Genomic DNA, 72,089 nt, shown 5'->3' with positions numbered 1-72,089 from the left:
TCAGCTCGACTTTCTTGATCATGAAAGGAAGATTTTGCATACTTACCCAAGGTACAACCTTTGCATGTATCTACTTGCTCAAGTTTACCTTTGGGAAGTCTCGTAGAGATCTACTGCATGATCTTAAAGGCCCCATGATGTAAGTGGCCCAACCTTCTATGCCATAACTTGCCAATATCTTGGCTTTGCACCAACTCTGCTGTGGCACTCGATGCATCACAGTCATCTACCTCCAGTTTGTAGAGACTCTTCACTCAAATCCCAATCCTCTTGGTCTAACCGTGGCGATGTGTCTTAGGAACACCTTTCCTTTACTAAAGACTACATCATAGCCTTTTTCTTCCAACATTGCGGTAGATACTAGGTTCATCTTTAGTCCAGGCACATACTTTACATCAGTTAGGGTGAGAGGAGCTCCATGCTCCCTCTAATACACAATCGTGCCTTCACCTAAAACACAGTACTTTCCATCATTTCCCATCTCTATGCACATCTGGAGGTCCTTCTCCTCCAAGGTACTAAATAAACTCTTGTCTCCGGTCATGTGGAATAAGGCTCCACTGTCTAGGTACCAAGCACAACCCACCATCGATGAAACCATGCATGCGATGAGGGTAAAATCCTATTCGAGCTATGAGGCCAATGCCTCACCATCTGATCCCTTCGAGGATCCCTTCTTGGATTTCTTCAATGGACAATTAGTTGCATAATGTCCCACCTCATGATAATTAAATCATCTCACTTTAGATTTGTCAATCTTCTTCCCACCATGAGAAGAACTCGATTTGGAATGGGAAGCCTTACCTTTCCCTTTCCTTGCCTTACTAGCTAAGGCTAGATTTTCTTCATCATCATGTTTAGAGGAAGAACCATCTCTGGTGCTTCTCCTAATCTCCTCCTACATCAGATCCGACCACAGTCGTTCCCAATCTGGCAGTTTCTCTCTTCCATTCACTAAGTCTTAGTAGCTATGCCAGCTCTTAGGAAGACCGAGGAGAGCAAGACTCACCATATCATCATCAGCTGTCATGATTCCTACACTTCCAAGCTCATCTCTATAGGTGGTGAGCTTGTTCAGATATGTAGAGATCGTGTCGCCCTTTTCACACTTGATTTTCCGAAGCTTGTCCTTCAGCACCAGCTTCCTCTGGTCGTTGTTGTTCTGATATAGATCCTTCAATGTCTTCCACATTGAAAACAGAGTCTCCTTCCCATGGAGACTCGAGACAATATGGTCTCGAACTCCCTCCAAAAGAATCCTCCTTGCTCTCGCCACACATTTCTTCCATTCAGCCAAATTTGTAGCATTAACTGCTGCTGGCTTGGGGGCTTCTTGATCAATGAAGTCCTTCAAACCATTGTCCTCTAATACCGCTTCCATGCAATCCTTCTAGGCTATGTAATTCGAGTTGCAATCCAAAGCATACTCGAGTCTCAAGCCATTAAATGCCATTGGTGAATTTTGAGATGTGATAAGAAATCTATTTTGTACCTACAATCAAGAACTTCAAAACTTCTAACTTCTCCCTTCATAGTATATTGTTCTTTGCTTTGATCACCTTTGCTCTGATACCATGTAGAAATTATGACTGAAGATCAAACTAATAATGCAATGTAACTAAAGAAATATACTTAATCTACTTTTACAATCAAACTTGTGGAAGCTTAATCGATTTTGAGCAAGATCAAATAGAACACATATAACAAATGAATAAGAAAGCAATTACACATGAACACAGAAGGATACTCAAGGGAAAGCCTCAGCCAAAAACCCCAATCTCTGTATTATCATACAGGTGGAAATATCTCAGGATTACAAAAAGCTTTAGCTCACAAGCTATCCATCTCTCAGTGCAATCCCTCACTGCTGCTCATAGATAGAATAGACAACACATATGCCTTTCCTCTACCCTCCAAGCCTCCTATTTCCTTGTGCAGTTTCTCCTGGGTCCTCAAGCTACCACCTGTGTGTAATTACCTCAAACACTGCTCTCTAACCTCTGAAATAACTGTGCAATCCTCAAGGAAAGAATTCCTTCTGCATGCAAGAGATATCCTCATGGGAATATTCCTGCAACTGATAGTACACTGTCCCATCCTTTGATCTCAACTAGGTCTCTGTCTGAACTAGCATGCATGAATTATTTATAAGAGAATATTCAGTTATATGAAGTACACTAGTTGCATGCATGCATGCATTGACTAACTGAACTCACAATGAGTTTCACAAACTATTGGAACTAATCTAACTGGACTTAACTCAGTTAACTGAACTAACTAATTACAACTCAAAGTACAACTCATCCTGATCTCCTTAATTAAGGGATAACTTCCTCAATCAAAGGGATAATTGTTGCATGTCTTCACATAGACTTCATGTTGGATTTTCTCCAACTAATTAACTCAAGATGAATTAATTAATTATTTTACAAACAACTACTGAGATCAAATTTGAATTTTAATTCTCAATTTTAATTTAGGGACTAATTAAAATTGGAATGTACCCTGAAATGCTATCTATAGCAATGCTATTTTTAGCATTTCTTGTTTCCATTTTCAACACCTTATACATGCACCACCTTCATCCAGGTCTTACATTACCTATCGGGTTTCATTCAGCTCTCACTGAGCTCCATTAACTTCCTCCTTCCCAGCTAATTCGCAATACCCTCGAAACATAAAAGGCAAGAACTAAAAGAGACAAAGAAGAAAACCACCAAAAACCTATAGCAATATGACACCACAAACAAAGTGTGATGGTCATGTACTAGACATAAACAAAACTACAAATCAAGCGCAAGCAAATCATAAAATATCGAAAGAATGAAACTAGCAACAAACACCATGAGTCAATCCCCATGGATTCCCAATGCCTCCAAGGGAAAGATCAACCTAAGCATTCTTCAAGATTTCATGGCAGTGTCTTTTACCATGCAATCCATTCCATCATACTTCCATAAACACATAATTGTCAATGCATAAATAAGTATAACAATATACCAGTGACCATACCTCGTTGTGCCAAGCACATTGCCTTGTAACTAAACACATGCATATATGATCTCTTTAGGGAATCCAATTACTTGATGGATCCAACCATAACTGGAAAACCAACTATTATACATGTCAAACACGTGTTCATGAATATGACACATATCTACATAATGCCAGCCAAAATCAAGGTTAATAAGACTTCTTGTATTCATTCAAAACACTCATTAATTTAAAATTATGATTTCCAAGCATAGCCAAAGGAATTCTCACCCAATTCATTTCTTTTACCTTTCACCTTACTGCATCTGAGTCTGATTCAGTGCTATCACATCACCCAACTGTTAGTTATATAAACAAATCAACTGTTACCTTGTCATGCTAATGTGAATCATGTTTCCCTGCAATTGTTCACACATGCCAGTCACATGTTCCAAAGATCAAGACATTGTGTCTGTTAATTTCAAATCAAACTTTACTAAGACTATCATCCATATCATAATCAAATCATAGTCATTAGTCATAATATTATAGCTTGCACCCATTTTCTCTCAAGTACATATCAATTGTCTCAATACATATGTGTTACTGCAACTGTCTTAAAACAAGATCATCCCTTCATGCAATCTTATAGACACATACTCATATCATGAAATTAATCAAATTTCAAACAACTTATAAAAATACCATATTAAATAAACTGAATAGATGACATAATCAAAAACCTCAATGTACTTCAAATGGGGCTATCACATCTGAACAAGTCAGCCTATATTAGTACAACACAATATCACAAGTATATCGACTCATACCTGAATATCATGACCATAATCATCTAAACAGGCGAATATATATTAACATGATACATATAACATCAAGATCTGAGATGCAATGTCCATAATCATCATGTGTATGACCGCAATGCACATAACAATAAGTTACTACCCTTCATGACTATCTTACGCATGTGCATATGACCACATTGATTAACTAGAATATATCATGCATGTAACCACAACAACAATAGATTGACAAGCATTTATATAACCATAATGCACATAAAAACCATTAACCATCGTACCTGTATGCCAAACACACAAACCTATATGACGATCTGTTCTTACCCCGAGGTTCAGTGTTGCAACCTTTCCTTGATAATATGCTTCTCATGCTCTATCTCAACAAACATATCAACATCATGATGACACAAACTACAGCAATGACTATCTCAATGCATGCATAAAAATCACATAGAAACTAGTATACATGCATGAAAAACACATTCTTCCCATCTAGTAAGAGTGTTATAACCTGGAAGCTTTGATAACATTGTTTAACACCCCCTCCCACGTTTACCCAGTTTCACCAACTCGAATGGTTAAACATGAGAGGAAGAGCTACTATGACATGACCCAACCTCCTAGCTTCATTAAGGAAGTGGAGTTGACAAACTAAAACTTTACCGACATTCCTCGGGATCTACATGACCCCTACGATCCAAACAACCACTGTAGGTGCCCAAATCCTGCGTTAACTTTCCATTTTAGTGATTTGGACTCCTAGTCACTTGAATAGAAAGGAAATCTAGTGGATGTAACCCTCTAGTTGCATGGATAACCCTGTCTCTTAGCGACTATAGTCTAGATTTCCCTGTTTTGAGCATGCAGCCCTGAAATCTGAGCCACTTTTTTAGGGAAAGTCTCCAGACCTCTACCTAGAACTTGATAAGGATTTCCAAAAAAATGAATGACATCAAGATAAATACATTCATAATTTTTTTTCTCAAATACCTTACCTAACCAGGCCTAACCATGATAATCATTTTGTCAAACACATTGTAAACATGTAATCTGCGAACCATGAATGCATATGAACATAGAGGTATGATACTTATGTGAGAATCATCAAGAAGGTCTATTGCCCTCTCACAATATCTACAATAACATCTATTAGGTCATGCATTTAATAACCATTCATTTACCAATCAAGCATGTTAAGAGCCATAACTAGGATTTGTCAAAAAACTATGCTTATAACCAACATATAACTAGAATAATAACAATGATATAACAACCATCAAAACCACATCATAAAAAGTATAAATACTCATGAAATACAAAATGAAAATAAATCTTATTAACATATGCAAAATCCAACCAAGTCAGGGACTTCGACGTACCACCCGACCATAGATTGGGTTGAACAAAATCTCTCTTTTCATCCAATCATCCCTGTGTCATATTCCAAGCATGAATGTGGGATCTCATGGAATATCAAACCAAACATAAACAAACCAAGGCTTCCAAAGGCCAAACAACCTCTACCCTCACCCAGTGATTCCACCTCATGGTCAGACATCACTAACTCCAACCACATTAGTCTCTACCTAAGTTATGCAAGGCTCTAGAATGTTTTCCCAACTACGGCCCCAGGAAATGATAACTCAACCAAAAATATTCTAGGGCTCATATCATTTATCCAACCAAGGATCTAGGACTAGTAACTCAACCAACAAAGTGCTATAGAGAATTTGTCCAACCAAGGCTCTAGGATTAGTAGCTTAACCCAAGTTGTTCTAGGGCTCCAAATCATTTGTTCCAACCAACAAATCTAAGAACTAATAACTCAACCCATAGCCATAAGGAACCTGAGCACCAGTTAGAAACAACAAGTGGAAAAACCCACAACACCATGGCTATTCAAGAAATTGCAATGATATGAAAAACCACTATCAATCTAGGAAATCCTCCATGGCAATGATAGATCATAACCAAATAACCATATGCATATACCATGCATGCCAAAGCTAGCAATAAAATTATATATGCAACTCGATACTTGCAAAGAAATCCCATTGTAGCTTCTTATCCTATTGCCCCTTTTGCTTTCCTGCTTTTCCTTTGACTTTTTTCTCCAAATCCAATGTAAACTAGAGTGCTCCAAGCATGCTCCAAAAATACTCAAAGGTTTCTCTGAGTGTGCAAGAGTATGAGAGAGAGAAAGAATAAAATGAGAGTGTCAAAGACTGAACTGACAAAATTATGTGAACTGATCCTCGGAAACCTTTTATCATTGAGGTCTCTATTTTCTTCATTTTTCTTAATTTTTCTTTTAATTTCATCCTCATGCAAATCTTTGACCTTTCACCTTCCTTTTCTCCTATTTTCCTTTATTTCATAAGTAAAATGACAATTAATTCCTCTTTTCCTTTTCCACTTCCTTTGCCAATTTCCTTAGCCATTAATTAACCGAAAGTGACACCCACTAGGATGTTTTTCCCACCATTCAGCTCGGAATACATGTCCCGTGACTTTGGTCTTATATTTTTATTTATTTACATAGGAAATCAAACAGGGGTTGTTACATCGCCAAAGTGATTACTTAGCCTGTAGTTAAGCAAATAAGGTATCGGGACACTCCTTGATTGGGAGTTTAAAATTAAAGAATAGGTCCTCCACCCAAGCTAGGTAATCAAGAGTGCCTCTGTCATTCACTTGTGTGGTGCCCATTCCACCTTTATCAAATCGAAACAAAATTTCTTCCTCTATTATTTGATCTGCATTTTAATATTTAATTCCACTCAGCCTTGCTTCAACGCACTGAAAATAATCTTTGCTTCTTCTATGTGTGTTATTCTCTTGCATGACTTCCAAGGGGAAGCCCCCTCTTCTCTTCAATAGTATACAGGTTTTGTCTATGTGAGCTCTATTTTCTCTTCAATGCTTCCCCTAGCCGAATTCCCCTCAATAGTGTTCTTCTTCCTTTTACTTCCATTCCCCCTTCACAATGATCGTATCATCCTCTTATGCACTAATTGTCTCTGCCTGTTCGCTTACTTGTTTGGCCATAAGCTCCATGGCCAATGTTGCACTACCACATGGTTCCCTTTCCTTCTCTACGACCCTTCTCCACTCATGTTTTTTAGAATGGACTCTTTATTCCTCGTTGTGAAATTAGTCATGACAAGACATCCCAGTATCATAACCCTCCTCCTCTTAAATATTTTCCCTTTGTTGCTTACAAATTTCTCCAAGAGAGGCATGACATTGTCCTCTATTCTATTGTTGAATTTAATGGTGTGGTCAACCCATTTGAGGCACACTAGCTAGTCTCCCATGGATGTTATTAAATAATCAGGTTTCCTTATAATCCTAAACAATCTCCCTCCCTAAGCTCTGAATTTGTGTTCTAAAATATCAACCAACAATTTTTTTTAATTATAATGAAATAATTATAATATTTACAATAGGGGTATTAGCTAGGGGTTGTCAAATATTTAGTAAAGACCAATGAAACTTTTGCACAAGTGGCCACACTTTGAAAAACACTAGCTTGGCTAATTATAGGTAGTGTGCACAGATCATGATGACGTTTATGTCGTACATTTCTTATTATTGTAGCCATAACTATGGGTAAAATCTGTGTTGTCGGCGATATCAACGGGCATACTTTATAACCGTCTCACCCATGAACAGTGTGTTATCGATGATATTAACGACCATAATGGGAGCTAGTATTGTTGACTGTTCGATGGTCCACCAGATTAAGATTAAAATAAATAAATGATTCCAGACATTTGTGTCGAAGGGATAATTTGATGAGACCATGAACATGGCGCAATATTTTCTGCAACAGTGGGAGAAGACCCACATTCTCATGGAAGGGAAGATTGGTTGTTTATGGTTTTTGTCGGCTTTCCATTGCACATTCTTGCTAAATTGAACACTAATTGTTTGAGACAATGGAAGGAATTATGTTTATGTAGAGCAATTGTAAGCTTTCGACTTCTTTGTGTTTTTTCGAGTTCTTTGTGTTTTTTCGGCTTGCCTTCAGGACAAAAAGTATTATGCTAATTTTGGTGAGAGTCAAAATTGCTTTGATCGGATACTGAGATAGATTGAAAATTTTCAAGCAGATGACGAGTAAGATGGAGGCTTGTCTGCGAAGTCTTACAAGTTCTTTTAGGTAAGTTTTTTAGTTATTTGTGCAAGAAAATGTTTTCTTTTTTATTCTATTAATAGATCTTTAGGAGATGTTCATGTATACGTTAAATAGTTTGAGTGAATTTTAGGTTTTGGAGCGGATTTTTAAAAGATCTTGCTTATTTTCCTCTATATTTTGTTCAAATTCGAAGGCCTTGTGTCCTTTTTCGGCAAGAAAATAGAGATTTTGGAGACCTACTTGAGAAAATTTGAAAGATGGTGAGTGAGTTTTAGGCTTCAGATTTTTGTTGGACATTCAAGGTCATTCGAATGATCTTGAGTATTTTTTTTTCTTTTGGGTCACCCAGAGGTTTATGTAGAGTAATTGTAAGCTTTTGAGTTCTTTGTGGTTTTTGGATTACTTTCAGGACAAAAAGTATTATGCTAATTTTGGCCACATTGAGACAGATTGAATCTCACTGCCAAGAAATAATATTTTGAGTCTTTTGGACACCAGAATGAAATATTGATCCAGGAATGAAGGTAAAGCAACGACTTTTCATCGTAAATGAGGGCATTTGGTCGTAAAATCCTAATATCTATGCATTAGATCTAGAAACCTAGATAATCTTTGGAATTCTTCCCTAAGACATCGTCTTGTACTGCGGAAAAGAAGGTATTTGAGGAGATTCAAAGTTTCAGCCATCATATATAATTATATTATTTAATGATACTTCGTAAAAAGGGTTGTTGAAGAAGAAACCAATTGTTGCATCTTGTCCAAGAAAACTGCGACAGAAGCAACATTTGATCCCATTTGTTCTGCATGGAGTATGGAAAAAGGTTGGGAAAAAACCGTAGTTACAAAATCATGAACCCTTGTAACTATTGACAGGCATGAATAACATGGAAAAAGTTCATTGTTAGAACTGACAAAGAGAACATCTTTGGAAATTACATTGAAATGCATTAGTCTTAGTTGCTCATGAAATTGTGCATAAGAAATTGTTACGTATTGTTGCAAAGGAGAAAGTTAGCTATAAATATAATCTTCAAGAACACTTGAACCACATTAATTGTTCTCAACCTGCACTACCAATAAATTGTCTGTTAGTTTATCTCTCGAAAGAATTGAAGACAAGAAAATGCTCCACGGTAAAGAAAAATAGAAGCCAGATGAGTGTGATGGCATAACTTTTTCTTCAAATAAATTCTAAATTTGTGTACCATCCTCCTTCAGTAATTTCTTGCTGATAAGGTGAAAATTTCACTTGTCTATATTATCATGGGGAATCGGGAGGAGAGTGAGAAATGGGAAATAATAAATTGCATTTAAAGAATTCATGTTGATTTTTGTTACTGCAAAAAAAAAATCTATATAAATCCAAGAAATATATATGCACCAAGAATAAATTCATGTTTAGATTATAAAGAAACCAATTTTTCTTAAGAATGATCCAAAAGTAGGTAAAACATTTTGTAGTCAAAAGATAGCTTCATCATCTTCCTAGAAATATTTGATTTTGGAAACTTCAAATTGTGTTTTTTTATCACAAAGCGGCCTAGATCAGCGGATCAATTTGAAGGGCAAAGATAGATAAATTCAATGAAATAAAGTGTAATATGTTACAATGGATACTAGATATATAATGTAATATCCCAATAATACAACAAAATATAGAACATTATTATAAGGTACAACGAATATTTTAGCTGCAGTAATAAGAATGTACTAACACCACCCATCATAAGTTGTGCACCATATTGTTTTTGAGATGGAACTTACAATGGCAATCTAAGAATTACTTTTGTGGTCATCCCTTTCTTTTCAATGGACATAATATAGTTACTCTTTGCGGGCACGACACGGCACAAGTGCCAGACATGTTTGAGTTTTGGCATCAAATCGATCAATTGATGCATATTTTTTAGTTCCTATACCTGTTCTGTTTTGGTCGGTAAAAAAGATTATAATTTCATTAATGATACAGATAATCATACCAAATAGGATAGAAGAAACTAGCACCCCGAGATAGTTTAGACACGGCTTAGAATGTGCATTCTTTTTTGTCCTTGGAGTTATTCTTTATATGTATATATAATCGTTCTATATTCTCGATTCTTGTCTACTGCCAAACAAAATTCTGACCAGTTTACCTGAAGTTGGTAAATTATGTTGGAATATTTACGCTGTAAGGCGTTTCTCTATGAAATCAACTCTCCTCTCAATATACGTGTACATTTGTGGGCCTTTGATTTTAGTGTTAGACGATTAAAATAATGTGAACCATTCGATTAATTTGACCCTTGCCCTTCTCGGCATTATCTGGATCACTCTTGTTCACCTCTACTTCCAGGTGCTTGACCACAGGAGCGGAGCGGAAAGGTAGAGCCCTGTATATTGTTCCTCTCTTCATTCATGTCGAGGCTGCAGAGTCATTGCCCACCATATCCTTCTTCCATGGTGGAGGGTTTGTTGCCCATGGCACGAAATCAGAAAACCTTTTGCGTCTCCATGGCAGAGCATTTCCTACCCTGTCTTCCGATTTCGTGTTCTATGACATTTTCTGCAGACAAATGGGGCCATTCACTGCCATATAAATGCTCTGTAAGAGTTTTCAGTTAACCCTAAGTTGTTTTTCTTACCAACAACAGAGCCCTGTACCCTCTACAATTGGTATTGGATATGCGTCGACTAGTGTTATATTTCTCCTCCATGCCCCAACGGGAGTGCAGGTTCCTCTCTTCATTCCTGTCGAGACTGCAGAGTCATTGCAAGTTCCTCTCTTCATTCCTGTCGAAACCCATATAATTTTTGTTTTACATGTTTTTTTCTGTTCTATTTTGATTTACTTAACTGCTTCTGGGGATCCTAGTTATAAATACTAAATAGTGCTTGGTATTATGTTGTTTTGAAGCTGATTGTGGTTCAATGAAGTGCAGCGAATAACATCAGAAGAAGCCCTCAGGCATTAATGGTTTAGGGAGGCTCCATTGCCAAAATCAAAAGAGTTTATGCCAACATATCTAGCTCGACATGATCATGATAGGTACGATGCTTTAATTGTTAATGGTTGTGTCATTTGTTAGCATTATTAAGGAAATTGCTATTGGATCAATATGCAGATCATGAAAATACTGTGTAGCTACATGGATAATCAGATATGCTTTTAGGCGAATGCGGTGGATTATTTAGAGTCCAGATCCTTTAGAAGAGTAGCGGAGAAAGGAGCTGCGACAAGGTGAACTAGGTGCTGGCGGGTTATTTTGTTGATATTACCAACATAGACATTTATGGGAGAAATTGGCATCCATTTTGGCAGGGTGTTGATTCCTGAGGTATAAATGGACATCATTCTGATTAAACTCTTCAAGGCCAGATATTATCAGCACTGGGAGTAGGAAAAACTATCTTCGAGTGTTCAATAGTTCATAATGTTGATGAGCAAGCTTACGAGATCAGATTTGTAAGTGGAGGAAGTCAATCAATTTGGGCTTTTGCTACCAAGTAAAAAATGTTATGGATTTGTTTATTGGTTCATCGGGGCTAATGGTTTTAGAGTGCGTCATGCATGCAGTTTGCATCACAAGGTGGGCATAAGGACTTCCATTGGCGTAACCTCAGTTTCATTTCAAGGTTGTGCATGTAACATATTTCTTTGGCATATTGTAAGAGATAATCAAATTTTCACCAAAGTTGTGGGAAATGATATTGATGGTTTTTTTGCAATATGCGCAACTATTATTTTTTAATCTTGCCTTGTGAGTGCAATAGAACACCTGGTGATAAGTGGAGGACAAGTTCTTTGATCTTTATACCATAGAACGGAAGGAAGGCAAAATACTGCATACAAGGTAATGATGCTTATGCAATCTTTCTGGAACCTCCACAATGAAGTTCCAGATGGTTTTTCTTTCCATCACTGATGGATTATTATTGGTGGCAGGCAGAAGGAACAGGGGAATAACTACTCTATTATGATTATCTTGTTTTATGTAAAAAGTAGTACTTTTACAGAGTATGTTACATGACTGGACTATTAAACAATTTAATGATATCAAGAAGTTAAGGCATGGAAGTTTGGAGGGTTTTGTTCGAATCATTGTGTTAGTCATCTTTCGGATTATAGCTACACAAAAATTCCTTGGTTAATCATGTTGTTATTCCACGAAGTGTTCATCCATTTATTTTACTTGGATATTCAGAGTGAATCCTTGTCAATAACACGCTTGTAGAGGATTTCAGACTACTTTACTGTTAGTTTCAGTGACTACTTTGTAATGAATTCAACAAGTTAAAAGCAATTAGCAACATGCTCTTCAGCCAAGATAGTTATTCTCTCGTGATACTTTCTCTTACCCTTGATTCCATCAGCCTTTCACTGGGTGGCACTGTAAACAAGTTTTGGTAACTTTTTCCTCAGATATTTTGGAATGCAGTGTGATGGGTTAAAGAATATGGAGAAGTTGAGAGTCTGAATTAACCATATATTACATCTCTTACTAGTCCATGCATAAGAAGATCAATTTATGTTTCCCATGATTTTTAAGAGCATTATCTTCTTTAAGAAGTATAAAATAAATACTAAGCAGGATTTGCAATAAGTCCAGGAGACAACCACAAACACATGAAATACTCAACAAGATTTCCTTCCATAAAATTATAAGCAAGGATCATCTAACAATTGTTAATCGTCAAATTTCTGTGTGAGTGACTCTGGTATCAGAGATTCAGACTAGATGTAATTAGCCATCAATGTAGTATGGATTTATGAAACGCAACTCGGGTAGTTTGCTCCATGTTCGTTCGGGCTAAGAAAACTTAAATTTTAGTTTTGGATCCTTGCAGTTGCCTTCGAATTAGAGATGCATAGATACCATTCTTTTTCAACAATTCCTCATGAGTACCACTTTCAACTATCTGACCGCCTGACACAACTGCCACGGTAGTTGCACTTTAGACTGCTGAAAGTCTATGTGCTATAACTAAAACCATTTGTCCTTTTATCAATTGGTCCATGGCATCCTGATTAAATACAAGCAAGGGCATTGTTAAGGAAGAAAATAAGATCACACGAAAAATCAAGAGTAATAGAAGAACAAAGAGGATATCATGGTTTGGGTCATGGTATCACCTGAACCAGGTATTCACTCTTTGCATCCAAAGCACTCATAGCTTCATCCAAAAGAAGTACACGAGGATTCCTCAGTAATTCCCTTGCTATTCCAATCCGCTATTTTTGACCCCCTGACAACTTCACACCATGCTGTCCAACAAGTGTATTGTACCCTTCCAGAAAATTTGATACAAACTCATGGGCATTGGCCATTCTCTGTATTTGTTGAGTCAGAAGTGGACAATGTTTCAAATTTAGGAGAATTCCATATTCATTGAAATAGTCAAATGAAGCAACTAATTGTACTCTCAATTTGACAATACAAGTCGCATGTTTCTAGTTCAAATCAAACGAGATTTAACGGCAGCATTTTCAATGTCAACAGTGCTGGCTCTGCCTTTCAGTCCATATAGAATATTGTCTACTACTGAGCAGTTGAAAAGAACAGGTTCGTGGCTCACAATACTTACTTGCAAAATTTTCCAGTTGGTTTTAAATGAGTGCATGAAAATCAATTTTGCTTCCAGGTTGGTACTTTCCCCTGAAAAATCGAGTATAGTAAACATGAAAATAGATTGCCTCTTGTTTATATCTTCTAAAAATGTCTGATTATAGTAGGCACCCACATTAACAGGTGTAATAGATGAACAAATATTAGATAATATCGACACATCGTTCACTGTTGATTCGAAACATGGTGCAACTCCTAGCTCATCAAACAAGTCTATAGTCATTGCCTGCAACCCAGCAGTGCCTCCACACACTCGTGGTTGATGCCTAGATGACAAAAACAATACATTCTTTAAACTTGTGTACTCTCAAACATTTCGAATACTCCATTGGACCCAAATTTAACAGAACCCCAAATCGGAATTACCTGTACTCCCATGGACCCAAATTTAGCAAATTCCCAAAACAAAATCAGATTATATGCATGGCTCATCCAAGGAGAGTCAAGATGGTTGCACAGTAAATCAGGAGGGAGATAACAGATATGCTTTTGAGGGACAAGATATTACAACAGGCCATTCTTTCAGAGACTGCACTAGGAGCAGACAAGTACTTATCTTCACTAAAAACAATCAGTGATGTTGAAGTGTGAGTCTGCCAAAAAGGTACATTTATATTCTGTAATGTAAATACCATTTTATGTACCTTTCTATTTTTTGTTTTCTCTTGACATATCTATTTTTGTAAATATAAGAAGTATTTTTCAAATTTAAAAAAAAGAGAGATCATCCGTAATCTCTCCAATTGCCCTTCTAGAAAGATCATTTTGGACAGATCCTCGACATCAATAGTAGCATGTAATTCTCTGATAATCATTCTATTGGAAGAAAACAAACTCTTAGAATAGGCAAGGGTTCTCTACTCTGTCCATGTCCTTTGATCAGTATCCCAAAAACCATGCCACAGAAAAACACCCTTCTTGTTGAGTTCCCTTGGCTAAAATCTTGTGAGTTCTAATGCATTGTTATTGCATTCTCCAAAATCTAAATAGGATGGAAGGTGAGATCTGATCCCCTCCTATTGCCAATAAAGTCCCAGTAAATACACTTAGTCATGGGCTTCCAGGCTTCCCAAAGTTCAAACACTCTTGAGGACAAGAAATTCCTATATTCTGAAGTATTGAGGAGCACAAATGATTCCACATAGTGAAAAGTGACCCTAAATTTTGCTGATATGACTGCATTACATAGTCTCTGTGGATGAGTTAAGCTTTCCAAATGGGGCTCTCCAACAAGACTCCTTACTACCCACATTGTTGCCAGAATCTTCGATATCAATAAGCCCTTGTCAACCTTCTAGCTTTGGCATGATGCAGAGATGCGAAGAGAGACCCCATTATCTTCCATACTTAGCCTATAAGAATGCTCTTAAAATCTTCTCCAGCTTCAGAAATTGAGATTGGATTGGAAACCAGCAAGAAGCATAATACATGTGACCATCTTGCAGAATCTTGGAAGTGATGGTGAGCTTTCCAACAAAAGGAAGGTCCTTGTAATGCTAATGTAGAAGCTTAAGCTGCAACTTCCTCATGCACCATTCCCAAAATGAAAGCAGGAAAAGATGAATTCAATGGAAGAAATCAACTGGGCAATTGAAAAAATAATCAGAATGATGACCATAATGATAAAGCCCAGTTAATTTCAGACCCAGCAGAGGAGAATCCATTTCTGGTGCAAGAATTAGTTCCAGCTGTTGTCACATTGTCTACTTCCTAGTACCTGCATTCTTAGCGTCAATACGTATTCAGATAGTTGCAACACCAGTTTTTCTCTGATTTTTCCACAAAACCCAGTTAGTATTATGGTTTCCTTGACACCCACAATTTCCATAATTTCCACAGCCATGACTACATATGATCTCTCAGAGGACTAATTATTTTTAACTATTCACAATCATGGGCTTTTTTGTTCTGAAGACAATGAGTTGAGTTCAGCAGTAAGTGGTGATAGCGTGCTTGGACCCAGACTGCACCCCCTTTGGTCAGGGAAGCTGATGTCTCGATAATGTGACAGCAAGGTGAACTCTTACCTATCTTTCTACCCTTACAGGCCAAAACAGAGGGCCTTTTATTTGAGGAACAGTGTGTTTGTTATTTTTATGTAATTTTTAGCTTTCTCTACAATCTGCTTAATAACCTCTTATTTTATTTCATGTCAGATCCTGTGGGCGGTTGCCTCTATGGAAAACAAAATGGTTGCACAGTAAATCAGAAAGTCACTGAGGTAGACAATAAACTAAGGAGTGGGGATCAATTTCCAAATATCTCTTTTGAGTCTCAGAGTAATCCAGACAAATATGCTGCGGAGAAAGAGCTATATCTTGGTTCCCTCTGTGAAGTAAGGGACTCATCAAATCCATGGCAGTTTTGGATGATCATGTTGAAGAATGGGAACTTTGATACTAAATCTGAATTGTGTCCAGAGAATGGTACAAAAGTCAGTCCGATCATTACAAGTAGGACCTTTCCGTGTTTTGGGAAAGGCTGCATGAATCAACCTCTTGTGTACCACAACTGGACAAAGCCTCAAGAAAATGCAATTTATTCCTGTGATTCACATTCACCCAGTTTAAGGGGAAGCTTCTATGGCACTTATGATCTGAATGCAAGTCTAGGAGCTGACATTGATAATATTTCTTATTTTTCTATTGTTTGGGAGAAGCAAGCTAGCACAGGCAGATGGATATTTTCCCATAAATTGAAAACGTCCAAGAAATATCCTTGGTTGATGCTGTATTTGCGTGCTGATGCCACCGAAGGATTTTCTGGGGGATATCATTACGACACTCATGGGATGATGTTGAAGGTCTTTCCTGAGTCCTTATTTGTCTTACTGTTTAGTATTTAGGAAAATGCATTCAGCATAATTCATATGCTCACTTCAATATTTTTCGTTTAGTTGCCAGAGTCACCAAATTTCAAGGTAAGATTGACACTCAATGTTATACGCAGAGGTGGTTCAAATAGCCAGTTTTACTTGATTGATATCGGTAGCTGCTGGAAGAATGATGGACAGCCATGTGATGGTGAGGTTGAAACAGATGTTACTAGATACAGTGAGATGATCATAAATCCTGAGGTGACGAGCTGGTGTAGACCTGATAACCTTGCTGTCTGTCCACCTTATCACATGAATTCCAATGGTAGCAAAGTCTACAGAAATGATACAGCTCATTTTCCATACTCTGCTTATCATTTGTACTGTGCACCGGGCAAATACTCAACAAGATTTCCTTCCATAAAATTATAAGCAAGGATCATCTAACAATTGTTAATCGTCAAATTTCTGTGTCAGTGACTCTGGTATCAGAGATTCAGACTAGATGTAATTAGCGATCAATGTAGTATGGATTTATGAAACGCAACTCGGGTAGTTTGCTCCATGTTCGTTCGGGATTTTTAGTTTTGGATCCTTGCAGTTGCCTTCGAATTAGAGATGCACAGATACCATTCTTTTTCAACAATTCCTCATGAGTACCACTTTCAACTATCTGACCGCCTGACACAACTGCCACGGTAGTTGCACTTTACACTGCTGAAAGTCTATGTGCTATAACTAAAATCGTCTGTCCTTTTATCAATTGGTCCATGGCATCCTGATTAAATACAAGCAAGGGCATTGTTAAGGAAGAAAATAAGATCACACGAAAAATCAAGAGTAATAGAAGAACAAAGAGGCTATCATGGTTTGGGTCATGGTATCACCTGAACCAGGTATTCACTCTTTGCATCCAAAGCACTCGTAGCTTCATCCAAAAGAAGTACACGAGGATTCCTCAGTAATTCCCTTGCTATTCCAATCCGTTGTTTTTGACCCCTGACAACTTCACACCATGCTGTCCAACAAGTGTATTGTACCCTTCCAGAAAATTTGATACAAACTCATGGGCAATGGCCATTCTCTGTATTTGTTGAGTCAGAAGTGGACAATGTTTCAAATTTACGAGAATTCCATATTCATTGAAATAGTCAAATAAAGCAACTAATTGTACTCTCAATTTGACAATACAAGTCGCATGTTTCTAGTTCAAATCAAACGAGATTTAAAACATGTCTAAAGGTTTTTGAAATGTACGGCAACATTTTCAATGTCAACAGTGCTGGCTCTGCCTTTCAGTCCATATAGAATATTGTCTACTACTGAGCACTTGAAAAGAACAGGTTCGTGGCTCACAATACTTGCAAAATTTGCCAGTTGGTTTGAAATGAGTTCATGAAAATCAATTTTGCTTCCAGGTTGGTACTTTCCCCTGAAAAATCGAGTATAGTAAATATGAAAATAGATTGCCCCTTGTTTATATCTTCTAAAAATGTTTGATTATAGTAGGCACCCGCATTAACAGGTGTAATAGATGAACAAATAGTAGATAATATCGACACATCGTTCACTGTTGATTCGAAACATGGTGAAACTCCTAGCTCATCAAACAAGTCTATAGTCATTGCCTGCAACCCAGCAGTGCCTCCACACACTCGTGGTTGATGCCTAGACGACAAAAACAATACATTCTTTAAACTTGTGTACTCTCAAACATTTCGAATACTCCATTGGACCCAAATTTAACAGAACCCCAAATCGGAATTACCTGTACTCCCATGGACCCAAATTTAGCAAATTCCCAAAACAAAATCAGATTATATGCATCGCTCATCTAAGGAGAGTCAAGATGGTTGCACAGTAAATCAGGAGGGAGATAACAGATATGCTTTTGAGGGACAAGATATTACAACAGGCCATTCTTTCAGAGACTGCACTAGGAGCAGACAAGTACTTATCTTCACTAAAAACAATCAGTGATGTTGAAGTGTCAGTCTGCCAAAAAGGTACATTTATATTCTGTAATGTTCTCAATCTTATCTTGCCAGCATTCTGCATAATCGGAACTAAATTCTTTTCAGAACTCTCAGTTGATGTCAAACAACTCTCCATTGAAAACTATGTGACTTGAAATTGCTGATTAAGGCTATGCATAGCATGTACCATATGTTGATGCTACTTGTATAATGATGGCATTTCAGGGAAACTAGAAAAAGCATTGTTGAGGCATTCACTGGACACTTTTGAAGCCAATTCTGAGATTTCTGCACTGGCAGCTTCTAGTCCAACAGAACCCAAATTTTGGCCAGCAACAGTTTCCCTGGCCTTCTCCAGCACAAACTACAAGTGAAAGAAATTGTAAGAGAGACGTGTGTGAGTTTGAGAGAGTGTGACAACGATGATGAAGATAGAGAGATACATACCAAGGTATTGTTAGGCATTTCGTAATACCATCCATTAACAAATGCTGGGAATATAGCCTGGGCTTCCCTGACAAAAATAAGCATCGCTTTCATTCCCATCCATTCAAAGGAGAAAAAATGGTCTCCTTAAACCCCAATATCAATCTAAAAAATCAACAAAATCAACAAACACCGTAAGGGAGAAATTCAGTGTCATTGCAAAATTGGATATTCATTTCAATAAATTTATTTTGCAATGGGGATTCATCTACACTTCAGGTCAGGTTTATCAAATAGGGCTTATATATCTACTATTTAAAAATATACCTTGCCTATTAGTTATCCAACCTGGCAGTCATATGAAGTTATTCAGAAGAATGCTAGAACACATCCATCTTAACATTGAAATTGTTGCATCAAGGAATTTGATAGCGTTAACCACATCATAGATCATGCATTAATATGGATTTGAGTAATTATACTAAATCATTCACTGCTAGATACATGCCATCTTAGTATTTCCACGAGTGCTGAGAAATACCAGAAGATAAAAGGCCAAGAAAACAAGCCCTGCTGCTCTTGCTGTGAAGCAAACATAACTCAAGTTGTACAATTGTTTGTTCAGTGGAATACAATTATAATCTATATAAGCTATTTGAAACATAGGCCTTATGACTGGCAAGGTCAATACAAATTAAAATCTGATTCTATTCTGCATTTGCATATGATGCAACATAGGTATTAGGCCTTATATCACCCTGGAGATCATGGTTTATTGCATCATCAATGTAAATAAGACATCGATTTGAAGAACAAGGTACTTAATTTTTAACAGCATGTTGTTCTCGACAACGTCATGGCTTATTCTGTGTGCCAATTTGCATACAATCTCTTTGCTTTTTCCAAGGAGTGATGTTCTTCACAACATATCTCCCTGTGGGTGTCCTTAGTTCAAGTTTGGTGTCATTGGTGCACACAAAAACAAGTTTTCACCAAAGTAATTATATAGTGAGCTAGTGGTAACAAGGATCTTCATATATGATACATGGAATTAACAAAGAGATTTTTTCCAAGATTTTGATACTCAATGGAGACGTAGTGGGTGCATATCGTTCTACAACATTCCCATCTTTGTCCACCAGAAACTTAGTGAAGTTCCACTTTATTCCATTACCAAAAAGCCCACCTTTGCCTAACTTCAAGAACTTGTAGAGAGGAGCTGCATTGCTACTATTAACTTTGACCTACATCACAGAATTTCTACTTAACACCAAGGATCCAATGAAGCAACCACATGGACTGGTTAAGTTTAAACTTTAAATGAATCCTATAGCATAAAGAGAGAAGAAATCCAAGAGGGTATAAAGATCAGAAGAGGCTGTCAGATTAATAGTTAATAGTTAAGAAAAAATTAATAGTTAGAGTTTCTTGTTGCTAAACAATTTCTTGATGGCTTAAGGGTTTCTCAATGGTTTCTCCAAAAGAGAATTTATTTTATAGAAATTTTGAGTGTTGAACATGAAATATCATTTTTGGTAGATGGACCCTTTAAGGAAACCAACAATATTTACTATAGGGCAAGTTCTTGCGTGTTCTTTCAGAGGATTCATGTTCATTTCTATGTGGGAGAGACCACTGGTGGATTCTAACATTCTGGCTGCCCTCGGCTGTGAATGTTTTATATGAAGGAAAAATACTGCATACAAGGTAATGATGCTGATGCAATCTTTCTGGAACCTCCACAACGAAGTTCTAGATGGTTTTTCTTTCCATCACTGATGGATTATTATTGGTGGCAGGCAGAAGGAATAGGGAAATAACTACTCTATTATGATTATCTTGTTTTATGTAAGAAGTAGTACTTTTACAGATTATGTTACATGACTGGACACTTCCTTTTAACCTAATGATGCCTTCTATATGCCCTAATAACTGATAAACCTCCTTACCTAATGCCCCTAATTGAAGGTAAGCTTGCCAAGAAAAGAGCTAGCTCTCTTGACTTTAATGGGTTGAAAGGCTTTTTTTTTAACAATTTAATGATATCAAGGACGAAGTTAAGGCATGGAAGTTTGGAGGGTTTTGTTCAAATCATTGTGTTAGTCATCTTTGGGATTATATCTACACAAAAATGCCTTGGTTTATCATGTTGTTATCCCACGAAGTGTTCATCTATTTATTTTACTTGGATATTCAGAGTGAATCCTTGTCAATAACAAACAAGAGGTGACATGTATTTCTGGTAGAGAATTTGGGTCACCAAGATATTATTCGGACTGCCAGTCTTTTTGTACACTAATATTATGAATAATATTTGGCCTTGTTTAAAGCAATGACATATTTCTCCCCTGAAATATGAATGTACAGAATTCTTATCTCTATTGTTCAAAATTTTTAAATTTGTTTGGAGAAAAAAATGTATATTTTACTTGTCAAGTTTTTCAAAAAGTTGAATTTTGAAAGATTTATGGGAAATAGTTGAACTTTTTACAACTGTTATCTCCTATTTACTATTTACTTCTCGTCATATTGTTCTGCCTTTTCTCTCTCTTTTTCTGTTCCCCATTTCATTCTCCTTTGTTTTCTATTTGCTTCTCGTCATATTGTTCTGCCTTCTCTCTCTATTTTTCTTTTCCCCCATTTCATTCTCCTCTATTTTCTATTTTCTTTGTGACGAAATTCTTAGAATATTTTGAAATATTATATATTTAGAAAAATAAATTTTTATTTTGTATTTACCAAGCATTTAACTGGATTTCAAATTCTTAGAATATTTTGAAATATTATATATTTAGAAAAATAAATTCCTCACTGCGTTTACGAATTCCAAATTCTTAGAATATTTTGAAATATTATATATTTAGAAAAATAAATTCCTCATTGCGTTTACGAATTCCAAATTCTTAGAATATTTTGAAATATTATATATTTTAAAAAAATAATTCCATGCTGGAAACTATTATATAAACCGCCCATTTCTGCGGATACATAGATGACCAAATTTTTAAAATATTTGTGCAGATTAGATATCTCAAATTCTGAAAAGTTGTCCTAGAAGCTCTCTCCCGAGGAAGGAGATAGTTTCAGATTTGTTGATAGGAATAAAATTTGATCTTAGGAGAGATTATATCATAAATATTCATGCGACACTAAAAATATCCAAAACATAATTAATACAACCGATCAAAACTCCATGCTCTGCTAAAATCGAGTTATGGAACACTTACAGGTACTAAGATTGTTGACCATGTTGATTCTCATTGTCATAGTTATAAAAAAAAACCAGCTACATCAAACCTATAAAGCAGAGTGCCCTTCATTAACCAACCATTTTTGTCATGTCTTGTTGACCATGTTGATTCTCATTGTGATAGTTATAAAAAAAAACCAACTACATCAAACCTATAAAGCAGAGTGCCCTTCATTAACCAACCATTTTTGTCATGTCTTAGCCTTGCCAGTACAACATTTGAGCGAATCTATTCACTAGCTCACTAGCTTATTGCGCAATATCACAGCTTGTACCGAATACGCTGCCACCTTTTCTGGTTTCGTGTCAAAACTGTCATCCTCTTTAAACCTTCCTCTCGATATATAAGAATCTGTCTAACAAAGGTGGGAAAATTTCCATTCATTAACAATTAAAGAGCATTACTTTATGCATTATTTATTACATTTTAGTAGAAAAAATTTATAGGAAAAAATTTAAATTATTGTTTCTGAGGTGGACTTTTTTGCTTTGACACATTTCTATTTTATGATACTAGGCTATTTTTTGAAAATCTAAAAAGGAAAATTACATTATATTCATTGAAATTGATATCTACATCTTTTGAATTCAAAAGTTTAAGGAATTTGTTTGAATTTAACACGTTTTATCGAATTATATCATTTCAATTAAAAGAAAAGTATTTGTTTGCATTTGTTAATTTCTTTATTTTTCAACCTCTTTTAACCCTCATAACATACTTTAACATTCTTGACACCTCTTTTAACCCTCATAACATACTTTAACATTCTTGACCCAAGAATGTATTTAAAGTCTCACTTCGTTATTATTAACTAATTACGGGTTGGTATAATGTAAGTAATTTCTCTTTATCTTCAAACTTTGAATGAAATTTTGTCTATTAATTTTTATTTAGTAATTTTCTATATCTCATGATTCTTCTCGAATGTATAAAAGTATAATGTAAGTGATTTCTCTTTATCATCAAGCTTTGAATGAAATTTTGTTTACTAAATTTTATTCAGTGATTTTCTTTATCTCATGATTCTTCTCAAATTTATGCCTTACGGCGTTTCCTTTGCAACATCTGGTGCAAATGCTAGTTATATAACATTCACATTTACATTGGAAATATAGAATTCATAAACTATTGTTAGATATCATCTTATAGATCAAAATGAGAAAAAGGATGGAGAAAGATGGCACGTCGTGCCTTTCTGGGCAACAGGGTGTCTAAAAGGGTAGCTTGGTTCCTTGTCTAGTGACTTGCTTCACTATACTATTTCATGTTTCAACATTTTAAAAGACGGATCAGAATTTCCATAAGGAGTTTCAACATTCAATAATAATGCATTGTTGTCCTCCATGCTTCTCTCCTTTTGTTATCTTTACTGCTTCCTCTGAAACAATTTTTCTCTTAATTATCTTAATTTTACTTCTTGTTCTATCACCCTTATTTTTCAGATCGCGGAATTTTCTTTTCCATTTTTTTAATAAACTAAAAATAGATATAATTGGGAATAAAAAGAAGGTTAGAGTACATATATTATAAAAATAACGGTATTAAAAATATATGAAAAGAAATAAAGAATTTACATATAAGAAAATATTATAGATCTGATATTTATACGTAAATATTATAATAACATAATTATAAATATCTAATAATAATGAAATTGCATTTTTACATATTATATCTACATAAGTGTGATTTTTGAGTTCTCACAAAATTGAGAGATTACAATCAACATAAATCTATTTTAAATTATAAAAATGTACACTTCAAGGGATTCGATCTCTCTCCATACTTAATAAATTTATACTTAATATGGATCTATATTAGGAATTTCATGTTCCTTGAGTGAACTCAACTAGATAAATACAAAAGACTTTGCAACATCATCCCATTTGTATAGTTTGTTAAAAATAACAAGAAGAAATCCCATTTAATTTGTCTTTGAATTAAACTAGGGATTAAATTGAAATTCTATTCTCATAACAACTTGTAATAGTTAACTAAGTTAATTTGACTTAGTTGGCACAGTAAATTCAAATTGGAAGTCTATCTAGAGTCATGTTAAGTGATTCCTAAATTTTAGGGGTCCATGTTGAGTTTTTTTTGAGTTGTAATTAATTAACTCAGTCTAACTGAGTTTAAACTAGTTTAGATAGTTAGAAGAACTAGTAGGAGGTCTAGTAGTGGGGATCAACTTCAGTGAAACTTCACTGCTCCACTAGTTCACTAAATATTCACTCAAAAATAACTCATGCATGTCACTTCATAAGAATACCCCCTTGATATTAGAGTTCAGGGACAATTTACTATCAGTTGTATAATTTTCCGAGTTGTACAGATGGTGCATGCAATTACTAGAAGGCCTATGATGGATTGTGTAGTTGTGGATAGGATTTTTCTTAATGAAATATGGGCTAAATCTCTTAGGAATTGTGCAAGGATGTAGGGGTTTGGTAGACAACAGAATTGGCTAAGTGTTGGCTTGAACTAGATTGATTGTACTTGTGTAGAAATTTTTTGGGTTGAACAAGCTTTTTATTTTCTTATCATATCTTTTGGTTAATGCAATATAGATAGTTGGGGGTTTGAGCAGTTTCTTTCCCCAAAAATATATTGTGTTATGTACGATTGAAATTATTCCTTTTCTGCTTAGTGTTTTCATCGATAATTTTTTGTTTCCATCGATGAGTAGAGTATATTCAAGTCTTTTATTTTAGTACATTATATAAGCAGTTTGAATCTACAAGTAAAAATCTACATGGTATCGGAGATGAAGACATTATAGAAGAAGAGAATACGAGTTTGTTGTGTAGGTGACATTGAATTTTCAATTTCATACTTAAGAATCAGCAGGATGTTATTCTACGGTTTGAGACTTGAGTATATCCTGGAGGGAAACTTGAATTACAAAGCTTGGAAGGGCAGGATGGAAGAAGTGTTGGAAGAAAAGGGGCTGAAATAATTCATAGATCATGATTTTGTAAAGCCTCCAACATCAGATGTTAAAGATTTGGTTGAATGGAGAAAGTGTGTGGAAAAGGCGTGAAGGATTATCCTAGAAAGAGTTCGAGATCATATTGTCTCGAATCTCCATGGTAAGGAAAATCCATTTACAATGTGGAAGGCATTGACGGACCTATTTCAAAATACCAGTGACCACAGGAAGCTGGAACTGAAGGAAAAAATCTGAAAGATCAAGATGGAGAACGGTGATTCAATTCTGAAGTACTTGACCAAGTTTACCCAATGTCGAGATGAGATTGGAAGTGTCGGGATTACTGTTGCCGAAGACGATCTGGTGATCCTAGCACTTCTAGGACTTCCCAAGGTCTGGTACAGTTACCATGAATCAATTAATGGGTGGGAGAAGCTACTAGAGTGGGAGTAATTGTGGTATGACTTGGTACATGAAGAGATTCAGCGGAACATGAGAGACAAATCCTTATTAAAGCATTATGATGAGGAGAATTGTTCCTTAGCTAGTAAGGAAAAGAAAGAGAAGGGGAATTCATCCCATTCCAAATCAAATTCTTGTCGGGGTGGCAAGAAGAAGGACATGTCAAAAATCAAGTCTTTTCACTATCATGAGCTGGGACACTTTTCCACAAAGTTTCCACACAAGAAGGCTAGTAAGAAGCCCTCAAGAGGAGTGGCAAATGAAGCTCTTGATTGATAGTTCAAACTAGATTTTACCCTCATCGCTTGTATAGTGTCATCAATGATGGGTAGTGTGTGGTACCTAGAGAGTGGAGCTTCATTCCATATGTCTGGTAACAAAGAGCTCTTCAGTAACTTAGAGGAGAAGGATATCTAGATGCATAGCAAGATGGGTGATGATGGGAGGTATACCGTCACTGACATCTATATAATTACGTTTTAGAGGGAGCCTGTTTCTCCCCTCACTTTGCGAGATATTATGTATGTTCCAGGTTTGAAGAATAACTTGGTTTATGTTGTCATGTTGGAGGATAGAGGCTATTATGTGATATTTAGTAAGGGAAAGGCGTTACCTCACCACATAGCCACAGGATAGGTGAAGCAGATAGGAGTTCGAGTAAAGAACCTCTACAAATTGGAGGTAGAATATTGCACTCCTTTGAGCACTAAAGCAGAGAAGGTGTAGCGCTAAGACATTGGTGAGTTGTGGCACAGGAGATTGGGTCACTTGCATCATGGTGCTTTGAATATCTCGCAACAAATTTATACAGGGCTTCCGAAGGGTACACTATAGAAAGGAGACACATAGAGAGGGTGGACATTGGGGAAGTACACCAAAGCTTACTTTCATGAAAAAGACAGTTGAGCACAATTGATCCTTGATCGAGTTCCCTCAGATGTGTGTGGAATGTTCTCAATAGCATCCATGGCCAAGCATAGGTATTATGTTATATTTGTTGATTATGTTTCTCGTATGTGTTGGATTTTATTTATGCAGAAGAAAGATCAGACATTCAAAAAGTTTTGTGAATTTAAATCAATTATTGAGAAAGATACTAGAGGAAAGTTAAATCTCTTAGAAGTGATAATGGTGGAGAGTATGTGTCGAATTAGTTCAAAAAGTCATGTGCATCAGAATGCATACAAAGGAAGTTGATAGCACCTCATAAACCACAACAGAATAGGGTGGTTGAAAGGAAGAACAAAAGTATCGTGGGAGTGGCACAGGTGATGTTGCATGATCATGGCCTACCATTACACTTGTGGGCTGAAGCGTGCAACACATATGTTTATTTGCAAAATAGAAGTCCTCATCAAATTCTTAGGATGAGTACACTCGAAGAGGATTTTTCATGGAAGAAAGTAGATGTGTCACACTTCAGGATATTTGGCTCATCATTTTACTGCCGTGTTACCAAAGATTCATAGAAAAGGCTACAACCAACAACTGAGTTGGGGATATTTGTGGGGTACACTGATACACATCATAACTATCAGGTGTACCTGCCAACCAATAGGACAAAAGTTGTCCGCAGATATGTGAATTTCGATGAAGAGAAGGCCAGGAGATGTTCCCTTGAGAGGGAGCTTTAGTTTCATGTGGTTGAGGAGCTTTTACCTCTAAAGGAGGAACCTCAAGATGATGTGGAGAAGCCACATGAAGAGGAGCAGGGAGTGGAAACACCCACTCATGCAGAGTCTTTCAGAGATGGGAGAAATCACACCAAAGAGGCTGACAGGTTATTGCATGATCCTAGAGAGAATGTGGGAGCACCCACATCATAGTGTAGGCAGAGGAAGTCCCCAGAGAGGTGCACTAGCTACATGGCTTTGATGAGTGGGATCGTAGAGATTGAGCTATCCTCTTTTGAGGAAGTAGTGCAACAACCAGTTTGGGTTGATGCCATGGTTGAGGAGTATGACTCCATTATCAGGAACAATGTTTGGGAAGTGGTCCCAAAACCCGCAGATAAGTCATGGGTGAGTTACAGATGGCTTTACAAGGTAAAACAAGTAGGTGATGTTAGTGTGGAGAAGCACAAGGCCAAGTTTCTGGCCAGAGGGTTCTCCCAAGTGGAGGTGATTGATTACGATGAGACTTTTGCTCTTGTAGCAAGGTAATCCTCAATCAGATCCATTCTAGAACTATTAACATAGATGGGATGGAAGATATATCAGATGGATGTAAAGACAACATTCCTCAATGACATGTTTGAGGAAGAGGTGTATATTGAGCACCCTAAAGGATTTGAGGCCTTCAATAGAGAGTCTCATGTGTGCAGACTCAAGTGAGCATTGTATGGACTAAAAAAAGAACTCCATGCTTGGTACACTAGGATCAATAGCTATTTCACTAGGTTTGGATTCACCAAAACCGAAGTAGATGTGATCCTTTGCCATATTGTTGTTGAAGATAAATTTTTGATGTGATCCCTCTTATTAAGATGAATCTAGAAAATTTCTATCCAAATTGCTCTTTTCTTTAATTGTGTGTGGAAAATTTGACTCAACCCATCCTTTCTTCATGAATTCAACCTATGAGTTGGAGGGCCTTCTAAATAACTCTAGAGATAGAATGACAAATTATTTCAAATTAATAAACAACTATAGTTGTTTACTTTTTTTATTTGAATTCATATTACATCTTTTTATACTATCTATGTATGGAATGTGATTCCTTTTTCAAACTTATACATGGAAATGATAACAATTGTTCTCACCCACCATCAAACATATATACATATAATTTTTTAATTGTAAGTTAGGTTTGACATTGTAATATTTTATTAAAAAAATATTTTATGTGTGACTTGTAATTTCCACTTTCAAATACTAATAAAATTACACATCTCTCTTATACTAACTTATCAAAAGTTTCTCAAGCTCTACTTTAAAGGTAAGATATTATATCTATATTTGTTCTTAATAAATCATTAATTAAAATGGATCTACTTAAATAAGTTCATCCCAATTCTAAAAATAAAAATAACTATAAAATAAATATAAAAATAACTATATTGAAAAATAAAAATAGAAATAAGGAATTTACATATAAAAAAATATTATAGAAATGATATTTATATTTAAATATTTTAGTAATCTAAATATAAATATATAAATATAATGAAAAACACATTTTTACCTCTTGGTATCTATGTAAGTGTGATTTTTGAGTTCTCATAAAATTGAGTGAGATTAAACCAACATAAATCTATCTTGAATTATAAAAAAATATAGACTTCAAGAGATTTGATCTCTCTCCATACTTAACAAATTGATACTTAATATAGATCTATATTAGGAATCTCATGTTTCCTAAGTGAACTCAACTTGAAACATAGAGTTTCATGTTTGCTAGATAATCTTATACAAAGACAACTATCTAAACACAAAAGACATTGTAACATTGTCTCCTTTGTATAGGTTATTTGCATAAAAAAAAAACATTTTACAAGTAAATAAATAAATAATATTACCAATTATCTTTGATAAATAAAATAATGGTTTGAGACATCTTAAGATAGTGGTTGAATATGTGGCAACATCTATTGAGATTATATTAACGGTTTCATGACATGTGCACACGTAAGCGGATAAAAGTCTTCCCAGGAATTACATTTAGAGGGTTTCATTTTGCATAAACATGGATCGACCTCAACCTATGATGAATATAATCCATCAAGTTGAATCATTTCCTCAATTTTTTGCATTTCTAAAAGGGCTTGCATGTTAAAAGGATTTGATCCCTATTATTAAGATGAATATGGAAATTTTCTATCGAAATTTCTCTTTTTAATTTACATGTGTGTAGCAAGTTTGACTAAACCCCTCCTTTCTTCATGTATTCAACCTATGAGTTGGAAGGCCCTCTAAATAACTCTAGAGAGAATGAAAAATGCTTTGGAATTAATAAACAACTATCATTTGTTACTTGTTTTTTTTAATTTATATTACATCTTTTTATACTATCTATGTATGGAATGTGATTCCTTCTTCAACTTGTACATGGAAAGGATAGAAATTATTCTTACACACCATCAAACATATATACATATAAGTTTCTAATTGTAAATTAGGTTTGACATTGTAATATTTTATTAAAAAATGTTTTAAGTGTGACATGTAGTTTCCACTTTCAAACCCTAATAAAATTACACATCTCTCTTATACTAACTTGTAAAAAGTTGTTCAAGCTATAATTAAAAGGAAATATATTTTATCTATCTCCGTGCTTAATAAATCATGAGTTGAAATGGATCTACTCAAATAAGTTCCTCTTAATTCTAAAAGTAAAAATAACTATATTGAAAAATATAAAAGGAAATATGTAATTTACATATAAAAAAATATTATAGTTTTGATATTTATATGTAAATATTATAATAATCTAAATATAAATATCTAATAATAATGAAAATTACATTTTTTCATTTTAGTATCTACATAAGTGTGATTTTTGAGTTCTCACAAAATTGAGTGAGATTACAACCAACATAAATCTATCTTGAATTATAAAAAAAATGCACTTCAAGAGATTTGATCTCTCTCCATACTTAATAAATTTATACTTAATGTAGATCTATATTAGGAATTTTATGTTCCCTAAGTGAACTCAACTTGAAGCTTAGAGTTTCATGTGTCCCAGATATTGTTATGCATAGACAACTAGATAAATACAAAAGGCATTCCAACATTGTCTCCTCTCTATAGCTTATTTGCATCAAAAAATATTTTACAAGTAAATATATAAATAAAGAATATTACCAATTACCTTTGATAAATAAAATAATGGTTTGAGTCATCCTAATATAGTGGTTGAATATGTGGCAACATCTATGGAGATTATATTAATGGCTTGGTGATATGTGCATACATGAGTGGATCAAAGTCTACCTAGGAATTGAATTTAGAGGGCTTCAATTTGCATGCACACACACACATCAACATGGATTTATCTTAATCTATGATGAATCTAATCCATTAAGTGTAATAATTTCCTCAAGTTTTTGCATTTATAAAAAGGCTTGCATGTTAAAAGGATGTGATCCCTCTTATTAAGATGAATTTGGAAAATTGCTATCCAAATTTCTCTTTATTTTTTAGATGTGTGTAGCAAGTTTGACTCCACAACTCCATCCTTCATGTATTCAACCTATTAGTTGGAGGGCCCTCTAAATAACTCTAGAGAGAGAATGAAAAATGCTTTGAAATTAATAAATAACTATAGTTGGTTACTTGTTTCTTCTTCTTTTTTGAATTTATATTACATCTTTTTATTCTATCTATGCATGGAAAGGATAACAATTGTTCTTACCCATCATATATATATATATATATATATATATATATATATATATATATATATATATATAAGTGTTTAATTGTAACATTGTCTCCTTTGTATAGCTTGTTTGCACCAAAAAAATATTTTACAGGTAAATAAATAGAAAAAGAATATTACCAATTTTCTTTGAAAAATAAAATAATGGTTTGAGGCATCTTAAGATAATGGATGAATATGTGACAACGTCTATGTAGATTATATTAATGGTTTCGTGGCATGTGCATACATAAGTGGATCAAAATCTACCGAGGAATTACATTTATAGGGTTTCATTTTGCACATGCGCACACACACACATTAACATGGATCGATATTAACCTATGATGAATCTAATCCATCAAGTGTAATCATTTCCTCTAGTTTTTGAATTTATAAAAAGGCTTTCTTTCATGTTAAAATGATTTGATCCCTCTTATTAAGATGAATCTCAAAAATTGCTATCCAAATTGCCTTTTTGTTTTTAGATGTGTGTAGAAAGTTTGAATCCACCCATCCTTTTTTCATGTATTCAACCTATGAGTTGGAGGGCCATCTAAATAACCCTAGAGAGAGTATTGAAAATGCCTTGAAATTAATAAACAAATATAGTTATTCCCTTGTTTTTTTTTGAAGTTTTATTATATCTTTTTATATTATCTATGTATGGAATTCCTTCTTCAAACTTGTGCATGGAAAGGATAAAACTTGTTCTTACCCACCATCAAACATATATACATATAATTTTTTAATTGTAAGTTCATCTTAGTTCTAGCCGATGTTGAAATATTTATATTGCATTACCATTTACATTGGAAATATACAATGAATAAAGTATTATTAGATATTAGCCTATAGATCAAATGACAAAAAGGGTGGCAGGTGGAACCTTTCTCGGCAATGGGGTGTCTAAAAGGGTAGCATGGTTCCTTGTGTAGTGTCTTGCTTCACTATACTATTTCATGTTTTCACATTTTAAAAGAAAGATCATAATTTTGATAAGGAGTTTCATCACTTAATAATAATGCATTGTTGTCCTCCTTTTTTCTCTCCTTTTGTTATCTCGAACTAGTTCTTGATCTCAAACAATTTTTCTCTTAATTATCTTAATTCTACTTCTTGTCCTATCACCCTTATCTTCAGATTATGGAATTATCTTTTTGCATTTCTTAAGTCAAATTCCACACTATTCCTCCCATTATTAAGTTTATTTAGATCCCCGATGATTGTACCATAAAGAGCAAGGGTTGATATGGGAAATGATTATGGAGAATTTGGAGAGAGGCCCTGAAGTGATGCTTTAAGCTAACTATTGTTTGAATGTAGTTTGGGCCTTCGATTTCCACTCACCAATGACCTTGGTTAGCCCCTCCACAACCTCCTTCCATTGATTCTTATCTCGACCATACAACATCCGTATATCACCCCCTTGATTCTCCCACAACTCCACTTTATTCTTAATTATATCTGGCTAGGCAATCTTTGGGACCCATTGAATAAGAAGATAAGGTGTTGGGAATTGTAGATATTGATCATTGGTTTCTTACCAAACTTTAATTTTGTGCCTATAATCTCCATAAGTTGTTAGCTGGACTGAAAGAAATTACCACACAAATTTACATAAGCTTTTAAATTGATTGTCATGCAAGCATTACACCTATAGCCAAACCCAAACTTTGTTTCTCTATCACTTTCAATTTTCCCCATAAGAATTACTAGAACAAGGCAATCCCATGTGCAAACACATTAGCATTATGTGCAAACACATTGGCATTAAATAGTGGAAATGTGTATGAAATGGATAGAAAGACATAAAAGGATAACATTAATAAAAATATAAGATAAGTGAGGAAATACCTCTTTAGTCACTTTCCTAGCCTCTATACAGAAGATACCTTCGTTACCTTTCTCTCTGTGTGTGAAACTCCTGGTCCCTAGCCTGCTTCCCAAAACGATAACTCTCGTCATAACCCAATGCCTCCAATTCCTAGTATGTGCATCCAATTTCCACTCATCAACGACCTTGTTTAGCCCCTCCACAACCTCCTTCCATTCCTTCTTATCTATGCCATACAAAATCCATAGATCACCCCCTGATTCTCCCATAACTCCCCTCTCTTAATTATATCTTTGTCTAGGTAATCTCCAAGACAAAGGAACCAAATTCTTCCTATCCAAAAAAAAATTGAACTCCTCTATATTATATGGATTTGTAAAAGACTTTCTAGTAACAATAAGAACACCAAATGTTGGAAAGCTTAAAACCATAACAATAATGTCATGGCTTCTGGAGTCTATGTAACGAGCCCCATTAGTAGCAAAACAACCAATCCCCTCATATATCTAGTGATGCACAAAGCCATTTGATGAAGTGAATAAGAGATGCCTTTTGTCCATGTGTTCCATTGTACACATCACAACTCCTAAGCCTTGCAGAGGTGACAAAGAGGTTGAGCTCCTACTAAATGACATATTCTTTGATGGGTTGCTTGCTTGCAATATATTTTTATGATTTGCAACATTGTTGAGGTCTATTGGGCACCTGTCATTATGTAATATTGAATTTATTTTTGCATTGTTCGATGAAGACTCCTTATATAATGAACTGGAATTTTGAATATCATCCAACTTACTCTGATGAATGAAAGGCCATAGAACAAACTTGGTATGCCATTAATGTTGTTTAATAATGAGTTATGAGGAAAAGATGAAATGGATCTTTGTGAAAATTTGTTCCTTATGATATTCAAATGATGGGAGTCACTGTTGGAGGAACTCTGCATATCAGATTTGTTGTACTGAATTAACAAAGTGGATTGAGAATCATCATTGTTTGAAGGAATAGGAGGATATTTTGGAGAATAAAATGGGCATTGAGAGGCTGAAACAGAGTCTAATGAAGATGAAGATGAAAAAATATTAATGTCACTATTATTTGTTTCTCTAAATTTGGCACTCTCCAATTCAAGCAACTCAATCTGTATCCTTGCCATAATCCCTATTTTTCCCTATTTTTTCTCTCCATGCAAGCACTTTGAATTCTAAGAACATTGTTAGAAAAATATTTCTAAACCAAAGTTATGTACAATTTAGCCCTTGTAAAGTTATGTACATCTTCTTTCTTCTCTACTATTCTTTCCTATGCTACCACCTTACTGTGTTTCCTTTACAATTGCTAATTTATTTTCAGTTGTTTTATTATATCCCACATTGTCCATTCTAAAAAATTTTGTTATTATTAATGTATATTTTAAATACACATCTCCCAGGTTCAATGTTCAATTCATGATTGAAATATTATTGCATGTGGCATGTGCAACTCTAAATACATAACATTGAGATAATTTACTTAAGTGCATAATATTGAGATAATTTACTTAAGTGTGCATTAAGAGTTGAATGAATCATACATGTCCTTTTTATTACAAAGTAATTCAAAATTTGTTACTTCTAAATTCTTTATTTTTATATATATGAATCATACATATCCCCTTTTATTACAAAGTAATTCAAAATTTGTTACTTTCAAATACTTTTTCTATATATATATCAAGTTTATATTTAAAATTATTTTATTGGAAGTGGTTATTGAAATATTTTGTTTATATATATATATTTGATATTGAAATGTATTAGATAATATAAATATTCAATATATTTTATATATTATATATATATATATATATATATATATATATATATATATATATATATATAAGAACTACGCATGATTCTCACACAGAAATGTGAAAACATGATTATTTTTTAGCTTTCAACTAATATATGTTTCCTTTATATAAAGTTATAAAAAAAATCTATTACATAATATAGAAATTACAATATTTTGCTTATAAGACTAGAATATTTCTTTGTTATATATATTTAAATAATTAAAAAATAAAAAGTCACTTGTCAACTCGTTGTGAAGCTATAAAGAATGACGTTGTCTATTGATGCCACAAATTCATCAAGATGATAGATTTCTTGTTGGAAAGTAAAAAAAAAAAAAAAATAATTCTTGCCATTGAATCTTTTTTTTTATGGTGGAAGTAGATTCAACACCATCAAAATTTTTCAAGGCACCTAAAATTCTGGAGTTTGATAGCTATATCTTAGATTTTCAAAAAATTCTGCCAGATTTTATTATAATCTTGTCAAAATTTCTATTATTTCCAAACTAATTTATAAAATGACTTTAATATTAAATTAATTTTTATACACATTACATTCGTATTAAATTGTAATGTTAACCATAGTAAGAATTAAATTATAAATATTTTATAATTTTTTTATTAGAACAATCAAATATATATATTTATTGATTTTTTTCCAGATATTTATTTAGTGAATATTTTTTTAAAAAGTGGATATGCATCAAATTTAAATGTAAAAATATTTGTCTATTTTATTTATATTTTGAGGAATAACACTTACCACTATTATTATATTACTGGTATTACATATTTTCGAAAAAGTTTTTTTCAGGTTCATTATCGTTGAACAAATAACACTTATTATTATTATTTACTTTACTATTATTTGATATTTTCAATTTTTTTATGATGACTATATTACCTTGCACTTAAATATATTAAATTAAAACAATGGTGATAAAGAATAATTCTTTACGTGAATGATAGGCATTGTGGTTTTCAAAAATAATACCACAATAGGGGATTCCATAGTTGTAATACGGCCGAAAACAGTCTGATACTGACAAATCTTTAGAATTAAAAATGCAGGCTAATCATATGTGGACATGATATCTTTCACAGAACGTACAATGAAAGGGAACGGAACTAACATAAACCAGATTAGAATAGCAAGTAGCGAAAGCATTACTGAAGAAACTAGAATAGCATGTGGCGGTGCCTTGCCTCATCCTACCCATCATCATCCCTGGTCTGTAATGGAAAGCTTACCCTCAACCTTGGATATGCACACAGCGGCACTTGCCTTGGAATCGTCCGCTCACACACTTCCGTCATATCCAGCTGCGACGGATCACCTTCAACTCTCCACTCAAAAATGTGCATCAGCTGAGCCAATTCGAATTCAATGGTGGGAATAGCCATGAAGCCCCGTGGGCATCCTCTCCTTCCTGCCCCAAACAGAATCATACGGAAGTCTGATTGATCTGCTAAAGTCACATGTTCCTCCTCCATGAATCTCTCCGGCTTGAATTCCGAAGCATCTGTTCCCCACACATTGGGATCCCTTCCTATAGCCCACACATTCACCATCACCATTGTTTTCTTAGGGATATAATATCCTCCTACTGTAGCAGCCTCTACAGATTCATGAGGAACACCCAGCACCACAGGTGGGTATAATCTTAGCGTCTCTTTCACCACGCATTGGAGGTATTTCATCCTTTCTAGATCAGACTCAATCACTTTGCGATGTTGGCCCACTACACATTCGATTTCTTGCTGCAAACTCTTCATTGCATGGGGATGTCTGAGCAGTTCAGACATTGCCCATTCTAACGTTGTTGATGTGGTCTCCAGAACACCGGCGACCATGTCCTGCACAAATACAAATCCAATGAACCCAAAATATTGAAGGATTTAAGCATAAGAATGAGGATCATAAATAATAATAGGATGGCCGAGGGCGGAGAGACATACAAGAACAACAGCTTTCTCGAGCAGCACATCCACGAAATCTTTAACTTGAGGCTCTTCTCGTTCTTGGTGATTTAAGGTGGTGGCCATGCGATGAGCAACATGGTCGTCTATCATTCATTGAATGTTTTATGGATCTTTTCAATGCGACGCTTGATACCTTGCAAATCAAGCCAATCTAGCAAGCCAATCTAGAAAAGGAATAAAGTCTCCTATGGTAAAAGCTCCCGCCGTACATACCACCCCTACTAATAAATTGTGATAACCCCAGACTATGTAAATGTGAAAATCTATTGTGGTAAAAGACAGTAAAACAGTTGTTGTTATGTTTTTAAAAGAACAAAACTGTGACAAACTATTTTATTAAAGTAATTTAAATATTTTTCTTGAAATGCTGGCAGCCTCTATGAGGTGGATTTAAAAGAAAGTGATCAGTTATAATAACTGATGGGAACTACCTCCCAAAAACAGGAAAAGTCCTGGCTGTAGGGGGAAGCTCTGTGCTGTGTGGACAGGCAGAGGAGACCTTTTCCAAGAAGAGGAAAAAGGGAAAAAGACAAGGAAAAAGACTGGTTAAGTCTGGTTAGGACCAGATAACCAAGCACAGAGTGCAAAAAAAATCTTGCTGAGGGCTTGAGGTCTGCAAGATGGCTCGGGGGGAGACTTCCGTCTGAGAGATGGATCTCATGGCTGGGTGGAAGAGCTTAAACAAAGAACAGGTGACCTGCTTGAGAAACTATTCCTGACTCGGGTGAATCAGGTACGGTTTCAAGTACTGAGTCCCTGATTGAATATAAATATACAGTGGAACTTATAGCAAGTAAATATGGATTATATTTCATTTTCCTAGATGCTGTTAATGTATATACAGTGAATTTACAGGTAGTAAATAAAGGATTATGTATCATAAATCTAGACACTGTTTTAGATACAGCGCACCTACAGTAGGGTTTCATTACCCTAAACACTGTTACAAATTGCTTAAACGACTGCACAGGGTAGTTTTAAGCAAAAGGGCAGCCTATAACTCGAGAGGCATAGTCAGAGAAACTAGCCGTGTACTGGTCACAGAATGAGAAGGGCAGTGGCCCAAGTAAACCGACTAGTGAATAGTAAACCTGATAAATCAACCTCGTCCGAGAGACGGAGGCGCTGTGTAGTGTCGGAACAGCGATAATGGACTAAACAAGTGCGGAGTTCTTTAGAATAAACAAAACAGATATTAAACATGATTGACAGAACGAGTATGGAACGCTCGAGCCTGAGCAACGAGCGCCGACTATGGTCGGTATTACTCGTCAACGAAAAAGGAAATAACCTCAAGCAATCATAGTATTGATTGTTAGCATGAATAGAAAAACAAATAGGTTATTCCGGATTGGAAGATTAATGTAAATACTGGGTAAATATAGAATCAGAACTACATTTCATTCCTGTACCTTAGTAATATTAAACTGCAGATGTTTAATAATGCACAAGTAAAGAAAAAACAGAATCGAAAACCCATTACAGAAAACTCAGTATATAATGCTTAAGAGGAGCAGCTCTGTATACACTTATATTTACGGCATTGTATAAAGGAAACAGATGCATGATACGTATGTTCTATTTAACCAAGGCATCTGGCCTAAGTCTAACAAGACGAGGACAAGCATAACAACCCCAGATGGATGCCTCGAAACGGTAAACAAACCCTAAGCAAATTCATGAATCTGTTACCATTAAGTTGAGCGGAACTGTGGTAAATAAACAAACCATCAATCACTGTTCTGAGAAATTATAAACACACAGAGTATATTCATGGAGTGTGTGAATCATTTGTTACCCTGAAAACATAGGCAATGTAACAGTCCGCAATTATACAACAAAATATAGCACCTAGGTGGTGAAATAATGCAAAAAGTAACCACTGTGCATTCATTAATACAAAGAACCTCCAATCAGAGTATAAATCCGACAGACCAGGTCTGTGCTTACGGCCGGACCCAATGTCTTGTAATATATATCAGAAAATATCAAAACCAAAGTTACGCATGCCACAAGGGCAGTATTATAAGCTAATGAAACCGTAAGTGCGTGCTGTAGCACTCCACCATGAATAAAACTTAATAGTGTGGGTCACAAAACTCAACCAGACATTAAGAGGTACCGAATGCCACCGTGAGGGTTCTCTGTGGAGAAATACCTCGGCTTCGAAGCAAGGAAAACCTCGCTCGAACAGTGGTCTGCAATCAAGCCATAACAAAATCTATTCGAAATCATGGACTTTGAACCCTCATTTGCAGAGCAAGACATGTTGAGGGTTGAGGACTCACCGTGTCTGCCAAGGAGGGTCAAACCTTCGAGCTTAGCCACCATGGCTCTGGCTGAGAGGGTTGCATAACCCAGTTGCACGCCCTGACCACAAAATAGAACAACATCATAAGAATTCATCACATTTGACCGAGAACCGTAATGATTTCTGTAAACCTCAAATAACAAGGGTCAATACCTGTAAGGGCGTGTTGATGTGCACTGTGCAGCCTTCGGAGAAGAGGAAGGAGGCAGACAAAACGCCGGTGATATCGAACCAGGAAAGAAACACAGAAGCAGAGCTGGAAGAGCCGAGAAACAAATGAACCCTGAGTCGACCAAAAAGAATTTTATATGATGGCTTAAACCCTCGGAAGCTTTCCAACCCTCCGATCCAAGCGAGCCATCGTGACCGTCCATCCAAGGCGGGAATGTATAGCGGGAACGCCGAGAAAGCTGTGACCGAGGAGTCACATGGCTGAAGGGATGGGTCATGCCACCTGCCGTGGTGAGGGCCAAAGACATTAAGGCGACGGGTGAGTTGGCACCTGCAGAGACTGCGGTCGGACCAACAAACCCCGCGCCGCATTAAAACAAACTGCATAGTAGGTAAATCAACGGCTAGAAGCCGCTATGGTCCACGCATGTTTAAATCTCATATGACAGCGCAAAACATATAACATAACATGTGTATACAAGTTAAACGATGACAAGATGTGAGCCAGCTCACGGTACAAATCATGGTATAAATTATGTGTACAATATGTTTCCATACGCTATGTAGTTGGGGCATGTAGCCATGTATAGTACGTAAGTCATATTGGTAATAGATTATGTATATGGTTATACATTGGAAAAAAAAAAAAATTATGTGTATTGATAAAAGGGTGTGACAAATTGGTATCAGAGCCCAGCTTCAACACTGTGGCCTCAAGCAAAACATACTTCACTGTGCAGAAGCATACACCATGCATACATATGTAAGTTAATAATTACTTAACTGTTGTTCTGTCTATTTAGGGGTGAAATACAGACTTACAACAGCTAACAGTTAAGCCAGATAGGGGACGAAATGCAAGGACCCGGCAGTAACCCTCGGGAGAACCCAGAACTGTGGGTACAGTTGGGTGAGGAAACACGAAGTACCAACCTTGCAATCCTGGAAACTGTTCAGGAGTTGAAAAATGAGATGGCACGGTTGCGAGAAGACAATGCACGTTTGACAGTTGAACAAGAAAGGATTCTGAAGAGTTTGTCGGACAGGCAAAATCCACCTCTATCTAACCCCAGTGCGGAACAGCAGAGGATGACAGAAGAACAAAACTATCAGATGGAACCTGAAAATTCAGAAGGCAAAGAGGATCATTCTGACAATGTACCAGAGCAGCAGACTTCAAAACGTTAGAGAATGGAGCTGCAGGGGGAATTTCGAAAAATTAAACCCCCACATTTTGATGGCGAACAGGAAGAAGCAGTTGAAGCTTGGTTAATAAATATGAATAAATATTTTCAGTTGTACGAATATGATCATAATTTGAAGGCGAGATTAGCTATCTTCCAGTTACAAGGTAAGGCAACCTTGTGGTGGGAGGAAATCAAGATTATCAAGGGGGTAAGCGAACGGACCATTACCTGGGAGAAGTTTTAGAAATACTTCAAAGAAAGGTATCTGACTGAACGCTTCTACGATGAAAAGGCAAGAGAATTCCATGATTTAAGATTGGGACAGCAGACAATGGACGAGTTCATTAATCGCTTTACTTCTCTGCTACGTTATGTGCCTTATATCAAGGAGGAGAAAGCCAAGGTCCAAAGGTTTGTGAGCAGTTTACCTTCATATATAAGGGAGAGGATTGAGTTTGACAATCCTAGGACCATGGATGAGGCTATTCGTAAAGCAAGGATCTGTTACCAGCAGAATAAACAGAAAGGAGATACTTCAAACAAAAAGTGGAATGAAAGAAAGAGTAGTCGGATGGTTGGAAACAGCAAGGGAGGTCGCAGCAGTGGAAGTAAGGGAGCTGGTAAAGGATTAAATAGTAGATCTGTTGCAAAGAATGCGCCCCGATCTAGGCCAATGAGTGAGTCTAGAGTAAGTGAGCAGCCTATTAGACCAGAAGGTGAGGGGATGACCAGACCCGCAGTTCAATGCTGGGGCTGTGGAGGACCTCACTATGTTAAAAACTGCCCACAGCGAAAGGGGACAGACCAGATATCCCAAATTCATGAAGCATCGACCGTTGGGGACGTGGCACGCAGTGTACCCAGAATTAATGCAGCCTTGGAGGACTGCCAAGCGGAGTACCAGCCATCTATGGTTGAATTTGAAGGTAAAATTTCAAACCTTTCTATAGCTGTTCTTATTGATCCAGGAGCTACTTTAAGTTATGTTAGCCCAAAGATAGTAGAACAATGTAAATTGCAATCTGAAAAGTTCAGGAATCCGTGGCTGGTCCAATTAGCTACAGGAGCCAAGAGACGAGTCTTGGCCAAGGTAAATAATTGTTCTTTAACTATAGCAGGACAGCCAATAGTAGCAGATTTAAATGTACTACCGTTGGGTTCATATGATATCCTGATTGGGATGGATTGGCTGGAAAAACACTGGTCCTTAGTGAATTGCAAGACAAAAACCATCTACTATAAGGATGACGATGGAGAGCAGCAGGAGTTACAAGGAATCAAACATCCTGTACAGATTCGACCCATTACAGCATCTCAGTTAGCTAAATGCATCAAGAAGAAATGTCAAATCTATGCTATTCAGGTGGGTTACGCAAATCAGAAAGATAGAACTGCCATGCTGGGCAACATTCCGGTGGTACAAGAATTTGCAGATGTTTTTCCTGAGGAGGTACCAGGATTACCACCTAAAAGGGATGTGGACTTCACCATAGAATTGATTCTGGGAGCAGCACCCGTGTCACGGGCACCATACCGAATGAGCGTGCCAGAGCTAACAGAATTAAAAATGCAACTGCAGGAGCTGTTAGATAAAAATTACATCAGTCCCAGTGTATCACCTTGGGGAGCCCCAGTGTTATTCGTCAAAAAGAAAGATGGAACTTTCCGGATGTGTATTGATTATCGTCAGCTGAATAAGCTCACGATCAAAAATAAATATCCTTTGCCTCGGATCGACGAACTTTTTGATCAGGTGAAGGGAGCGACGGTATTCTCTAAGATCGATCTGCGATCTGGTTATCATCAGATCAGAATTAAAGAGGAGGATATCGCTAAGACAGCTTTCAGAACGCGGTATGGCCATTATGAATTCGTGGTGCTACCTTTTGGTCTGACCAATGCACCTGCTACCTTCATGTGTTTGATGAACAGTGTGTTTCACAGATTCTTAGACAAATTTGTGTTGATATTCATAGATGATATTCTGATTTATTCCCGATCAAGAAAGGAGCATGAGGAACACCTAAGATTGGTGTTGCAAACTTTGCGAGAACATCAATTGTATGCAAAGTTTAGTAAGTGTGATTTCTTCAAGGAGGAGATACAATACTTAGGCCATGTAATCACAAAGGAAGGAATTGCAGTAGACCCTGAGAAAATCAGAACTATAATGGAGTGGCCCATACCAAAGGACGTGGCAGATATTAGGTCCTTTATGGGGCTAGCGGGTTATTATAGAAGATTTGTTGAAGGCTTTTCTAGGGTAGCATACCCTATCACCTCCTTACAAAAGAAGGGAAAAGTATTTAAGTGGACCTCAGAATGTCAGAAGAGCTTTGAACAGCTCAAGCACTTACTTACCACCGCACCCATATTGAGTATAGCTGATCCTAATAAGGATTACGTGGTCTGCACTGACGCAAGTAAAGAAGGCGTGGGAGGAGTGTTGATGCAAGAAGGAAGAGTCATTGCATACGAATCAAGGAAGCTGAAGGAACATGAGCAGAAATACTCTGCTTACGACCTGGAGCTGGCAGCTGTTATCCATGCACTGAAAATGTGGCGACACTACCTTTTGGGAAGGAAGTTTCTGTTGTTAACAGACCACCACAGCTTAACAAACTATTTCAGTCAACCCACCTTGAATACGAGACAAGCTCGATGGGCTGATTTCTTAAGCGGGTTTGATTTTGAAATTAAGCATTTAAAAGGGAAGGAGAACCGGGTAGCTGATGCTTTGAGTCGAAAAGTACAATGCGTGTGCAAGATTTCGGTTAGTGAATGGCAGAGTACCCTACTTAAAAGGATAAAAACAGCAGCTGATCAAGATGCTGTTTACCAGCAAATTAAACAGCAAGTACAACAATTTTCTGGTAAGGAAACACAACAGGGGTATGAGCTGGATGATGCCGGAATGCTGTATTTTAACAAAAAGCTGTATGTACCCAATGAAGATAATCTTAAGAAGCTGATTCTGGATGAATTTCATATCAGCCATTATACCGGGCACCCGGGTTACCAGAAAATGGTTACCGCACTTCGGAAAGAATATTACTGGCCAAAAATGAAGAAGGAGGTAGCTGAGTACCTAGCGCGATGTCTAGAGTGTCAACAGATTAAGGCAGAACATTTGCATCCAGCAGGGTTGCTACAACCCTTACCCATTCCAGAATGGAAATGGGAGACTATCTCCATGGATTTTATAACCGGATTGCCTCGAATGAAGAAAAATAATGATTCCATTATGGTGGTAGTGGATAAGTTAAGTAAGGCAGCACACTTCATACCTGTGCAATCAATGTATAAGGCTGTGAAAATTGCTCATATTTTCATGCAAAATGTATTCAAATTGCATGGACTTCCGAAGGTAATTATCTCTGATCGTGATGTTAAGTTCACATCAACCTTTTGGAGGACATTGTTTGCTGAACTGGGAACACAGCTGAACTTTAGCACAGCTTATCATCCCCAAACAGATGGCCAAACGGAACGAGTGAATCAGGTTGTGGAGGACATGCTGAGAGCATGTGTTATGATGAAGCCAACCCAATGGGAGGAATATCTCCACCTGGTCGAATTCGCATATAACAATGGGTATCATTCCTCAACACAGTTGAGTCCTTTTGAGGTCATGTATGGGCGGAAGTGCCGCACACCCTCAAGTTGGGGTGGACCTGAGGATAGGTTACGAATTGGTCCTGAAATGCTCAAAGAAATGGAAGATACGGTAAAGAAAGTGCGTACCAACTTAAAAGCCGCTCAGGACAGACAGAAAAGTTTTGCTGATCGAAAGAGAAGGTTCAAAGAATTTCAAGTTGGGGACCATGTGTTTGTAAGAATTCAACCTAGAAGGAGTACCTTACAGTGGAGCGGATGTGCCAAGCTAGCACCTCGCTATTTTGGACCCTTTCAAGTCTTGGCAAGAGTGGGGCCAGTAGCTTATCAACTCGCTCTACCAAGCCATATTAAGATCCACAATGTTTTTCACGTATCCGTATTAAAACAATACGTTTACGATCCTAAACATGTGATTCAATGGCAGAATGTTCGGGTAAGAACTAATCTGATCATGTCAGGTAAGCTTTGTTCTTAAACAAGAAATAACTAAATCTGTTGCTGATTGCAGGTCGAGCCGGAAGGCGAGGTTCTGGTCGAACCACTGACCATTCTCGACCGGAGAGAAGTGCAGCTGCGGAAACGGGTTATTTCCCAAGCTAAGGTACAATGGCAGCATTATGGGCCTGAAGAGGCCACTTGGGAGGATGAGGAACTCCTTAGAGAAGCTTACCCGAATTTGTTTAAGGGAGACAGACATCGGGACGATGTCCAATCTCAGGAGGGGGAGATGTGATAACCCCAGACTATGTAAATGTGAAAATCTACTGTGGTAAAAGACAGTAAAACAGTTGTTGTTATGTTTTTAAAAGAACAAAACTGTGACAAACTATTTTATTAAAGTAATTTAAATATTTTCTTGAAATGCTGGCAGCCTCTAGGAGGTGGATTTAAAAGAAAGTGATCAGTTATAATAACTGATGGGAACTACCTCCCAAAAACAGGAAAAGTCCTGGCTGTAGGGGGAAGCTCTGTGCTGTGTGGACAGGCAGAGGAGACCTTTTCCAAGAAGAGGAAAAAGGGAAAAAGACAAGGAAAAAGACTGGTTAAGTCTGGTTAGGACCAGATAACCAAGCACAGAGTGCAAAAAAAAATCTTGCTGAGGGCTTGAGGTCTGCAAGATGGCTCGGGGGGAGACTTCCGTCTGAGAGATGGATCTCATGGCTGGGTGGAAGAGCTTAAACAAAGAACAGGTGACCTGCTTGAGAAACTATTCCTGACTCGGGTGAATCAGGTATGGTTTCAAGTACTGAGTCCCTGATTGAATATAAATATACAGTGGAACTTATAGCAAGTAAATATGGATTATATTTCATTTTCCTAGATGCTGTTAATGTATATACAGTGAATTTACAGGTAGTAAATAAAGGATTATGTATCATAAATCTAGACACTGTTATTAGATACAGCGCACCTACAGTAGGGTTTCATTACCCTAAACACTGTTACAAATTGCTTAAACGACTGCACAGGGTAGTTTTAAGCAAAAGGGCAGCCTATAACTCGAGAGGCATAGTCAGAGAAACTAGCCGTGTACTGGTCACAGAATGAGAAGGGCAGTGGCCCAAGTAAACTGACTAGTGAATAGTAAACCTGATAAATCAACCTCGTCCGAGAGACGGAGGCGCTGTGTAGTGTCGGAACAACGATAATGGACTGAACAAGTGCGGAGTTCTTTAGAATAAACAAAACAGATATTAAACATGATTGACAGAACGAGTATGGAACGCTCGAGCCTGAGCAACGAGCGCCGACTATGGTCGGTATTACTCGTCAACGAAAAAGGAAATAACCTCAAGCAATCATAGTATTGATTGTTAGCATGAATAGAAAAACAAATAGGTTATTCCGGATTGGAAGATTAATGTAAATACTGGGTAAATATAGAATCAGAACTACATTTCATTCCTGTACCTTAGTAATATTAAACTGCAGATGTTTAATAATGCACAAGTAAAGAAAAACAGAATCGAAAACCCATTACAGAAAACTCTGTATATAATGCTTAAGAGGAGCAGCTCTGTATACACTTATATTTACGGCATTGTATAAAGGAAACAGATGCATGATACGTATGTTCTATTTAACCGAGGCATCTGGCCTGAGTCTAACAAGACGAGGACAAGCATAACAACCCCAGATGGATGCCTCGAAACGGTAAACAAACCCTAAGCAAATTCATGAATCTGTTACCATTAAGTTGAGCGGAACCGTGGTAAATAAACAAACCATCAATCACTGTTTTGAGAAATTATAAACACACAGAGTATATTCATGGAGTGCGTGAATCATTTGTTACCCTGAAAACATAGGCAATGTAACAGTCTCGCAATTATACAACAAAATATAGCACCCAGGTGGTGAAATAATGCAAAAAGTAACCACTGTGCATTCATTAATACAAAGAACCTCCAATCAGAGTATAAATCCGACAGACCAGGTCTGTGCTTACGGCCGGACCCAATGTCTTGTAATATATATCAGAAAATATCAAAACCAAAGTTACGCATGCCACAAGGGCAGTATTATAAACTAATGAAACCGTAAGTGCGTGCTGTAGCACTCCACCATGAATAAAACTTAACAGTGTGGGTCACAGAACTCAACCAGACATTAAGAGGTACCGAATGCCACCGTGAGGGTTCTCTGTGGAGAAATACCTCGGCTTCGAAGCAAGGAAAACCTCGCTCGAACAGTGGTCTGCAATCAAGCCATAACAGAATCTGTTCAAAATCATGGACTTTGAACCCTCATTTGCAGAGCAAGACATGTTGAGGGTTGAGGACTTACCGTGTCTGCCAAGGAGGGTCAAACCTTCGAGCTTAGCCACCATGGCTCTGGCTGAGAGGGTTGCATAACCCAGTTGCACGCCCTGACCACAAAATAGAACAACATCATAAGAATTCATCACATTTGACCGAGAACCGTAATGATTTCTGTAAACCTCAAATAACAAGGGTCAATACCTGTAAGGGCGTGTTGATGTGCACTGTGCAGCCTTCGGAGAAGAGGAAGGAGGCAGACAAAACGCCGGTGATATCGAACCAGGAAAGAAACACAGAAGCAGAGCTGGAAGAGCCGAGAAACAAATGAACCCTGAGTTGACCAAAAAGAATTTTATATGATGGCTTAAACCCTCGGAAGCTTTCCAACCCTCTGATCCAAGCGAGCCATCGTGACCGTCCATCCAAGGTGGGAATGTATAGCGGGAACGCCGAGAAAGCTGTGACCGAGGAGTCACATGGCTAAAGGGATGGGTCATGCCACCTGCCGTGGTGAGGGCCAAAGACATTAAGGCGACGGGTGAGTTGGCACCTGCAGAGAATGTGGTCGGACCAACAAACCCCGCGCCGCATTAAAACAAACTGCATAGTAGGTAAATCAACGGCTGGAAGCCGCTATGGTCCACGCATGTTTAAATCTCATATGACAGCGCAAAACATATAACATAACATGTGTATACAAGTTAAACGATGACAAGATGTGAGCCAGCTCACGGTACAAATCATGGTATAAATTATGTGTACAATATGTTTCCATACGCTATGTAGTTGGGGCATGTAGCCATGTATAGTACGTAAGTCATATTGGTAATAGATTATGTATATGGTTATACATTGGAAATTTTTTTTTTTTATGTGTATTGATAAAAGGGTGTGACTTAAATCCTTAAAACCTTTGAAACCGCCACCAAATCACCGTCAGTAAATTTCCTCCTCGCCAGTATCTGCCAAATTATATTGGAGGTGAGAGTAGAGAAAGCGTTGCTCACGTCCACGTCCAGCACTCCGCTCTCACTCTCCTCCCAAATTGAACGGATCATCGTAGACACCTCTTTCTCTCTCACACTCCTGAAGGACTCGATTCTTTTGGCGGTGAGCAGTTCTAACATGAATATTTTTCTCAGTTGCCGCCAGTGATCTCCTTACGGAACGAAGATCATATCCTTATAATCGAAAAATATGTATTTTCCAGCAGATGTCGCAGGTTGGCTGGCAAACGTCAGATCATGGGTTTTAAGAAAGCATATGGCCATCTCAGAAGAAGGAATAACGACAGTAGGGACAAAGAAAAAGATATTCCTAGATTTAATTCTTCAAAATCTTGTACACGGTAGTGTACAAATTTTTACAATTAATTAATTATATATATATATATATATATATATATAATATATTTTTATTAAAATAGTATTAATAAAATTAAATATGACTAATAATTTTTATAAAATTTTATTATAAAATTATTTTATTTATTCGAATTCAAGTTTTTATTGTTAAATTATTTTATTTATTCAAATTCATGTTTTTGTGATCTATTTTTTGAAAGAAAAAGAAATCTTTTCTGTAGAAATCACATCAAAATATCAAGATCGTGTCAAGATCTCATTATGTGATTTCTACTAAAAGATTTTTCATTATTTTATTTATATTTAATATGATTTATTAGTTTGCAGTTCCAAATAAATAAATAAATAATTTCTATGTATTGTTGTTGTTATTTTATTTTGTACATTTTCAAATTAAAGTTTAAAATAATTTGTATAGAAAATTAAAATTTAATATAATATATTTAGGTGACTAGGAATAAGTTATAGTTTATGGGTGCAATTTAATTGAAAATCATTGTGTTATGAATTATTGTGTAAATCATGAGATTAAATGTTCAAATTCCTCGTGGGTCAAGCAAACAAAAATAAATAAATTTGGAAACATGTTATATAATTGAATTCCGAGATGCGGTGACAATCAAGGCAAGGGGACATGTTGACGTCATCCCACTTGGCCAAAGGACTGGGGATGTGGAAGTATGCCCCCGTGAGTTATGGATCTGATACCAAGCATGTTGACCATCAATCTTGCAAGCCACACCATGGTTGTAATGAATTCGTAAATGTGTTGGTTACCATTCCACCTATGTGTTAGTTGAGTTCCCACTCATATGTTTCTAATGCAAGAAAGGGCTTCACATATGGCTCTAAGCCCACATCCACATTTCAAGTTTGTTTTTTAGGTAAGTAGTAAGAAGAGGCACATGAGTTTGGAGCATGTATGGATTGAGACAAGCTCCACATGGTGCTATATACAACTATTCCCTAAAATGAGTTCAACATCCAAAAAGCTTTTTTCTAATCTAGGCATTCATCAATTTAGGGGAGTTGGTTCACTCTCTACTCAGAGAAAATGCACTTGTAATCTTGGTATTCTATGTAGAATTTCCATTAGCCCAAATTTCTTTTTCTCGTGCAAGTTGGTTAGCTCATCGTTCTCTCTGGTGCTCAGGCTTTCCTCCATTCCTTTCTTTCCCCCTTTTTCCTAATTGTTTCCATCAAAAAGCACCCCCTTAGTTTTCATTCGACTTCGTCATCTTGCTTGCCCCCCTCCCCACCCCACTTTTCCTATCATCTGGCTCCCATACTCCTTTGTTATGCTTCCTCTTCTTCTTTCCCTCATCCTGTGCCATCATATTACATGTTCATCTTTCAAAGTAGGTCAACACATGCTCCTGCCTTGGGTTATTTTGGTTTATTTCTTCTCTGGGTATACCCTTTATCTCACCCCCCTCCTTTTTGCTTACACAACCTACGTATCTCATTCAAGGTCTCATTTGTTGTGGTGATTCTTTGTCTTATGTTTAACTTACGTGACACTCATCCTAGTTCAATGAATCCTTGTGTTTGTTATAATCTTTGCTTGAGCCTTACCTATTTTTTGACCCTTCATCCATGCCTCGTAAATGAGTGCAAGTTCATAGGGGTGCCACCTATTACCAAGAGCGGTCCCACAGGGGTAGTGCACACATGCATCATCAACTAGAGGATGGCACCACTCACATTCATGACCTCATGTCAGGACTCATTCAGGAAGAGCTTAACCATGTTGGGGAAGAATCTTCCACTCATAGACTTCTCATCTCATCTACTAAGGTAAGGCATATGAGAAGTAATTTAATTAGTATATGCACACAGTTGATATTTACTTGCACATGAAATTTCTATTGGGGCTCACTCTCTTGGACTGGCATGAGCATCACCCAGATATTCTCCATTCCCTTGAACTTTTGCATCGACATATAAAGGACTTAGATCGAAGGATGGAGCATATTGAACAACATCTCAACATTCCCCCCAGGGGGTGATACCTTCATAGACAACAAAGAGCCAATCCAGGTCACTGTCACAGACTCAGACCCTTCTCCATAGGTTCTATCATGTCTATACTTTTATAAACCCTTTATTATTATTGGTTTTCTACACTCTCGCTTAGGCCAGATACTCAATTTTTGTACACTCAATTTTGTATCTCCCAATACTTAGTTAACTCTCACCTCTCTACAGATAATTGATTTTTAGATTTGGTTTGGACTCCCTAATAAAAGACTAACTTAAATTGTATATTATAATCTCCAATTTTAAAAACAATACAACTCACCTTAAAAACAAAAGTTATATAATTGAATTATTATTAATTTTTCTAATAAATATATACGATTATAAAGTCCAAAAATAATATAAATAAATACTCATAAATTTTATTATTAAAATTATTAATTAATTGAAATGTATAAATTTTTCATATATACACATTAAAATTTACAAAATATTAAAAAATAACCTAAGTGAATATTTACAAATATCTCAACACAAGTAAAAAAAGAATACTAAATAATTTTATGAATTGAAAAATATTAAATAATTATAACTAAATAGAACATCATTTGCGTCTCAATTATCAACCAATGTGGGTTTCAGGTAACTCCTACATGTTTTTAACGATTTTACTAAGTCAATGTCTTAAATGTGCAATAAAAGTTTTAAATGGTTATTTTTTCATGAGTTTAAATAAAGCGTATTCAATTTTAACTTTTAAATTTAAATGTAAATATTAACCGATGGGGTGGGAAATGTAAATATTCCCCGTGAAATTTGATTGGGGTGGTATGGGAAATAATCCCCATCACCCGAGCAGCAATTAGAATGGAAACTATTAAATGTGAGGTATCATGGCCACCTCGATGTGAGAATTTACATACGATATATATCAATTTCTGTAAACCTTTTTGGGATGATAAAACGTCTTTTAGAAAGACATGAAAGTTCGGGTGGCGTAAAACAAATTCTGATAAGAATGTGGGAATCCCTGTTCTGTTAGAGGTTCAAGTGTGGGGAGAACTTGGTTCGCCTGCATTCCTTTAATGTTCGGGGCTTGCAGTCGTATGTGTGGTCAACCAATTAGCCAATTGGTACTTCATGCGAGCAAAGCCGCGACTCAACTCCATCATGGTAACTCTTAATCCCGTTAGGACTTCTTGTTCTGCGATTAGATGATGGCTTAAAGTATGGTTTGTTCTATGGACTTCAATTCCTAGTGATATGAATATTATCTGGTTAAGTCTGTGGATTCCTTGTTGGTATGGTGTTTTGAAAGGTGTTACTAGGCTAAGTCTTGAATCTAGGAGAGAGAATCTTACTAGTTCCATTGATTGCATTTGACTTTTTGTAAGTTCCCAAATCGCTAAATAATCAACACATCTAGAATATTTTAGTGTTCTAAATGAAACATTGACAAGCCAAGCATAGAACACAAGGGATCTAAAAGAAATGCAGCCCTTTATTTATATTATTAGCTGAAAATAACACATGCCCATATAATAAGATTGGAACTCCTACAAATGGCATGCACGACTGCTTAATAATGACAAATCTAAACACTGAAGCACAATTTTGGACCTTGAATGGATCCACCAGACAATTACACCCACGGGGTTTTCGTCCCTGGGATCAAAACTAGAACTGACCTCTTCCAAGTTCTCAAATAAAACAAAAATAGATAGATAGACTCAGGATGCCCCCAATGCTTAGCTCTTATCCCCTTTTAAAGGCTGGATGGACTCTCTAGAAGCCTTATTTTATTGTTTTCCTTGAAAAACGAAGGTAAATACCATGGGCTGATACCATAGGCAAACACAATGGTAAATACCATGGGAAGATTTTGTCCACTTTGACCATATCAAGAAAAGAGAATATTACAAATCCTCCCGCCCAAAAATTGCTTGCCCTCAAGCAATCCACTTCTATCCACAAAAAAAGCCTTTCGACATTGATATCGGGATCCCATACAACCCCATGTGCTATTCCGTCCTTCCATTTTAAATGATCCTGAATGGATCCTTTGATACCTAGATCCCAAACAATCCTTTGGCCAATCACTCCTTTGATAGATTCACCTGGATCCCAAGAAAAATTTTGCCCAATCCTTCCCCTAATAGATTCTCCTAGATCCCAATGCCATTTAAGTCCTGGGACCTATGGGTTATGATACCATGTCAGCCCTCCATCATTACTCTTGCGTAAGGGCCCAAGCTGCAATATTCCCTTGGCTAAGAGTATCCTCCTATGAATCATCCCATCAATAGAGTTCCAACTCATAATCTCTCACCAATCCATGCCATGGGAAAGATGAATACCTGCACATGGAACAAATCTATGTTGAAGTTGCTTGATGCCCCACTCATGTTGCTCCACCCAGTCACTTAACATGATCCATTCGGGGAACTTTTTCCTACTTTCCCCAGTGTATAAAGGTGGGTTGGTAGTGTTGCAAGCCTTATCTATGTACACTTGTAGAGAAATGCTCTGGAACTCCCAACTGTACTCCTCTTTTTGCCTTGTGAGGGACTTGAGTCATTCCTCAACACTGGATAGCTTGGTCGCTGACTCGACACATACCTCTATGAACTCCTCAATTTTCCTATTCTCCTATAAGATAGAGTCTCGAACTGTCCATACTCTCTGATTCAACATCATAATATTTGTCTTGAAATACATGATCTTTTCGTGAAAGTCCTATATTGGTGTCGCGCTGAATGTCTCTATATCTGTCTGCACCGAATGCCCCATGACCACAACTTCAACATGAACCTCTGACCAACTCTTTGGGAATGGCTCATCCTGCACATTATATCTGTCATGCTCCTCCTCATGATTATGCTCATCATGCTGATTCACTACTGTTGGCTCCTCACTCAAGTTTTCATGGTCTTCCACATCTGTGAAGACAATATGTTGTTCATCTTCGCCCGTTGTCAAACATGGATACATCATTGGACTCTTATTTACACTTGTTTTCTCATATTCTTCTTGGATGGACCCAGTTCTACGAGAGTCTACCACATCATTAGGAAGAATTACCTACTTCCTTTCCCCATGTATTTTGTTAAGCTCACTGATTATTATCGGCTTGTTCTGCAAATCTCTTTGAATAACATTGTGTTGTTGCTCACCATATGTACTTTACTGCTCAGATTCTTCAGATGAATCTTCATGATCTGAAGGAATCTCCTTTTGTTTTATCATTGTTGCCTTCTTCCTTTCACTTGGACATGAATGGTTAAGTGCCCAAGGTCCCTTGCAAATTAAGCATGGTCCTCTCCTTCCTAGTTCATTCTTGTTATAGGTTTTATTTTCTTTGTTCTTGCTTCCTCCATCTTTTCTCTTAAGCTCCTTCCTAGTCAACACTCTTCTGAGCAATTTTATGTTTTGCTTGACCAACTTCTCGACTAGATCATAGGCAATTGGTGATCCCTGTGGTTCCTTCCTCCAAATGGTCAACAATTTGGATCTTAGTATCTTGCAGATGTGAGCATCGCCTTCTAAGAATAGAGACACAATCTTTTGCATGATTGTTTTGACATGGTCTGAATGAGCTGATGTAATACTAGTGTAAAAGTTTTGGAGCAACTAAAAGATTAACTCATCACATTCTAGATTCAACATGAATGTGCCAAAGCTAAATTATGCCATGAGTTTTAAAATTTTGCACTGCTTCTGAAAGGTAGGAAGCATGATGTTATTCAATCCCTAAAGGGCTTCTACTATCATCTGCAATATATCTCTCATGAGATCATTGTTATAGGGCAGTAGTGGCGATGTTAGAGCTATGACCCTGCTGAGACAAGAAGCAACTGTGAGCCTGACCTCTTCACAAGGGTGTTCCCAAAGTTTGGGTTGTATCAATGCAAGCATGGATGGCTTGAGAGCCCAACTGAGTTTCTTCCATTCTGGTTGCCCCACCTTAGACAAACATATGTCTAATTCCTCCAACTTATGAAGATCTATGTCTGACTTTGTTTTTTGCAATTCAGATCCAAGTGCGAAGAGCTTAGCCCCTCTTCCCTGTCCTTCATTCGCTTCCCATGGGTGCTTCTTCTGCAAAATAGCATAGACTCTTTTTGAGAATGGTCTACTGCTTTGACCATCATTTTGGTCTAAGGAGACATTGCTGCATAAAGGACCATTTATTCCCACTAGTTCATCAAGAAGTTTCTGGGTGTTTTCCAAGGTCTCTTCAAAACGACCCATCTTCTCTTATACCACAATAGAAGAATATGAATTCTTCAAACATCTAATTAAAATAAGAAAACCCCTTCTTCTCTTTTTTTTTTTTTTTAAGTCTTCCGATCATTCAAGTCACATACCCTTTTTGACTTTTATAATTTCAAGAACCTTTTTAACTTGACTCAAACTTTGATTCACACTTTAATCCTCAGCAGGTCGACTCATTCAATAATTAGAAGCTTGTTAATGCAAGAATATACAAGAACCAGCTAGGACTGCTTCTCTGCTGAATATGAAAAGACACCACTAGAACCTTTCTTCTAGCTCGGATCCTCAAAATTTCTTGGCACAATAACTCGAAGAAGGAATTGTATATCCTGAGTTTGTTATAAGTTCCCAGTAAAGACCTTTTGTCAAACAGTTTGCTGACCATACTGTTGTGAGTGAATTTCTTTCATATAATACAAATACACTGCCCAAAATTCAATGAACTCCATTTAGGTGGTTACAAGTGACCATAATCAGCTACAGGAGGTACATCAGCCACTCGTCCTCAAGGGTATACTTAGCCATATGGATTGAATATGACCCCTTATGAATATTGTTATGGTTTTCCAAACGCTGCTTCTGCATGCTCCCTTGAAGATTTAATGTGTGGAGGCAATATATGTTTGCCCCAATGCACAAAACACGTCCAACATAGAGAGAAAACCCGCACCCAATAATAGAAATCATGTTCGGCTGAGAATGAAGGAGGATTTGGTCCCAAATACACATTGAATTCGACCAGAGTAGGGAATGAGGAATCTGACCCCTTTTTTTAGCGAAGCTTTAGGTAAACTTATCTTACAACATATTCATCAACATTTGAACTCAGAGTGAAATTATCATCATCATTCAACCAAGTATCTCAGAAATGAATAGGTAACAGCTTGTCCCAAGTATTAACCACGCCAATCACAACTTACACTAGAATTGAAACAAATGCAACTTTATGTGACTGTCATGAGTCTATAACGTCATTCAACATGTACCTGAATTGCATTGATCCAATAGTGAAGAGAAAGTACAAACGCATCATCATCAACTATAGAGTATAAGAGCAGATTCCAATCGTCTTACAGCAGTGACATTCTGGGGACCAGTGAACATCAATGTAACTTGGCCCAAGGATTTGACTTTATATCTGGAACTAAAGGTGAATATATCAGCTGGTTTCCTTTCTTCAGCTCAAAATGGAAGAGAATTCAGCCCCTTTCTGTGAAATTTGCACCACGATCTCAATGCAAAACCGACTCCCTAAATCACTTGGGAATTGTTCTTCTATTAACTAACTGCTTCAGGACTTTTACTTAATAACTATTTGACCTGAATTGTGAAAGAGATGAGCTCGGCTTCCTTGTCAAAATATTTCATCCTCTGTTTCTACAACACGTTATACCACATAATTGATGGCACTTATAGTCCAAGCAGACTTAATAGGACTTGAAGAAGAAATTTCGACCTCCCTTGGGATTGAACTCGGCCCTTAATAATTGATCATAAAACCGTGCTCAAAGAAAACCCACAAATGTGCAATTCATCCCTTCTTCAAGCTTCAGATCTAATGCTCCTCCCGCCCTCTGCTATCCAATAAATGGATCTGTGACGGTGATGTGCTCTCAGCAGGATTCCAGACCTTGTTGTATGGCTCCCTTGCACTGCGAATACGTGGAGCGACCCAATGTGTTGCCGCCAACAGCCACCCGGTCTTGCAAGTTCTTGATCTGTTGAATTCACTTCACAACATGATTTTTCAATATTGCAGTCTCCCTAATCAACGATTTCTTTCAATTGACATCTTATAATGATGTAGCGGCCTTCTAAGGAGCGCTTCCTCTCCTGATCTATCAATGCCTCTTGGTATTGAGATCCGCTCCCTTGAATTTCGACTCTGCACTGTGCTGCAGTTAGGATCAACAATACCACAGATATATCTACTGTCCTCCTTCGGCGCTAGTGGATCCCTTGACTGCGATAAACTATGACAATCATTCTCTGAGTCTCGGGGTTGAAGTTCAGTATTCGGGACCTTTAGCCGATATAATCTACACCAATCAACCTGCGGAGAAGCTCTAAAAACCAATACCCTCAAACGGAAACAATATTAGATGAGTGAAACCCTTGACATATATCGATCGGAAGAGACCAATTAGGGTGTTATAAAATACCATCGAAGATGGAAATTATGGCTAGGGTGAGAATAAATCCCACCAAAGTTCTTTGCATAAAACCCTCGAAGATGGAAATTCTGGCTAGGGTGAGAATAAATCCCACCAAAGTTCCTTGCATAAAACCCTCAGGCTAGCAAGATGCACAACTATGATACCACTGTAAGATCCCAAATCCCTAAATAATCAACACATCTAGAATATTTTAGTGTTCTAAATGAAAAATTGACAAGCCAAGCATAGAACACAAGGGATTTAAAAGAATTGCAACCCTTTATTTATATTATTAGCTGAAAATAACACATGCCCATACAATAATATTGGAACTCCTGCAAATGGCATGCACGATTGTTCCATAATGACAAATTTAAACACTGAATCACAATCGTGGACCCTGAATGGATCCACCAGAGCATTACACCCATGGGGTTTTTGTCCCTGGGATCAAAACTAGAATTGGCCTCTGCCAAGTTCTCAAATAAAACAAAAATAGATAGATAGACTCCAGATGCCCACAATTCTTAGCTCTTATCCCCTTTTAAAGGCTGGATGGACTCTTTAGAAGCCTTTTTTATTGTTTTCCTTGAAAAATGAAGGTAAATACCATGGGCAAACACCACGGTAAATACCATGGGAAGGTTCTTTCCACTTTGACCATATCAAGAAAAAAATATATTACACTTTTCCTAAAGCTAGTCATGTGGCTATCCTGTCTATAGTTTTGTTGTTACCAAACTCTATAGGTCTAATATTCTTTCTTAGCCCATAAATTTGTCTTCCCGTTGGTGTTTTATCTATAATGACAATAATTATAATTGGTGTGTTCTGTGGACTCTCAGCTGGAATGAAGGTACTTGGATTATAATTGAGTTATTTTATGGACTAATGAAAAGGTTCCTCCCTGCTCTAGTTGAACCTAAGGTGTCTATTAGGAGTATTGTGGGGTGGCTCTTCTTCATCTGGGATATTAGTATGTTGAGTTCCTCTTCAACTGCCTCGTAGAAAAACAGGGCGTGGGTTTTCTTCTACATAGTGAATTCTTATTCCTGTTTCCTTTCCATTTGGTTACTTGGGCTATTCCACGAGGAAAATTCTGAGCGAGTATGCTCCCACTATGGTCCCGGTGGTAAATCGTCTTCTTCTCTGAGCCCAGAGTCATGATAGGTGTCTCCAATTTTATCTTTTATTTGAATGGGGTAATGTTTTTAATGAGATTGATCCCTGCCAACTTGCCACTATGTAGAGGTAGTGAATGAGGAGCCGAAGAGGTGGATGGGGTGGTTGAGGTTCTCAAAGAAGGAATCATGACCATATGCAAGCCCAAGAGGCCACGTATTCAAACTTCCCTAAAGAGAGCTACAATGAAATGAAAAAATTAGAAGCCATGGCTACTAGAGACATCCACGCTATGTATGAATCAGTACTTCTAGAGGAATTTGGACAATTAACCTTAGACCTCGGCCACATCAAGGGTTATAGGAAGCAGTACCTGTAGACACTCTTTTTTTATTGGAAAATAAAAACAGTGATGGGGAGAATTCGTATGGAGAGACAAGCTGACTAGTATAGTATCTTTGTACACTTGGTTGATGTTACACGAGAGCGAAAAAATAAGCACTTGTAGATAGCGAGAATGGAATTTGTGGGAGTTTTACAATAAATAATAAGGGACATCACTACTTTTTCATGGTAGTTGACAAGTTTAGTAAAATGTGTGCTTTGATTCCCTATAAAACAACCATTAGTGGGAAAGAAACAACAAACTTGTTCTTGGGACAATTCCGGGTACACTTTAAGATACTAAGGACAATCATTTCAAATAGGGACATAAGATTTGTTAGTGCATTTTGGACCACATTGTGGAAGTATATGTAAATGAAGTTGAATAGGTCTACAAGATTCCATCCTCAAGCATATGAGTAGACCAAAGTAGTGATCAGGACTTTGGTGCAACCATTATGGGAATTTTGAGGTCAAAGATGGGCCTCAAAACAAAAAAATGTAGTAAAAATTTATCTTTAAAAGAATCAATAGGATTCAACATGATAATGTCATCCCTATGTGAGAATATTTTGGAGGGAAAAGAAGGAAACTACTTTTTTTAATTGTATTTGGTGTTTATCATTGCAGGATTATTCAAATGTTAAGAACAGTAACTCGTTGGATGTGGAATTAAATTTCACACCCAACGAGTACCTACTCGTCATACTTCACAGTAGATCTAGATCAAAAAAAAAAAAAAAATACATGAAAAAAACACGTTGAACACACTTTTTCATGTATTTACAAATTTTTTCAAATTGAAAATTCATTAAAAAAACATGTTGCACATGCTTTTTTCATATATTTTTAATTTTTTTCAAATTGAAAATACATTAAACAAGCATGTTTAACACACTTTTTTCATGTATTTTCAAAAATTTTGACGTGGTTCTACTCTGAAGTATGCAAAGTGGGTATGCATTGGGTATGGAATTTAATTTTGTATCTAATGGGTGTCTACACTTGACATTTGAGTAAGCCTACGATGAGATAAGATGAAAACATAATAAAAAAAATAGTTTGCTTTTTTCTTTCTTTAAAAACTCATAACACTTATTTTATTATTTTCCTTAGGAGGCCCATTTTAGACCTCAAAATTACCCTAATGTTTTGAGGGTTTACAATTAAAGAATCTGAAGAAATGAGATGAAAATATGGTATATATATATATATATATATATATATATATATATATATATAATATTGTTATAGTAGAGAAACCTACTAGTAAGTTGCCATTTGAAACTTGTTTTCGATATTTTCCACCTTCACCTTTGTATATTGCATATGGGTACGAGAGATTCCTTGAAGGTCGAAAAATTTGTAGAAAGAATCAGAAAAATCCATATACAAGTACAAGAGACATTACATAAGTCATAGGAAAAATACAAGGCCAGACATGACTAACATAGAACAGAGAATTCATTCAAGGTGCAAGAGAATATGGTTACATTTGAACAAGGAAAGGCTATAGGGTCATGGTAAGAAAATCAAGTCCCTACTATATAGTTCTTTTTGAGATACTATAAAAGGTGAGAGACAATGCCTATAGACTCATTCTACCCCCATATATACGTGTTTACTTAGTTTTGAATATAGATAATTTGAAAATCTATGAGTCATCCATGCTCAATTAGGAAGAGGAATAGGTCATACCTTCTATAGAGGATTTGACAGCAGATGCTCAAACACAATTGATAAAAGTTATAGTTTTTTAAAAGGGTCCCATAACTATAAGACAGGGGCAACATGATCTTTAATAGAATGGGTTGAAAGAACAACTTTTAGGAAAGGCTAAATGGTACACCTTAGAGAAGGTAGAGGAAAAATTTACTTACCTCATTCAATAGAAGCTCTTAGGGACCAAATGCCTCCCAAAATAGAGAGGTGTGATCCATATTAGATCATTATAGATTTTTTCTCCATTTATCTCAATGCTTTCAAAGTGGAAAAAGTGGAGAAGTTAACTAATAGGACCATTTTTACCGACGAGACCCAATTTCAAAAATTGGGGTCTGAAACCTTGAGAGAGAATTTGAGGCATCAAATAAAGATTTTTTTGGAAATTATACAAAATTGCTACATTATTGCAATACTTTATATCTCCCTTATTCTATACGTAGAGACCATTCCAACGACGCAATAATTCATTCAAAGAGAGTATGTATGCAAAAGTTATGCCACTTAGAAGTTGACTATCGAGCTGTGTTATAACCGAGCCACTCGGAGGAAGAGGGATTCCATTCTTTTCAAGTGCATTAGTTCCATAGATGAGAAGAGTAGCCAAGAAGGATAGAGAGAGAGAGCACACAAAGAGAATTTGTGCACCGTAATAGTCCATGGTCTACAATCATTATTTCTATGTGCTTGCAACCATTTTCTCTTCATAGAAAAAGAGAAAAGTGGCCTCACTTCCAACTGGATTTTCTCTTAAAACGGTTTCCAATGTTAAATTTTGTGTCAAATCATAATTTTTAAGTTTTACTTTATTGTTCTTTATTTTCTACATAATTATAATTTATATGCATACACAATAAACAATCATTTATAAATCCAGAGATCTAAAAAAAATAAATCATTATAGTGAAAATTTACAAATTTTTAAATATAATTTATGAGATATTATAATAAACTATGAGTTAAAATATCCATAATAATTTATATATCAAAATCTATATCATCAAACAAAAATACCCTTTATTTTTTTCATGCAAAATACCTATTAACCATGTACAACAATATACACATTTTTGTTCCCATATTAAATTTTTTCCCTTATCGAAACCACTATCTTCAATGTTTTACATATCAACATCAACGTTTACCACGAGTTACTTAGAACAAACTCTGAAGAGTAAAAGTCTTGTCGATAAATAAATTGTGCGGATCGACTGTTAAGTCGGAACAAATCTTCCGTAAGTGTGAAGGTCAAAAGATCAAAGTGATAAAAAGATTGAACAAAATTTAATTTTTCAAAACCTGGTTCACTTCTACTATTTGTATATATATTGTTTATTTATTTTTTATTTTTTACAAGGTGGGAAAACTTATTATAATTTAGTTGTCAAACTAGTAGCGAGGATAACTATTTCTGATGTTATCTACGAATGCAGGGTGACTAATCACCCTTATTCAATTATTTTTGGATGTTATAGGGTGACTCATCACTCTTATTCAAGGAAAACCACGTCCCCTGGAATAACTTGTTGGTGGTCCCTAAAGGGGCAAACTTTCACTCTTCACCGATATTCGATGCTATCTAAGAATGAAGGATGACTCATCACCCTTATTCAAGGAAAACCAGGTCACCTAGAATAACTTGTTCACCGTTATTCGAGGAAAACCACGTCACCTAGAATAACTTGTTAGTGGTCCATAAAGGGACATACTTTCACTCCTTCCAAATACCTCTAAATTTTGGGTCCTTGCATCCAAAGAAGACAAGCTTTTAGCCAAGCAAAAACAATTTTAAGGCATACTCCCAACCCAATATATAAAACACTTATAAAAATATAAAAGATTTTTTTTAATTTTATATTTATTTAATATATTTTTATTAAAATAATTTCAATGGTTTTATACTAACCAATAAACTTAATCATTTTTATATAATTTCATTATTAATTTATTTGTATATAATCTTATTATTAATTTATTTTATTTATAGTTAACACTTTAATACAATTTACTTATTTGTAGTATGGAAATTACTGTTTAAAAAAGAATAAAAAAAAATCTATGTAATGTTGTTACTAGTTTGTAGTAAGAAAATTACTTGAAAAAAAAATAAAAATAAAAACAAATAATTTCTATATAATGTTGTTCTTAGTTTATTTGGTAATTTTCAAATGAAACTTTTAAATAATTTGTGATGCAATTTCTTATGTGAATTTGTTTTTGTTTATTTTGTATTTCTTTTATTTAAAATATGAGATATTATAAATATTGTATGGAATTTTTTTATTAATTTATATAGAAAATTAAAATTAAAAATAAATATAATTAAAAAATAAGTTGTATAATTTATTTATTTTTAATTTAATAATTAAATCAATAAATATTTAAAATATTTTTATTAATTAATTTGATATATATATATATATATATATATATATATATATATATTAACACATCTCAAAAATATTAAATAGATATAATTAAATACAAAAATATTAAATTATTGTAACTAAATAGAAAATCTTCTGACTCTCAGTTATCAATCGATGTGAATTTAGGTGACTATTTACGTTTTGAAATAATGACGAGTATACAAAACTCATCAATCTATTATGTCCCTTTTGTATGTTTTAAACTTATGTTTTCACATTTTTTTTTTACAATTTTACCAACTCAATTCACTCTTAAATGTGCACTATAAATTTTAAGTGGTTATTTTTCATTAGTTTAAAGTAAATTATTTTTAACTTTATTTTCTACATCTAAATACAACTATGATTATTAAAAGATATATAAATTATTATGAAAGGATATAAATTAATGTTTTTTAATTAATTTTTTAACAATATTGATTTTTTTTAAATTAAAATAATTTTTCTTAATGAAAAAAATCTCTATATTCATCTATTCATATTTCAATCTATTGAAGACATAGAAAAAGGATTATTCTTATTGTTAGGTTGGATGTCGGATTCTAAATACCTATATAAAGCTACCTTTTTACAAATAATTCACGTTCTAAGTTTCGTTTACTATTAAGTCAAAAACTATGACTAAACCACAAAAATGATAATTATGCATATAAATTTTCAAAGAACAATGTTATAGATGAAATTCCATGATCCTTGATTATTGACCATCCATAAAATCATATAGATTGAAAGTGTCAAGTTGCATATTTAAAGCTTCCTTTGAGATCTCATGGGCTATTTTGTACAATTCTTATATATGGCTTAAAGAGATCCATTTGAATACTTGAATTGTGCTTCTAATATCTTGTAAAAGTTTATTTAGTCCTCCCACTTCAATAACTATTTTGTTTCTCACCCAATTTATAACAAATATGGAATCTCCCGTAACATGTATCTTTTTTTCTCCTTTCTCAATGGAAGACATAAAAAGAATCCAAAGAAGTCAAATTCACTTTTGTGTTAGATCTTGATGCCTGAACATCTCATTCAATGAATGTTTAATTGACTTCATAGCATTTTTTCATATATAATAGGATGTGGGATTCCTAGTAGCCATTTAGTTGAGAGGTGGAGTTAGTTTTCTTTATAATAGGTTTGGTTTGTTACAAGGATTGATAATTAGATCATTTATCACCATGCAATCATACTAATTGATCTATTTTAATTAGTGTAGCTGGTTTCTTTAGAGAATATGGTGGTTTGTTTAGATCCTTCAACATTTAGAAGATGTGATGGTTTCACTATTTCATGCAATTTTTTAGTGTATTAAATAGGAGAAAACATGTGATGAGAGGGGTAATGAGTGGGAAAGATAAAGAAAAATTTTAAGGAGAAATGATGTCATTTATCTGCACTATGTAAACCTACATATGATCGAACAAATTGTAGAATTGTAATCAAACAACACAAAATTCCAATATTTAAATTAACTAGTGAGTTTATATTACAGTGTATTTTATTTGTATATCATAGTAAAATTGTGTCAAAATAAATATAGACTTCAATATTTTGTTTCTTTTCTTTATGGTGTAAATAAGAGGTTTCATGTCCAAATCTTAGCATATTGCAATTGTGAACAAAATCAACGGTATGTAACACCCCACCCAACATTTACCCACTTTTATAAGCTCTGTAGGGTAAACATGCACTGAGTGTCACTATGATATGACTCGACATCCAAGTTCCAATTATGGAAGTGGGGTTGACTAACCAGAAGAAAAATTCCATCCCTCAGGGATTACAAACCACCCAGGAACCTGATAGCCACCCTAAGTGCTCAATCCCTGAGCTAGAACTCAGTTTGACTAGCTTAACTCCACAACTGCACCCATAACACAACATCCATGTGGTTGGGATGCTTTAACCGCACCCATAATACTGTCTCCATGTGGTTATGACCCAAAATCCTTAGTTTTGTACTAGCGATTGTAAGATCTATGCCTTTTTCAAGCTAGCCTCCTAACTACTGCCTAGATCTTCCTATAACTTTCCATAAACATAACTAAAATGATAACAATGCTAACCATTCAGAATTTGAGCAAATATCTTGACCTAGACATGCCTAATACATGAAGTAAATTTCGTCAAACAGATAATAAACATAATAACTATAGATCCTTAATGCATATTTCATCATAAACCTCTGAACTTCATCTGAGAATCGCCAAGAAGGCCCTATTCCCTCTCAAGCTAGCTGCAACAACACTTGTTAGCCCATGCATTCATCAACTATCCAATAACTTATCAAATAATGAACAAGAGCCTTAGTGAGAACTCATCACATAACCATGCATATAACCAACATATTACCAGAATAGATACCATGACAAATCAACCATAATATCACCATAATAATCAATACAAATGCTCATAGATAATAGGAAAGTAGCTCATATTAACATATGCAAATTTCAACCAAGTCAGGGACTTCCATGTACCACTCGACCATATATTTGGTTGAACCAAATCTCTCTTTCAGATAATCACCCCAGGGCCATATTCCCAACGTGAATGTGGGATCATAAGGGTTAAACCAAAATAGAACCAGCCAAGGCTTCTCAAGGCCAAACCACCTCAACCCTCCACCATAGTTATTTCACTTAACTAGTCCAAAAATCACTAACATCCACTAGATTGGTCTCTTCCCAAGCTGTTCAGGGATCCTATCTCAACCAAGAGCCTCCAGGAAACTTAATTTGTTACACGACTCTAGGGATCTCCCATATCAACCCATAGCTTCTAGGGAACCCAAGTTTTTATAGGGCTATAGAGATTATATCCCAACCCAAATCCATAAGGAACCTAAGAACCAATAAAAAATCCAAATGGGGAACCCACTGCATCATGGATATCCTAGAAATGAAAAGGCAAGGCTGAAACCATTGACAATCTAGGAAAATCCCATGCCAATTACAACAACCATAAATAATAAACCAATACATGCACCATGCATTCAAACCTCAACATGCTAAACCTCTCATGCACACTGTTACCTGCAATCCACAGCTAATTTTTTTCCTTACTTCTCGTTGTCCAAACTTTCTCTTACGCTCCCTTGCTTTCCCTTTTTTTTTGTCCAAGTGCTTGTTATATCTCCTTTGCTGATCCTGATCAAAATATGAGAAAAACCTATCAATTGTTTCTTAGGTTCCTTTTTACCATTGATGTCTTATTTTTCTTTCATTTCCCTTCATTTTCTCTCTAATTTACTTTGCAGACATATTTGTGTCTCTTCACTTTCCATTTCTCCTATTTTCCTTTATTTCCTTAATTAAATGTTATTTATTGCGTCTTTTCCTTTTCCAATGCCTTTGCCAATTTCCATAGCCATTAATAAACCTTAAGTGATGCCCACTATAATGTTTACCCACCATGTAGCTTGGAACGCGGTCCCATAACATTGGTCTTATTTTATTTATATGGATAATCAACCAGGGGCTATTATAAACCCCTTCCCCTTGGGGAACACTGTCCTCGGTGTTCTATGGCACTTATGACCAACAATACATACTTCTTAAGGAGATTTATAACACAACTCGTTGCAATATTTACAATGTCAACTGCTGAAAACATGACAAACATACCGCTTATGGAGCTTTATAAATGTAGCTCGATGTGGTATTTACAATGATATACACATACATACCTATGCACATTTTCTTCAACTAGCAAATAAATGTACCGTTGAAGGGCATTATAATCACAACTTGACAATTTATTTACAATAATATGCACATATATACATATGCACATTTTCTCTAACTAGAAAATAAAAGGATATGATGCCCACATCAACAACAAGGGAATCCAGAGGCTCACACCTCCACCGTCAAAAGTAGTACAAGGATTCAACTCCTTCCCAGGAAGCCCAAAATCCACTACCAAAATCAAATTCTTCTTCTAGTGTCGAATGCCACAATCCTTGCACTACTTGTTCTCTCGATGAAGATTAGTACTAGCTCATTATTCTCAAGCACACTCCTAATGTGATTTTGATTCCATATGGCAATGCTAATGACCAAAATAAATTTATTCCCCGACCTTCCCTTCACTGCTTCCTAGCCCCTTAGGAATTTGGTCACCCCCTTGCATGCAGTCACTCGCTTTCCAAGTTCCCCCGACATCCCTTTCTCGGGCGATCCATCCCCTGGCAAGGTTTCCTTGCATCACAAGGTCCAAAAATCAAGGCATACCCCAGCCTCAAAACCATCATATAGGTCATAGAATTATAATGGAAATCCATGGACACTATTTGGTACTAATGTCCCATAATGGCACTTTTCCTGAATGATTTACCAACACACAGTTGTATGTGCAATTGCTTTGACTATTTCTTCTAACATTATTGCAATCAATTCCAACCACCCAAACCGATCATTTCCATGCTTTCCTATGCCAATAACATAATTTCCATTAGACTCCAAAGAAATTGTAATAAAATTAAATCATACCTCATTGGTAGCTTGTCAATAAGGTACACTTTCAATTCTGTTTACTTCTTATCACAACAAGTCAAATTAGCACTTTCATCAAACATCGTGTATAAAAATATAACATCTGGTTAGCTCAAAAGTAAACCATCATAAATCAAAATCATAGATTATGTGCATAATTAAAAACTGAAATGAAATATTGATACTTATCTTCAAGTTGTTCTTTGCTTCTATCTATGTTCTTTATCCTTTTCATACACACACTAGATCAGTTTCCAAAGTTGACAAGCACCTAATTCCTTCTCTTCTCTTTGACCATGTGCACACATTGGATTAATTGCCAACATGGAAAACACCTTATTCCTTCTCTTCTCTTATTGTCTAAAGCAACAAGTGAATCCAGAGACTATACTACCTCCTCCCTCAATATCAACAACAAGGGAATCTAGAGACTATACCGCCTCTACCCTCAATATCAACAACTCAAGATTGGTCTCTTCTTAATTTCTCTAAGGATCCAAGGGAACCCAAGTTATTACAAGGCTCCAAACCATGGCCTCCAAGGAACCAAAGTTGTCATAGGGCACTAGGGACCACTATCTCAAACCAAAACCTCCAGGGAAACCAAATTGTTACAAGGCTCCTACCCAAAACCTCTAGGGAAAATAGGTTGTTACAAGGCTCTACAGGTCCTATCCCAATCAACAGCCTACAAAGATCCCAAGAACCAATCCCTTTCACAACACATACACATACACAGTGTACAACACAACACATATATGTACACATAGTACAATACAACGAATACACATGTCACAATACATCGACTACACAATACACATGACACAATACCAAATGTACACAACACAACATGTACAACATGTACAAAACACCATATCTACAACATGTACGTAGCACAACATGTAAAACATGTACACAACAACTATAATTAACATCCAGAGAGCACACCATCTTTATAGGGAAAACTTTTTGTTGATGTATTTCCCACACCTTACTGCGTGCATCCATGACTAAAATTTTGGGTATGTGATTCTTTCCACTATGCTTGTCCCAACATGTTGTGGATGACACTGCTTTCATTCTACTGATGTATCCTTCAATTTTTCCCACCATAACATAAACATAGTCATATTTATAAGCACATAATATCAAAATCATATCCAAAAGATACTAACCTCATAGACCTTTTAGGGCTACTCTACCGACTTGATTCCTCATAAACCGAGAACCTTTTCATGCTAATCAACTACATAAAACAATAATTCTTCCACAAGAATGATCCCCGACGACCCTGTTAGACAATGGAATACATACATACATACATATATAAAGATTAGCATAATTATAATCACAACACAATTTCTAGTGTTCATAAGGTCAAGGTTAAGAGAACTTTCTTTATCCATGCAACACATGCACAACATTGAGAACATTAGTTCCCAACATAGCCAAGGCATTTGATGCCTCAAATCCATTTATTTACCTTTCCTATTACCTTCCTCATGATTTTCCTTCCACTGACCATTTAACTCAAAGTATCCAACCAACCCAACTAGTTGTCATATTCTTGCCTTCAATTTCCCTTTACTCATGCATTCGGCTTCATCCAAGTCTTATATTACCTATTGGTTTTTATTCAACACTCCTTGAGCTCCATAACTTTCCTCTTTCCTAGCCAATTCCCAAGGCCCTCAAAATGTAAAAGGAAATAAAAAGAAGGAAAGATAAAGAAAACAAGGAAAACCAACCAACAATACAACACCACAAAAAAATGGCATGACCATGCACCAAACACAATCTAAACCACAAATCAAGCACAAACAAATCGAAAGACACTGAAAGCACAAAACTTTCAATAGACACCATGACTCAACCCCCATGGTTCCTAGTGATTCCAAATGTTTATAAGTGAAAGCTCAACCCAAGCTTTCCTCCAGATCGATGGCAGGCTCTTTTACCATGCAATCCCCTGCATCATACTACCATAAAAACACAATTGTCAGTGCATAAATAAATATCATAATATACTAGTTACCTTGCATTCTTGTACCTAGCATGCTACCTTGCATCTAAATACTTGCACATATCATCTCTCAAGGGATTCCCATTCCCCTGATGAATTCAGCTATAACTAGAAACTAGTTGTTATGCCCGCATCTAATCATCCATCTATCATATAAATTCCTTAGCCCCAAGGTGTTTCCACACAATTTAACTTTCTTTATTGCTTAGTTTCGAAGCATGAGCTCCTTCCACTACAAGATGCATTGAGGCTCTTCCTGGAACTCTCCCTCTGGTTCCACCTTCCATCCCAATAATGGATGCTTGTTGATCTTCCTGCTTGTTATTAACTAGTGCATGAATTTGGGGAATGCTCTGACCTACATCCCTAACTGCATGTGCCTCCTAATCACTACAAATCTAAGGGTTGTCACACTTCGCTATGCCACTCTGATACAAAGAGAAATCCTTCTCACAATGATCTCCATCACAATTTCAACACCACAATGGTTCTCTGCCATTTTCTTTAGTCTATTGCTCCACAAGTTGAGACCCATGTCCTCTCTCAACTATATTGAACTTCTTATATGGAGCAACATTTTACTTGTCACCTACATCCTGAGATCATACAAATCCTTATCCCTTCTATCATAATACCCCTCAGATATGTACTTCTTCCTAAAGAATATTTCAAACTCATCTCATATATCCATGCTTCTACATATTCTATCTTAGTGAAATCACCATCAAAAGTAGGAAGCTTGGATTTCCTAAACTCTTTCAGTAAATGCCACTTCTCACTCCTCTTATAAGGATGTTGACGATGATGGTGATGATGTCTCTTAGAACCAGAGCTAGGATAAAATCCATGAGTGCTAGACCTCCTGTCAGGTGTATCGAAGGATCTTCCACCTCTCACTATATCATATTTGTCCAACTTGTACCCCTTTCGAGACTTGATTCCATCTGCACCATTTGTATTTTTTTCATGTCCAAAACTGATCCCCAGTTGTCCCTACTTCTAGAATTCTATAAGGCTCTGAAGAATCACTGCATTGACTTATGCTTGCTTTTCTTGAGCCCTTGCAAGTATTTCCTATGCCCCAATAAACCTGTTATTATCTTCCTTGCAACTTCTAATATCTGCCCTCAGACTTCTTAGTGTATTTTCTCGATTAGGAGAATGCTCTTCTCGTTGTTTCCCAACTGACCTTTCCCATTCCATAGACTCACATCATGCCTATAAGGGGATTCATATCAATTGTAGTCCATCATTTTTCTTTTCATCCCTGATCTTCTATTTCTTGCAAACATACTGTGTTAGATAAACCAATTAGAATACATAATCAAAATCATACCTCATTGTATCTCAGGTGAGGCTATCACATTTGCACAACTTAGTTCTGAATAACACGATACATAATAATATTGAGAACTTAATCTTCATGCAAGCACCACAAACAAAATAATAAACATTCATATTCCCATCATGCATATAACAAAAAATTAAATATCATGCATGACTATCTGATGCATGTGCATATGACCGCACTAATCAACTAGCATCTATCATGCATGTGACCACAACAATAATAAAATGCCAGACATGCATATATCTGTAATGCATATAACCATCATGCATGCATGCCAAACATATAAACTTGTATGAAGATCTTCTTTACCCTAAGGTCCAGTGTTGCAACGTCTCTCTAATACCACTTTGTGGTATCATATATCACCTAAAGAGAACAAAACTCACTCTGATACCTTTCTGTAACACCCCACCACACATTTACCCACTTTTAAAATATCTGCAAGGTAAACATGAGTTGAGTGTCACTATCATATGACCCGACCTCTAAGTTCTAGTTATGGAAGTGGTGCTAACTAAGCGAAAGTAAGTTGCCATCCCTCAGGGATTACAGACCACTTAGGATCCTGACAGCCACCCCAGGTGATCAATCCCTCATATGGAGGTTAGTTTCACTATCTTAACTCAAAAATCGTACTCATAACATAGCATCCATGTAGTTGGGAGGCTATAATTGCACCCATAAGCTTTTCTCCATGTCGTTATGACCCAAAATCCTCAGTTTTGTACCAACAATTGTGATATATGTACCATTTTTTCAGGATAGCCTCTAAACCACTTCTAAGAACTACCTATAACTTCCAGAAACATAACTACAGTGATAAAAATGCCAACCATTCAGAACTTCAGTAAGATATTGACCTAGACATGCCTAATACATGAAGGACATTTTGTCAAACAAATAGTAAACACAGTAGTTATAGGTCCTGAATGCATATCTGGTCATAAACCTCTGAAATTCATCCGAGAATCACCAGGAAGGATCTATGCCCTCTCAAGATACCTGCAACAACACTTTTTAGCTCATGCATTTTTCAACCATCCAATAACTTATCAAATCATGAACAAGAGCCTTAGTGAGAACTCATCAAATAGCCATGCATATAACCACAATAGAGACCATGAAAAATAAACCATAAGATCACCATAGTAATCAATACAAATTCTCATAGATCAAAATAGTAAAATAACTCATATTAACATATGCAAATTGTTATGAAACCAACCCACAAAAAGATAGAAAAGATAGATCAAAGCCTTAGAAATCAACTCTTCGAGGGGGCAACCTCCTTTGCATTACACAAATGAACAATTCTTGGATGATACAAATGACAATACCTCCTTTCTATATATAGGAGTCTAAGTGGTCCCAATATAATCAGAGCCTACATAACAATAATATTGTAGGGGCACAACAATAACAATAGTGAGCTTCTATGGGGCACAATAATAACAACATGGGGACTACATGGGCACAACAATACAATAAGGGGGTTGCAGTAATAACAATAAGGGGCTACACTAGTAGTATAGGGACCTAACATGCCCCTCTCCTTCAAAAAGCATTGTCCTCAATGCTTGAGTAGTTATGGATGCTTCTGTATAAAATTCTCATCCTCCCATGTGGAATCTTCAGTGGGTAAGTTCTTCCACTTGATGAGATACTCTGAAATTTATCGATTATGTAGTTATCGAGTTCTTGTTTCCATGAATTCTTCAAGTTCCAATATGATTTTTCCTTCCTCATCAAGTTTTGAAAATATTGTTTGAATTGGGAGCTTGTCACCTATAACCTTTTTTAAGCATGAAACATGGAAAACTGGGTGCACTTGGGAAGCTACAGGAAGCTCCAATTTGTATGGCATAGTACCAATATTTTGCAACAACTTGTACGGACCACAATACTTTGGTGATAATTTATTATCCTTCTTAGCTTGCTTGAGCAACATTTGTCTATATGGTTGTAGCCATAGGAATACCCAGTCACCTACATCAAACTTCTTTCACTGCAATGTTGATCTTCAAATTGTTTTATTCTATTTTGGGCCAAAGTGAGGTTATCCTTTAAGAGTTAGAGAACCTGTTGTTGATGCTCAATGTGATCTTCCACTGCTTGAACTTTTTTCTTCTTGATATTTCCTTCTATCTTGAGAGTTTTTGGAGTGGCAATTATTGTCAATGCATTACAAGATATGGTCGAATTCATTTCTTGATGCTCGATGTGATATTTCACTTCTTGAACCTTTTTCTTCCTGATATGTCCTCCTATCTTGAGAGTTTGAGGAGTGGTAATTCTTTCCAATGCTTTACAATATATGGTCGGATTC

At 36.1% G+C, this 72,089-nt stretch overlaps 1 protein-coding gene and 1 pseudogene across 1 annotated transcript; one reads left to right on the top strand and one right to left on the bottom strand.

Annotated features, from left to right (window-relative positions):
• Window positions 1-15,690: 15,690 nt before the first annotated feature.
• LOC149252060 (uncharacterized) lies at window positions 15,691-16,788 on the top strand. Its single transcript, XM_089454062.1, has 2 exons — window positions 15,691-16,344; window positions 16,438-16,788. Exons 1-2 carry the CDS (start codon window positions 15,691-15,693, stop codon window positions 16,786-16,788), a joined length of 1,005 nt encoding a protein of 334 aa, XP_089310188.1.
• An 18,856-nt stretch (window positions 16,789-35,644) lies between these two features.
• LOC149252059 (cytochrome P450 750A1 pseudogene) lies at window positions 35,645-36,505 on the bottom strand (annotated as a pseudogene).
• Window positions 36,506-72,089: the final 35,584 nt, after the last annotated feature.

The sequence above is a fragment of the Pinus tabuliformis genome, chromosome 7 (genome assembly GCF_031772625.1).
Source record: "Pinus tabuliformis cultivar Carrire ecotype Pingquan chromosome 7, CPIR1, whole genome shotgun sequence".
NCBI lineage: Eukaryota > Viridiplantae > Streptophyta > Pinopsida > Pinales > Pinaceae > Pinus > Pinus tabuliformis.
Note: the sequence above shows the minus strand (reverse complement) of the source record. Positions and strands in the feature narration are given on the sequence as shown.

What these genes read in the sequence shown, in the direction of transcription:
- LOC149252060 (XM_089454062.1), top strand. Translation starts at nt 15,691, where the DNA reads ATGTCAGATCCTGTGGGCGGTTGCCTCTATGGAAAACAAAATGGTTGC. An exon ending in CTCATGGGATGATGTTGAAG is followed by an intron (nt 16,345 to 16,437) that starts GTCTTTCCTGAG and finishes TTTTTCGTTTAG; the next exon opens with TTGCCAGAGTCACCAAATTT.